A 72,089-nucleotide genomic window follows, 5' to 3' on the forward strand; every position below is an offset into this window, starting at 1 on the left:
CATTCCTCAACGGATCTCATGCCTTCTTTAAGTTTGGATCTGGCAATGGCTGGGTCTTTGGTGAGTTTGAGGAGCAGCTGGGTGTCAATGGAATACGAGATGATGATGAGGTTAGTGTGTGCATGTGATGGTGGAGAGGGGGGTCATGGAGACATTGAAGATCATCACGCTGAGAGAAGAGTCCTGTGGCATGGGCCAGATGACCCCAGTGTACTACATGTTGCAGGGTGGAGGCAGACTCCCTGGGCCTTGCTGGTGAGCGACTTTCTGATTTAACCCTGGGCCCTCCTCTCGATACCAATGTTGGAGATGTGTGAGCTGACAGTGTGGTAGCACATGATGTAGAATGCCATTGAGAGGTCAAGGGTGGTGGCCTCACCATTGTTGAGCATGGCAAAGTTGTCGTTGGTGGTGGCAATGCTGACGGTTGCAGTGGTGTGATTACTGTGGAAGATGGTCTGGTGCCGGTTGCCTGGAGATGGTTGCATGGAGGAAAATTGTCATTTGCTTGTTGAGTGTCTTCCTGATGACATTTGGGTAGGGAAGCAGGGTGATGTACCAGGAGATCCTGCGGTACTGCCGTCCATTGTTTAAGAAGGGCCTGGGTCTCTGCATGCCTCCTGCACCCATGGAATGTGGCAAACTCAAAGGAGACATTTAGGACGCGCTGGACGTGGGCTTCAAGGATGTGGAATGATGTGGTTTAGATGTTGTGTGGGAAGGGGCCTGATGGAGAGCCAGAGTGTATGTTGGACATGAGCCAGGTTGTGTCATTGCTGCTGATGGGAGTCCATAACCTCATTGGGGGTTGTCCTGCGGATAATAGTGCTGTCTGCCTCTGGGTGCCAAGCTGGTCGTGTATGCCCATGAGCTTGCAGTAGTACAAAGTTGCAAGGGATGTGATCTGCCTTGCAAGGATGGGGTGTCTTGGATGGAGATCTGCTGTCAGTTCATTCACAATGCTGATGAGCTCCTTGATGTCGTGTGTTTGGGTGTCTCTGCACTATCTGAAGGATCTCCACTTGTCCTTGCTGATGATATGGTGATGGCTGTGTGTGGTGTTTACCAGGGCTGTAAGGCAAATGATGGCTCTTTGTGTTGCAAGGTTTGCACAAGAGTCCGGCTAAGTCTGTAGGAGCCCAGTAGGTCTGCCTTGTCCCAGGTGCCTTAACTGTTGTTGTGCTTCACAGGAAAGTCCGTCAATGTGGCAAGATTGTTGGATCAGTTGCTGATCCAGTGTGTGAGGTTGCAGGGTGTGGCAGGGGTGTTGTTTTGAGTGTCCCACACAGCTTGTCTGTGGTGACTTACATCAAGCATCTTTGGGGGTTCGGTAGCGGGGTGTGGGGCAGTGTGTTGCTTGTCGGAGACGTGGATTCAAATGTTGATGGACCAATGATGGATGGTGGGGTGGTTCCCCTCCAGCAAGAAGTGACTGACCCCAAGCCACATGTAGCCCATGAAGGTGAGGGCCTGCATGCAGATGGAAGTGTTGATGGCTTAGCGGAATAATGGATGTAGGCCTGCAGATCTGTAGAGGAGTGTTACACTGAGGGTTGCCATGGAGTTGTTGCAAACCCGGATTTGTGACTCTGAGGGTGTACTTGTGAATAAATAGCAATTCATCCCCCGGGGTTGGTATTGCCGTCCCTGCGGGTGATCTTGTATCCGTCTGAGATGGCAATGAAGACGTCATGTGCTGAGGATGCTTTTGTCCAGGTTACTGTCATGAAAGTGATGTGTGGGGCTGTTGTGTTGAGGAGGTTACAGAGTCCACTGGCGTGCTGGTGGATGGAGCGGGTGTGGAGTAGGAGGCACATTACCTGGTTGTTCTGACAGGGTCTTGTAGGCTGGGCAGCGCTGAGAAGGCAGTTGGAGTAGCACACTCAGCATGCGAAGGTGTCGTGTGTGTGCTTAGGGGTTGCCTGATAGCAGGAGGATGATTGTCACGATGACATTGCTTGGAGAGTGGCTGCACCATGAGCGTGTTGTGTGACGTGGGTCATGCAAAGACTAGAGGGTCGTGCACTGTGCATGTTGCAGTCGCAGACGTACCTGCCTTTGGCACGGCGCTGGGGCTACAGTGGCACAGAAAAGCTGCTGCCTGCATTTCAAATGGGTGGAGGGGGAAGGGCAGAGCATTTTTGAGGCATGGGGGTTGCAGAATCAGGGCACTCGGTGGGGCGTTGCCGCAGGTGAGGCAGCAGCAGGCGGAAGGGGTTAGAAATTAGGCAAAAAGTAGCACACAAAGACAAGGTCTGAAAGGCACAGTGCAACAGGTGTATGTAAAGGAAGGAGTGTCAGGTTACTCATGGGTCACTACGAGAAAATGTATGAACAATCACCATAAATTACAGCCACTGGATCAGGCAACAAAATGCGGAGATGCGCAAAGGAGACACACCATCAGCAGGCGTTCACGTCCCGTTGTGGGGAGCAACCTGCACATTTACATACCCAACCAGGTACTTCATGCACAATAGAGATCATTATCCATAAAACACTGCATGCATGTTGCCAAAGTACACATACACACAGATGCTCAATCTTTGACAATTATGCCATAGATGACGCATGCAAACTGTCAAGAGAGCTGCATTGACAGAGATGAGGCACTTTGGATTGTGCCGAACACCTTTATTCCACATACACACACAAAGGGATATGCATCCATATTAACAGACTCACAGATCAGTTGACAGAACATGTGGGACATACGCTGGACACCCCCTTCACAACACGGATGATGTAAATCCCAATGAACTGGTACACAAGTCAAGGGGATGAGCCAAACACATTCTGCTGCACACGGAGAGGCTGCAATTCCCCATGGAGCCTGTTGTTGTGATGTCCCCCACTATGTCCACCCGTAGCATCTGCAATGTTTCAGAGGCAAGGTTTACACACATTCATGCCTTCATCAGTCGCCACACTCCACTACAGATGACTGTTAAGAAGGGTGACTATCATGTCATGGGAGTGATGCTACATGTTATATGCTCCATGGTGAGAAGACATGTATGCATGGTACCACAACATGCACAAAAGCAGTCCCCACACATTCCAAACCCGTACCACCACAAAAAATCCTTGCTGCAAACCTTACCAAGACTGACCTTTCCAAATGTCCGTGCATGGAACGCTGATTCAGCACACGTTGCAATCCTCATGAGGAATAGCAGGAGGACAACGATGACATGAGCAGACAACAGGTGCAAAATACCTGGAAATGACAGACACACAAGAAGTCACCTAAAACAATTATCACCGCACACATGAACTATGTTTGACACATGTAATTTGCAAAGAAATTCTCTCCGCAAAACTGTGTGGCATGACATCATCACTCGAGTGAGACATTAGGACACACATCCAAGTCACTTTGCATTCCGTCAGCTGGACACAAACATTGCAACACATGCCACTCAATGCTACAAGCTTGCACACTCATACCCAGTGACTCACCATTATGAGAAGAAGTTGCGTATGAGCTGACTCTGGATATCATCCTCATCCTCCTCCTCATCACTAGCATCATGAGCAAGCCCTTGATCCTCCATGGGTGGATGTCCCTGCTCATCCGGATCCAGGATGAGTGGCACTTCCTTCTCAACTGCCATGTTGTGCAGCATGCAGCACACAAGGAAGATTTTGCCGACCTTCTCCGGGGCATAAGGGAGGGACCCGCCTGTCTTGTCCAGGCACCGGAATCGGCTCTTCAGGAGGCCAAACGTCCTCTCAATCACTCGCCTGGACTGCCCGTGTGCATTGTTGTACCTGTGATCTGCAGCTGTTCTTGGGTTGCGGAGAGGTGTCATTAGCCATGGCATGTTGGGATATCCAGAGTCCCCTACATGGAAACATCATGTAATAAAGTGGGTCAGGAGATGCCGTAAGAGCCAAACATACCACATCACACAGGACAAACAGAGTATACCCACCAACAAGACATGCTCATTCGTTGTGCAGCCGCCGCATCATTTGTGGCACCCTGCTACGCCTCATGATGTAGGCATCGTGTGCTGATCCTGGAAAACGTGCACAGACAAGGGAAATCAGCATGTTAGCAAGACACACCACAAGGGCATTTATCGAGTGGTAATGTTTTCTATTGCAATAGACTTGTTCCTGTGGTGGTACCAAAGGCACATGTGTACCATCAATGGACCCAATGACATGGGGTATCCCTCCCAGGGCATAGAAATCACCCTTGACATCTGTCAACTCCTCAGGAGTAGGAAATGTGATGAATTCATCAAGGTGCTCCAACATGGCTGCTAAAACATCACGCAGGACACGGCTGAACATTGTCTGTGACATGCCACCAACATCAGCTATGGTGAATTGAAACGTACCTGTGGCAAACAAATGTAGGGCTGCCATCACCTTCATCTTTGGGGTCAGCGCAGTAGGATACCTGTGTCGCGGTTGGAGGTGTGGTGCCAGCCTGCCGGTCAAGTCCTCAATCAACTGTTGAGTGAATCTGTAACGTCGGATGCAGGCACGTTCCCTCATGGCACCCAAGTCTGGCATTGGTCTTGGGACAGGCGGTGCCCTGCAAGACATTGTTTGTAAGAATGAAGATTGAGAGTCTGCCAATATCAATGTCAATGAACATAGCACATGCTACACTGCTAATACACATCAGGTAACTATGGAGTCGGGTGTGTGCAATACATACAGGACACATATGCCAGCTTGCTGGCACTCCTACAAAAAGCCAGATACACCTGTTGATTGTCAAGTCTACAAGACATGCCCTGAAATGATTTGGGGGCCAGTCTGAGTGAAGAGCCACAGGTATCACCAGAGTGACACACAACAACATAGCTGCATTGGAAGGATGTCATCTCATCCAGACAGCTGACTGAAAGGCACACGCACAGGTCACATGGAATGTCAAATGTACATATCAAACACAGTACGATGAAGGGGTACACGTTACAACACAAAGGCACAGCCATTGAGACAACGCAGACATGTATGACTGGGAAAATATGATGTCCGATGCACACAGACCCTACAGCCATGTGAATCCACATGTGGCATGGTGTGCGTAGATGTGTTCCATGCCCATCTCCACACAGACCCCTGTTGGATGCACCAACAGCAGATGCAGTTGATGGGACACTGACATCAAGCTCATGGGAACACATGACACACACCTGACATAGTCCCAAAGGGGCACGCTGATCGTGACAGGTCAGTTGATAGAGTGTCCCTGTCCCTGGCATCAGGAGACAGGTGCGGGTGTTGATGACTGTGCCATCCCACTGCTGCTGTGCATGACACATTTGGACTACAGACACACATGTGGCAAGTGTCAAGGTGATGCGTGCCACATAGTGCCCCATCACACATGACATTTGTCCACAGGTCATCACACATCAATTGTGCAACTAGATGAGATGACCTGGGCAATATCACTGGCTGACACACCTAGGTCCTGCACATGAAAGTATGCAATGACAAGTACTTGATGGACATCCTTGTGCGACTGGTAGCCCTCCATTCCTGGCATGTGTACACCTGTATTACCATTGTAAGCGTGTGAAATGTGTACCGGTACGTGTACGCACTAGTAGTACACGTACGTGTACTACTATTGCGATCCACTTAAGGGTACGCACTGGTAGTACACGTATGTGTATGCACTGGTAGTACACGTACATAACGTGTACTACTATTGTGATCCCCTTACGGGTACGCACTGGTAGTACACGTACGTGTATGCACTAGTAGTACATGTACGTGTACTACTAGTGTGTACCCGTAAGGGTATCGCAATAGTAGTACACGTACCTGTACGCACTAGTAGTACACGTACTAGTGCATGCCGGTAAGGGGCTTGCACTAGTAGTACAAGTACGTGTACTACTAGTGCGATCCCCTTACGTGTACGCACTAGTAGTACATGTACGTGTACTACTAGTGCGTACAGGTACGTGTACTACTATTGCGATCCCCTTATGGGTACGCACTAGTAGTACACGTACGTGTACTACTAGTGCGATCCCCTTACGGGTATGCACTAGTAGTACAGGTACGTGTACTATTAGTGCATACAGGTACGTGTACTACTATTGCGATCCCCTTATGGGTACGCACTAGTAGTACACGTACGTGTACTACTAGTGCGATCCCCTTACGGGTATGCACTAGTAGTACAGGTACGTGTACTACTAGTGCATACAGGTACGTGTACTACTATTGCGATCCCCTTACGGGTACGCACTAGTACGTGTACTACTAGTGTATTCCCGTAAGTGGATCGCACTAGTAGTACACATACGTGTACTGCTAGTGAGATCCCCTTACGGGAACACAATAGTAGTACACGTACGTGTACTACTAGTGCGTACACGTAAGGGGATTGCACTAGTAGTACACGTATGTGTACTACTAGTGCGTACCCGTAAGGGGATCACACTAGTAGTACACGTACGTGTGAAACGCACTGTACAACAGGTGCCGTAGGGGTACATGTGAAACGCACAGTACCTGTGTGTGGATTTAAAAATTACATAGGGGACACATATGGGACAAGTGTTAGGCCATAAATGCATGCTGGTTGTCATGGATACCGAGTTTTCAGTTGAAATTTGTCCATCAGGTGTCCTGGAAAAGTCAGTTGGCCACAAAATACAATGTTGCAAAGTGGTTGTTGACTTGACATGATGCTCAAATTTTGAACGATGCAAATGCTGTCACTGGTGTATGTTTAAAGGGATTGGAGTAAACGTACGATGCAAATGAATCAGACCAATCACTATGTACTCCTCAAAATGAATGCCCCTCAGCAAGACAGATATAAGGCAGCCAGAGCCCATGAGCGGGCACTTGCCTGCACAACTCAAGAGTCGACAACACCGCTGCTGTCTCTGCTTCCTCTGGCCATGTCACGTGCTGTGGAGAGGGCCTGGGCATTCACCCTGGAGGAGAATGAGGCCTTGCTGGACATCCTCCTCCCACAGTACACCAGCCTGTATGGGAGACCAGGGGAGCAGGTGAGTGCTGACTCCACTACCTTTGCCTATGCACCTGTTGTGTGACAGTCAATATAGTGTCCAGGTGGGACACACATGCAATGTTGTTTAGAGTGTGTCCCGGGGGGGGGGGGGGGCATGCGTATGGCTCACTTGCAGAGCATGATGTAGTTCCTGCGTGCACTCCTCACTTGCATAGTGCTTACAGTGACTTTCACTGCACAGTGCATGACACATTCAGCCTGGCAAATCCTTGGTGGCTTTTTTTCCTGTTGTCCTGAGGTGATTCAGTGGTCCCCTGGTGTGACAGGTGACTGTACCCACACATGTGTATGAGTTGAGTGGACCTGTGGTGAGAGTGTCCAAATGATGTGTACGGCCTCATGGACATTGATGTGTGTGAATGTTCCTTGTCATGTGGGTGAGTGTCTAAGTGAAGTGTTGTACCACAGCTGCATGGTGGAGGCAACAGATCTACCCATCTGATGTGACAAGTAAGCTGTGCTTTGTGTCTGACTTGCAGAGCTAGCACGACACCTGTGACTCCCCACTGGCAAATGGCACATGTGCAGAGTGAGGGTTGTATCCGCTGTTGTCAATGACAGGCGAGTGATCTGTGCCTGGGTGTGTCTGTCTAGTCGCTGAGGGTGGGTCAGTGGAGTGGGACATGTGACTGCTTAGCATGTGCTGGCCATCAGCCTGCTGTTGCATGTGCTGCACAGTGTGTGGCATGATCAGTGAGTGTGTTGCACCCCTCATGCCACCTGTTGACTTTCAATGACATGTAGTACATTGGCGCTTGCACACCAGGCTATTTCTTGTTGTGAATGAGGCAATTCATGTCAGCATCCTATGCCCTGTTCAACATTTCAAAGATGTTCTAATGTGTGTCTCTGGGACATGGAGCAGGTGTATTGATGTAGTGTCACTTTGTCATCCTGACAGGTAACTGCCTACGAGAAGGGGGTGATCTATAACAACGTCGTCAGGGCTGTGAGATCTGCGGGGGAGCGTAGTGGGCAGCTGCCCCAGGTGTGCAAGAGGTGGCAGGACATCCGGTGCTGGACACGGCGGATTGCCTGGGTCCAGCTGGGGCTCGACAGTCCTCGCCCGCATGGCAGCCGCCGACGCCTGACCCCCCACATGAGACGTGTCCTGGCGGTGGTCTTCCCTGACCTCGATAGGCAGTTACAGGAGAGACTGCAGCAAGGAGGGGGTAGGTACATGGCTTTTGGTTGTGTTATGTGTCGCCTGCTTTTGAAAGTGCTCTTTCGCATGAATACACTCCCAGAGTTGATATGTGCAGTGCATTTTCTGTTCCCCATTGTCACCGGGGGCTCTTTTTCATCCCTTCCCCTACTTGACATGTGTCCCCTGGTCTGTGTGTAATCACATTTGCACATGGTCATCTAGGGTGCCAGTGAATCTAAGTGCACATAGCTTTCTGCATCATGTTGGAGGGTCGTCTGTGACTTGTGTTGGTACCTTGCCTGTGCCATGACCTGTTCACTATGTTGGGGGTCCATAATTGTTGTCACTGATGATGATTCTCAACATCGGAGTGTGAGCTTTCAACTGAACCCCCTTGCAGCATGCATGACTAATGTTGTGGCCTCAGACATGATGTGCATGAGTGGGAGATATGCATAGTGCCATGACGGTTGAACATGGTACTGTCAGCTCATTCCAGGACCACGGAGCAGTGTGCCCACTACAGTCCCCTGAGACACCCTGGCCTCCTAATCATGTGTGTCATCCAACACTGTGCACATTCACTGTGGGTTCAGCATAGGTCTGCCTCTGTGGCATTGTTACCTGGCCTAGTTTGTATTTTTCATATGTGTGCTACATGTGTCCATTGGACAGGGATAAACCATATGGCTTGTACATACTCACACTGGGCAGTGCCTGTGTGGCTATTCACAACAATCTGTTGATGGTTGTTTGTCACAAATATGTGTTGCCAGCCCCACAAGGTGATGTTGTGTTAATGAAGCAAGTTTTCAAGCACAGTTATTGTAACCCTGAATAAGAGGTGTCACTTCTTGATCTGTATCAGTCACATTGACTCAGGTATGGGGGGGTGTGCGGGAGGGGCATACATGTGCAACCCTGATTTTTCATTGCCAGGTCTGACTTGTGTGTGAGAATTGGCTGTACAGAAAATCACCGTGCAGTGCCCCTGTGATGGTGGCCAGTGCTTAATGTTCGTGCTTTTCAGCCTGTGTCAGTTTTTTACAAACATGTATCGTGCTCATACATTTTTGGCACCTGTGTGTGGTTCAGATGCAACACAGTTTTGACTTTGTGTGCTGACATCTGTGTATACATTCTGGCTTGCCATGAGGGTGTCCCCACAGTACAGGTAGGCTTTTTTTCAAACCAATTGCAGGCCCATTAGCTTATGCATTGTCCTGGGTGTGGACATGTGTGCCACTCCAGATGACAGGCAGTAGGTCATATGTGTAGCCAACTGTGTAATCAGGTGACGGATAGCCATGTGACAAATGACATAATTCAAGTTGTTACTCTAAATAAATTGTACCTTGGCACTCACAGCACTTGTCAACAGTTCTTCATGTTTTAAATGTGGTAATTTGAAGATCTCTGTTAAGAACAATGATGTGCCTGCATGAAAGATACCTCCCAAGGAAGTGCACACCAAACGGCATTTCCACTTTCATTGAACACACTGGCACCTTTTCAAAGAAGCCACTGTTAGAATTAATTGGGGTTGCAGATTCTCCATATACATGTTCCCACTGTGGTCTGGATTTTGTGAGACTCCTTTGTTGTTGGTGATACGAACTAACGAGTGTCAAGACATCAAGATCTCCGTGGGCACATGTATATGTACTTTCTGCAACACCATTTATTTCTAACTGTGGCTTCTTAGAAAAGGTTGTTTGTTTGGAAATTGGAACCCTCACACAACCATCAAGATATCGTGAATCACGTACCCCTCAGGATGTATTGTATCATCATCGGGCTGCTCCTGCGTCGAGTCGGCTGGTGCAATACCCGACGGGCTCTTGTTTAGGGAGCACTTTTGTGGATATCTTTTTATCCAATATAGCCATCAGGTGAAGTGGGAGTATGGGGCTCTTTTGTAATGTAGATGAAGGATAGTGTTTGCTAAAATAGGGGGGGAGTACTCTCTCAATCAATTTATTATGGAGCCTCCTCGCCTAATTAAAAACTGTGAGGTTGAGTGTTGGTAACTTAGGTTGATGATCTAGGTTATATTCACTGCCTCATGGGGTCAACATGTTTCTCGCTCTTATAGAGGAATACTCTAGCGATTCATCAGGACCAAGTTGATTCTATCTACATTTAAAACCAGACTGTGTATTCTAATAAACAATAAGCATTCTCAAAAGTAGCTGGTATTTTACCTGCAGATCGGTCTACCTGTGGGAGAATGGGAAGACCATTATGAAATCCAACAATTCTTCCGTAAAATCAGATTAAAATCCTTTTTTCAAGACACGGAAACAGTACAACGGACAGATAGTGGGTTGCACATTACATCCTCTTTCACTCCAAATATCTCCATGATTCCACCAGAAGTCATCACCTTTGAACAAGCCGTGCTTAAAGATCTAGCCAACATGACCAAGCCCAATCAATATAACAATATAACATTATGTCTAAAGCTGAAACTGAAGCTATCAACAACTTGTCCAATGATACAACCATTACCATAAAACAAGCAGACAAAGGCGGGGCCACAGTAATAATGGACACAGTAGATTACGAACTGGAATGCAGACGACAACTGTGCGACAGAACTTACTACACCCCTGTCCCTAATAACCCTACTCAACGTCTCCTCACTACTATCACAGCCTTGGTTTTCTCGGCTGAGAGCCAAGGCTGGATAAGCAAAAAAGAAGCTGCTTTCTTGGTTAAAAAGAATCCACGTACCCCCTACATCTACACCCTCCCTAAAATTCATAAAGGGACTTCCCCTGTCCCTGGAAGGCCAATTGTGTCAGGCATTGACTCTGTTCTTGAACCCCTGTCACAATTTTGTGACTATTTTCTTCAACCCCTTGTTAAAAAAACTACATCTTACATCCAAGACACCTCAGATTTACTCAGACTTCTAATCGGGTTACCCCCAGCGGATGAGATCACACTTCTATTGACCCTAGATGTACAGGCCTTATACACCAACATACCCCACAGGGCGACTCTTGATGTGGTAGAAAGCTTTCTCAATCATGAACCTTGGGAACATAACACCCCCATTAGCTTTATCATGGATTGTGCAACTCTGGCCCTTACAGAAAATTTCTTTGAATTGAAGGGCCAGATTTATCAACAAACACAAGGCAGGGGAGGAGCCTAGCGCGCATCCAAGATGGTCGCGTGAGCACAGGGCTCCCCGGACCCTTGCTGCTCCTCGGAATTTATCCTGAGAATATCCTGATGTGGTTTGCAGAATCTGACAGATGAAGACCGGCTGAGCACGTATCTCTTTTCAGAACTCGAATCGGACCTGGGAATCCTGAGTTGTCGTTCTTCGAACTTTTGGGACCCACCCGACGGAGGTGCCCGGGGCGAGGGTGAACCGTGGAGCCGTGTCGTAATTGAACAACAGCGGCTGCAGTGCGGTGCCAGTGGCCGCTCTACCACTTTCGGTTTCACTTTCGGACTTCAGGGGGCTGGCCTGCGAATGCAATTGATGTGGCGGGGTGTTTCCTTGGCCTCTGCGCGAGGCCTTGTCTCCACCTGCTACTAGAGTGCCCGTCGCCTCGGGTCCCCCCCGCACCGTTACATTGTGGTCTCTGTGAGAAGCTGGTCTGCGGTGCCGGTGCCCCCTACGACTCTTGATCGGAGATCCCCTTCTGTGTCTGTGACCACATGGGGGGCAAGGGGGGCCCTGAGGGGCGTAAGACTAAGGCCTCCCTCCGCGGGGGACCGGTCCAGGCCAACAACATGGACCGCTACACTAAGGGCAGAGGGTCCCTTGGAGCGACCGCCCCCCCCCCGGATGCCGTCGGTGGTGGCACGACCGTCTCTCCGGAGCTCTCCCTGCAGGACATCATGGGCGCCATTGATGGCATCAGGGAAACCATCGCCACGCAATACGAGGCCCTGGCCCGTAAAATCGACACGGTGGCAATCGATGTCACCTTAATTCGGGCAGATCTCTCCAAAACTAATGAGAGAGTTCAGGCTCTCGATGTGCGGACCTCCACCCTTGGTACGGACGTGTCGGACCTGCAGGCCGCGCTTGGTGACATTAAGGCGGTCAAGGACCAGATGGCCCGGCGGCTGGAGGACTTCGAGGGACGGGCCCGACGCAACAACATCCGTGTCATAGGTGTACCGGAGTCCTCCGACAGCCGCCCGGTTGACCTCCTGGTTGAGGAACTCATCCTCCAACAGTTGGCCCCTGCAGGCCTAAGTAAGTTCTTTGCCGTGGAGCGGGCCCATCGAGTTCCGGGCGGTCGGCCACGGCCGGGGGCCCCCCCGAGGCCTATCGTGGCCAAACTGTTCTACTATAGAGACCGAGATGCGATTCTGCAGGCCTCACGGGTCCACGGCCCGGTGCGTCATGAGAACTCATCCATTAACTTTTATCCGGACTTTACCCAACTTGTCCAGAAACAGCGGATGGGATTCCAGGGGGTGAAGCGCCGTCTCCGTGAACTGGGCCTAAGGTACTCTATGCTCTACCCTGCAAAACTCCGAGTGGAACATGAGGATCGGACTGCCTTTTTTGACTCTCCTGTGGCCGTGAGTGACTGGCTGGACTCGCTGCCGGACAGAGGTGACCGTCCCGGGCCCTCTGCGGGCGCCGAAGGTGACGGGCCCCCTTTGGAGTGACTTTTGGTCCTTGATTTTGCCACTTTGCATTGTTCAGCTGGGTTTTATTTCTTTTATTCATTTTGTCTCATTAGGACCTGTGTGGGGGGCGGGCGGGGACGGGTCCCTTTCCTCCTCCGGGGTCTTTTCGTAGAATGGGGTTAGTAGGGCGACAGGCACACTGCAAGTTGGGGGGGTTTTTAGGCCCGCAGGGGTGCAGGGTGGGGGGAGTTGGATTTGGGGGGGGGTTGGGGGGAGGGAGGGGTTGTTTTGCTGTGTGTTTTTTGTTTACAGGGCGAGGTATTGATTATTGTCCAGATACAGGAACTGTGCTACTGACTGGGGGGCCTTTGATCTATTGGAGGGGATGGGGGGGACGGGTTGAGACTGATGTCATGGAACGTCAATGGGTTGGGGGATCGTATCAAACGGGGTATAGTACTGCAGTATTTGCGTCGTCACACTCCTGATGTGGTGTTTATCCAGGAGACGCATCTGGTGGGCAATGTCTGTCATGCAATGAACAGGGGGGGATACCGCCTCGTTGCCCACTCTGGTTTCACGACTGGTTCCAGGGGGGCGGGCATTCTCCTGCGATCCTCACTTCCGTTGGATATCACTAGGGTAGTCGGCGCTACGTGTGTCTGACTGGGAGGTGGGAGGGGCAGCCCCTTTCCCTGGTCTCAGTTTACGTCCCCCCGGGCCTCCAGAACTCCACCTTCGCTGACTTGGGTCGAATGCTGCTTGAACTTCCGGATGGTCTTTTGCTTATGGGCGGGGACTTTAATTCGGTGGTTTCGGGTGACCTGGATCGTCACCCACCCAGGGCCCTCCCCGCTGCCCAGGCATGGCTTGGTGGCCTGCTGGAGACCTTCGGCCTGGTAGATAGCTGGAGATTAATGCATCCGACCCAATGTCAGTACACTTTTCACTCTGGGGCGCATGGGAGTCTTTCTAGGTTAGACTATTTCCTTATGCCCGCGGCACAGACTGGTCGGATTCGGGAGGTTAGGCACCTGGCGCGGGGTATTTCCGATCATTCCCCGCTGTGGCTGCTCTTTGACGCCGAGACGCGGTCTGCAGGGCGGATTGCTCCCATTAACCCGTGGTACCTGCGAGACCCTATGACTCGCGACAGCCTGGTTAAGGCTATGGACCAATACTTCCTTGAAAACGAGGGGTCGGTGTCGTCCGCAATGTCCCTGTGGGAATCCTTTAAAACCGTAATCCGTGGACACGCCCTCTCCCAGATAGTGGTGGCTAAGAAGCTCAAGAGTGAGGCAGTGGTGAAGCTGGAGACTGACATTTCGGGGCTGGAGTCGGCCTTGGAGACAGGTGTCACTCCGGATGGGCTCCATGCCCTCAGCCTGAAACAGTTTGAATACAGGTCTCTTGTCACTGACGCCGCCAAAACGTTGTATAGGGAGCAGCAGGGTCGATTGTATGATGCCGGGGACAAGGCGGGAAAGTTGATTGCGTGGCTGGATAGGAAGGAGAGAGTGAACCGTGTGGTCCCGGAGCTGTGTGTCTCGGATGGAGTGTGCGTGACTGAGCCTGGTGAGATTGTGGAATGTTTCGCTGACCACCTCCGGGCCGTGTACTCCCCGGTGACTGATAGGGACGAAGAAGACTCTCGCCTTCTGCTGAGGGATATTGCTTTGCCCGGCCTGTCTGTAGAAGACCGTGAGCAGCTGGACGCCCCCTTGTCTGTAGATGAAATTGCAACGGCGATTCGGTCCCTTCGTTCGGGCAAGGCGATGGGTCCCAACGGGCTGCCTATTGAATTATATAAGTTGCGCCCGGATAAACTCGCGCCCTTCCTCCGTCGTATGTTTCAGGAGTCCCTTGAGGCAGGCTCCCTTCCTGACGACCAACGTCTGGCAACGATAGTCGTGATCCCTAAGGACGGTAAGCCACGAGATCGCTGTGCCTCCTACAGGCCTATTTCGCTGCTAAATGCAGAGCCTAAAATCCTGGCGAAAGTCCTTGCCAATCGTTTGTTGAGCGTCATCTGCGATTTGATTCATCCTGATCAATGCGGCTTCATCCCTCACCGTAACACCGCTCTTAACTTGCGGCGTCTTCACGGCGCCCTCGCCAGGGCGGAGTACCTCTCCGAACCAGCAGTGTTGGTTTCCTTAGACGCCACGATGGCCTTTGACACCATCGAGTGGCCATTTCTCTGGGCTGTCTTGACCAAATTCGGCTTTGGGGAGGGGTTTCTTGGCTGGGTGAAGCTTCTTTACACGGGACCCATGGCTCAGGTGGTAGTTAATGGGCGGGTCTCTCGGCCCTTCGCTCTCGGTAGGGGTACGAGGCAGGGGTGCCCGTTGTCCCCTCTGCTCTTTGCTCTTGCCCTGGAGCCGCTCGCTGCTTGGCTCCGCTGGGAGCCCTCGCTCAGAGGGATCCGGTGGGCCCCGGGTTTCGAGGATCGGGTCTCGTTGTATGCGGACGATATTCTCCTGTATCTCACCTCGCCGCGGCAGTCGCTTAATGTTCTCTTTGATGTTCTGACTTCCTTTGGGAGAAATTCGGGTCTAACGATCAACTGGTCTAAATCCTGTGTCTATCCTATCTCCGGTGACCCCCCTCTCTTGCCGCCTCGGCTTCCGATCCAATTATCTCTGTCCGGCTTTAAATACCTGGGAATATACGTCTCGATGGACCCGGTGGCCCGCTATGAGCAGAATCTCCTGCTTCCACTTCGTCGTTTGAGGGAGGACACGGCTCGGTGGTGTAGGCTGCCCTTGTCCCCGCTGGGTCGGGCAGCACTGTTTAAAATGATGTCCCTTCCCAGATTTCTCTATGCACTTCAGAACTCCTTCGATGTTATTCCCGTGTCCTACTTTCGGGAGGTGGAGAGCCTGCAGAGGAGACTGGTGTGGGACGGACGGGCGCGTATCGCTCTGGCAAAGCTTACTCTCCCCTGGTACGACGGAGGCATCGCGCTTCCCGACATTCGCAGGTATTATTGGGCCTCACAGCTGTCGGCCATTAACCATGCCACGTATGCGCCTGGCTTGAATCCGGCGTACGAGATGGATAGATTCCTGCTTCCCGGCGGAAACTATAACAGGGCACTTTACTCCAGCTCGGCTGGACGGACCCTTACGGGCCCTACTAAGATTGCGGTGCGGATCTGGAAGGCGGCCAATGTAGCCTTGGGCTGGAGTGAGCGATTAACATGTGCTACTCCTCTGTTTGCCTCCGACCGCCTGGGAAGCCTCTGGACAACGAAGGGGTTTGAACGTTGGGACACGATTGGTATTAGTAGAGTGGGAGACTTATGGATTAAGGGTGCTGTTAAAACATTCGCGGCGCTCCAGAGCGAATACGAACTTACGGAAAGGGAGTTCTTCCGCTACGCCCAGATCCGGCATGCCCTGCTATCTGTTTTTGGGGAGGGGACCAATATCCCGGCTTCTTCGCCCCTCGAGGACCGCATACTCGATGGTCATGTCCCCGACAGTACTATTTCATTAATCTATAAAAAACTTATCAATAATCGGGCTGACCTCTTGGTGCGCCTCCGGGAGGCGTGGACGGGAGATGGGGTGGAACTGGACGACGAGGACTGGCAGTCCGCTCTGTCGTCCCCCAAGGAAGTGGCCATTCCAGCCCGTCTCCGCCTGGTCCAACTTAAGATTCTCCACCGGGTGTATGTGACGGGTCCCCGTTTGGTCTCGATGGGATTTTCTGAAGACGGGCTCTGTAAGCGGGGATGTGGACTCAGTGCCACCTTTCTCCATATCCTTTGGGAGTGTCGCGAGGTGGCGGAATACTGGCGCCGGGTTCATGTGGTCATGGGACAAGTCACCGGGGTTGTGCTGCTGCCGGAGGTGCGTCGCTGTGTCCTGAATGTGTGGGAGCCCAATGATTATAACGCGGCTCAGACTCGGTGGGCGGCCCTGGGTAACATGATTGCCAAGAGAGATATAGCGCAGCTTTGGGGTTCCCAGCGGCCTCCCACCGTGTCCGTATGGAAGGAGAACATGGACTGGTGCATGTTCAGGGAGAAGACTGTGTATGTGGCTCGTGGTAAACCGGGGGCATGGGGTAGAATCTGGGGGCAATGGAACGCGTATCGTGGGGGTATCTGTGACCCCCCCCTAGTGGACACCGATATTGCCCTGTCCCCCTGACCCTTGATGGTTCCTTGCGACTTTTGGGAGAATCGAATATAGACGTTCCTCTCCCGTGACCCCCCCCCCCCCCGCCTATCATTACTCCTTCCTTTTAATAACTATTTGAAGGTCAGAAGTAGAGTCCCCCGGATGTAGCCTGACCCACAATTTTTGCCCTTACGCCTCGCCTTTTGTTTTTTATTTGTTATTTATGTTAAACTTATGTATCCTGCTTCCCTAGGACTATCCGGAGTCATGTACGGGGCTGGACCCCGGGAGTCGACTACTGCCTTAACATCTGTATGATCCTTTCTGAATCTAGCGGCCGGCCCTGGTGGTTGTAGGCCCATGCTTGTAATTGATTTATTGTTCAATAAAAAATTTTCAAAAAAAAAAAAAAAACAAACACAAGGCACTTGTATGGGCAGCACATTCGCGCCGAGTCTAGCGTGTCTGTATATGTCTGATTTTGAGACTCGCTATATCTTCCACAACTCGAACCCATTTGATGCCGACATATACCTTTGGAAGAGATTTATTGACGACATCTTAATACTATGGAAAGGAGAGATGTCTGCCTGCATTGAGTTCTGTGGATGGATCAATACTCTTGACCCACACCTCAGATTTACTGATACGGTGTCTGAAAACAATATTCCTTTTCTAGATCTCAATATCAACCTGCATAGAGGTACACTCTCAACTACGTTGTACAAAAAACCAACAGATAGCAACAGCCTGCTACTCTACTCAAGTCATCATCCACGGAGTTTGAGAGATAACTTACCTATAGGACAATTTCTAAGGGTGAGACGTAACTGCAGTAATCTAGCAGACTACAAGGCAGAAGCAGACAAACTGACTAACCAACTCAGGGTACGTGAATATCCAGCAAAACAGATTGCCTTAGCCAACAAGAGAGCTCGCAACAACCACCGGGAGGCATTGTTGGAACCTAAAACGCAATCTCCTACAGAAATCCTTACATGTGTGACTTCATTTACTCCAGTGTCCAATCAGATTACTAAAGTAATAACAAAACACTGGAACATTTTGAATACAGGGACAATGAATCTTGAAGCCCCCATGTTAGAAGGGCGCCCTCCGGGTGCCCGATGGTATCGGACGGGCAACCCCGAGGATCACCGCTCCGTAGGCGAGTAGCCGAGCACCGCTGAGAAGCCTCCTGGGTGAGGTCCTTCTCCTAGGTTCGTAACAGCCAAGCAACCCCACCACCACAAAGGGACACAACCAGGGTATCAATTCTTATACGTTTTTATCGGTAAGCAAGGCAGAATTCTGTGGCAATATTTACAGGTGGATCGAGAGATCCAAAAGAGTCTCAAAGTCTGGTTGGGATGGGGTAGCGGGACAGTCTCAGTCTTAGCCTGGTGCTGGACACCCTGCGCCTGGCTCTCAATCCTCGAGCCGGGGGGTTCCGTACGGTTCAGGGGGATTGCTGCGGTGAGGTCGAGCCGCGACGAAGTCAGCAGGGCTCCGATGGTCTTACTCCTGCGAGGTCGAGCCGCGACGAGGTCAGCAGGGCTCCGATGGTTTCTCTCTGCGAGGTCGAGCCGCGACGATGTCAGCAGGGCTCCGATGGTTTCTCTCTGCGAGGTCGAGCCGCGACGAAGTCAGCAGGGCTCCGATGGTTTAGGAGTGTCTTCTTCTCAGCAAGAGGGGGGAGCCGCGAGGCAGTCAGCAGGGCTCAGAGGTCCAAGGTCCAAGTAATGAGTCTTTCTCCGTAGGGTCAGCCGCGATCCGATCAGCAGGGCTCTTGACTCCAGGATACAACTGCCGTCCTGGCGGGAGGCTGCCCCAGATATAGGTATGGACCCCTTTGATGTCTGGACCCTTGCGCCTGGGGGGCGGAGGAGCTGAGATGGGAGAGGCCAGACACCCAGCGGGAGAGGCGCCCGCGCCCAAGAGGGCCGGAGGGCGATTGAACCCCGGCGTTAAGGGACGGTTGGGGGTGCCATCGAAACTCCCCTCCTCCGGGATCGGTGGAGTGGCCACTTGGTGCCCCCTGGCCGGATCTTGGTGCCTCGATGTCGGGGTGAGCTGGGTCACGTAGGTTGGCGTGGGTGGCAAAGTATCATCCGGCGGGACCCCGAAGGGTGGGGGTTGCCCCCGTCGGGTCGGGTAGGAGGGTTCGGGACCACGCCACGAGGCCGGGTCCAACAGGCATCCCCCCCAGCTGAAGGCAGGGAGAGTCACCCATCGTCTTGGGGGGTTCTCCTCAAATTTTATTTATTATGTTTTGGCTCTCGAGAGGGCCACATAAGCATATACAAACAAAACAACACAATCTACAACAATACAAAAATATAAGGCATGGTATTCATATCGTAATAGGTACACTGCAAACCCATAGTCCCACATAGCCAGGCCGGCACAATGTTCCAGAAAATTTAATAAATATCTAAAAATCCTTTAAAAAAGTTAAAAACATAGGCACAAAACATTTCATTTGGTGGGCAATAAAGTGCATGAAGAAAATCTTGTAAAGTGACAATGCTAAGGCGAAGACAAATTACTTTAAGCCATCTCTTGCGCAGGCTTCGTAACATAGGACAAATCAAAAGTACATGTATACAGTCCTGATTATTTAATTTACATAGGTTGCACAACGGTGAAGTGCCGTACCATTTAGACAACAACACATTAAGAGGGATTAAGTCATAACGTAATAAAAACCAAAACCTACGAATCCCATGTGGCAGATTCCACTGGGCATACGGTTGGGGCTGTTTCAACCTATAGGAGGAGACCAGCAGCTCCACATTCCTTTTATCTCCAACTGTTTTTTTATCGGATTGAAAACAATACTCCCACGAGGCCTCCCTAAGGACCTGTTTTAACTGCGTGGGAGAGTAGGAGAAAAGCACGCTTTCATCCAATCTAAGGATATTCACAGCCCTTCTAAAATTGTTAACAAGTTTAGAGAACTCCTTAAAATTGCCCAAAAGTTCATTTTTGAGTAGGACTCGCAGGGTTCCTTCTCTCGCTCTGGCTAAGTTGGCGACCCACCTTATTAAGGCGCACAGCCCCTGAACCCAGGCACTCCTGAGTCCGAAGTCCAGCCTACACGCAGCCAGTGAACAAGCATTATTAAAATTCGAGAGGGATCTTAGGAGTTTTCCCTCGATCTTATTGCAAAAGTCCCAATATTTTATCTCAATTATTTCTATACCGTACAAGATGGTAGCGGGGATTTTAGCTCTAAATGCTTCTAAAAGACTAGAAAAATGTCTTTTCCCCGTTGCCAGGTATAGGGACTTTAACCCGTTACCTTGGGCAAGAGCTTTGCAGGAGCAATGCTCTATATGAGGATTCTCGCTCATGTTGGATGAGAATATTTTCCCTAAAAACGTATAACAAGTTACGACCTCCAATCTAAGCCCTCCGATGGCCCAACCGAAATTTGTAGAGCGACATTTCTTCCTACCCGCAATACACATCACTTTACTTTTATTAATATTGATCTTCATATAATGCTCGCCAGCAAAATCCTGAAGAGCCTGAAGCCTATTGGCCAGACCCGCAGGAGTTAAATCGAGCAATAAAACATCATCGGCATACATCAGACAGGCTATTGGCACCCCTCCTATCAACGGTGCGATCCCCACACTACGGGACACAGCTGCAGGGAGGTCAGTTGTATATAGGGAGAACAGCAGGGGCGCCAATAAGCAGCCCTGTTTAAGGCCATTCTGAGATGGTATTTTAGCCGACAACCCCCTTTCACCCCCCATTAAGACCCTACACCAGGTCTCAGTGTGTAAAGCCCGTACTAAGTCCAGTAGGGGAGGAGGGACACCCATCCCCATCAATTTTCTCCACAGCGTGCCCCGATCCACTTTATCGAACGCTGTGGAGAAGTCTATAAAAGCGGCATATACAACACCCCCTCTGACCTGGACATATTTGTCAGTGATAACCTGAAGGGTTGTAAGGTTATCCAGAGTGCCATGTTCCCTGCGGAAGCCAGTCTGTTCCAGAGGCAAAATGTTGTGCTCCTCGACCCAATCGGAGAGAGATCTCAAGAGGCATTTAGCAAAGACCTTTCCGATGGAGTCGAGGAGCGCAATCATACGATAATTACTGGGATTGTCCCTTGCTCCCTTTTTGAAGATAGGGACCAGAATGCTTCCCCTCCACGATGCAGGGACACATTTAGAGAAATGGCATGCCCTAAACAGGGGATACAAGATTTTACTCCAGGTTGAAGGGTCTTGTTTTAGAACCGTCATCGGGAGCTCATCCGGTCCCATAGCCCCAGAGGTTCTCATGTTTTTTATAGCCAACTCAATGTCCTTCTCAGAGGGAGAAAAGACTGAGGCCTCAGGTGCGACATGCATGAAGTTATCCACACCCATGGTCCCAATTCCTGCATACAATTCTCGAATATGAGAGGACCATAGATCTTCTGATATAGCTACGGGAGTAGGAGAGTGACGCGTACCACATCCTTTCCCGATTATTGCCCAAAAATCTTTACTGTTGCCATGAGCAGCGGATTCCCTTAATTTAATCCATACTTCATCCTCCCTGTCCCTTTTAATTTTTCTCTTAAGTCTGCTTCTCTTTCTTTTTAACCTAGCGATATCTTTCCCACGTTCCAATATCCTCTCAAGGTACTGTGCCCGGATAAGTTTGTTTAATTCCCTATTCAGCTTACGGAGAGTTAGAGGAACTACCTCTCCTTTTTTCTTGGGGGGAATGGTTTTATTAGCATTCAATAAGATTTTTGCCATGAGTTCCTCAAAACAAACTATTTCATTTCCGTTCCACTCTTCTAATTCCCTAAGGGTATCGGTCAGTAACTCCTGGACCCCATTAATGGCAGCATTATTCCAGAAGCATCTTCCAGTTGACGATTGGAAGGTAGCCTCCCTGCCGTTTAGCGACCAGGACGCCGTATTCATAGAGTTTAATGTAATTAATAATGACAATATACTATGGTCGCTCAGGGTCGTGGGTATAATCTCTAAGTCAAGAATCTGGGGGAAAAGACTATAGCTGGCGATAGCATAGTCCAATATTGATGACCCAAAGGGGGATTTATGGGTATGGCTTGCGGGGGCGTCGGATAGAAATCTACCATTTAAAATAATGCCATCCCCGATCACTAATTCTTTTAACAAAATCTTCCCCCTTTTATTTGTCTTTAAATTTTCAGGGAAAAGCGTCTGGGGGATGCCATATGCTTCCTCCTTAGCTTTATCCCTGAAAAGGTTTAGACTAGCGTTTGAAACTTTACAGTTCAAGTCACCGATAAGCAAAGTTACAGGAAAAGGAGGCGAATTTTTTATCTTATCCATGTACAGGAGAACCCGCTGCAAATTATCATTAAAACATTCCTCAGGCGGAATATACACGTTAAAAATTACCATGGAATGTTTTATATTATCATAGAACATATTTTCTAAAGTTATTGTGTGGAAGAGTCCACTGGGATCAATATAATGTGCAAATCTCCATTGAAACTTATTTGATAGTAAACAGGCAAGCCCCCCCCTAGCATGCCCTTTCTTTGAGGGCGCAGCCGGAACTTCCAGAACGTAAAAATCTTTTAAAGGCGTTAACCTATCTGTGCACCATGTTTCCTGAATGCATAGTATATCCGCCTCCAGAGTAGATAAAAAAGACATTTTCTCCGGGCTGCTATGGAATCCGGCCGCATTCCAGGAAATTATATTTAAGGCTGGGTTAAAGATGGTGGAACAAATTGGGGTTATCCTTATTTTTTGTTGAGAGTGCACTATGTAGCCAATTCCACCGATTATTATCGTCATTGTGTATAGAATTCTCAATTAGTGGAAGAGGCTTCACGTGCGATACTATACGTTTTCCCCTGGTTACCCAAATTTTCAGGTCTCTCAGAGGAGGAGAGGTTACCCCGTTTAGTTCACCCCCCCTCAACCCCTGCTTATCGAAAAAATTTGGCTTGCCTGGGGTAGATATAGGTAGTATATCAATACCTAAGCGTTGAAAGTTTTCGGCCTGTTCTAGTACCAGATTTGCTATAATGGGAGAGTAAAATTTCACCCGAGTACTCAGAACCCGACTACTACCCAACAAAGTTACCAGTTCAATGTCTCTAGACTGGATGTGATAGAGACATTCAATTTCACTAAAACACTTAAGAAGCCAGGCTCTATTCAATAAGAGGTCAGTATCAAATAATGGGACAAAGTCTAATACACGCACATCCACAGGAGCCTTAAACATACTTGCAGACCGGGCTGGAGGACAAGTCTTTTCAGAGTCAATAGTTACCACAAAGGGGGGGGCCAAAGGGTTTAAAAACCCAGATAAGTTAGAAGTTGGACCTACACAAGCACTCCGAGAAGGAGAGCCAGGGAGGGAGCCCCCAATAAGTGGTAAATCCTCCAGGGGAGGCAAGTTGCTTTGTTCAAATTCCTCCTCCACCAAAGCTGAAGAGGGTAAATTCACACCAATGTCCACTTTTAAAGCAGTAGAGAAGGATTCCCCCTTCTTTATTTCATTCTCCCTTGTCTCTGGGCTTTTTTGGAAAATGATCCTTCGTTGCTTCTTCTTTCTATACTTTCGTGTGGGTTTCCTCTTGCTGGCTTTGGTACTTTTTTGTTTACCATATGTTCTCTTTTCTTTGTTGACCTCCAATTTATCAACCAGGAGGTCTTTTCCACCATCCGAGACAAAGATTGGGAATAGTTCCTGAACCGGTTTGGGTCCTGGCAAAACTTCATCCTCCTCCTCTATCTCCAGGACTAAATTCTTAATACAGTTAGAGGCTGCAGTATAGGTCAACTCCTTATGAGGGACCATAGAAGACTCTTCATTTTTTTTTATTTAGTTCGCTTTTATTATCTTTAAGTTTCCTCTCAGATGCAGCTTGTTCAGACTTAGGGGGAACGACCTTACTCGCATCCGGGACTTTCTGCAGCAATACCTTTAAAATCTGGGTAACTGAATCAAGGACGCAGTCCGAGCTGCCAACAAACTTCCCTAAAAGCAGCAGGATGGAAGCAAGGAGTTGTTCCAGCGCGATCATAGACTCGGAGATCGGCTTTTCTCGTGCTTCTGCAGTACGGATGTTATCCAGGAGGTTGAGGTCAGGGCTCTTGGACGAGTTTAACAAGTCAGAAATCTCATGGCTATTTAGCAACGGGGTGCTGCTATACAGCATTAACCCTGATGGGGTGGCTCCCCCCTGACCTTTAAATTGCTCCAGGGATTCCACTTTGGCAGGGCTTACGTAACGTCCCCAAAGTTCCAAATCAATGGATAGTGCAGACAGGTCATCCCCCTGCCTGTCATTCATTGAGAGCTGAGGGGTCGATGGTATGTGCACTGGGTCACTTATCTTCAACAACTTCCCATCTGTAGAGTCCCGCACGGGAGACCCTTCTACCATAATTTGGGGGGCCCCCTGCTGGACCTGGAAAGATCGAGGCACAGAGGTAGTTGGAGCATATACTTCCAAGGCTTTAGTATCAAGGTCGTGTGGAGTTGCGCATTTTGACTTTTTAATACCAGATAGCATCCAAAGTTCAGGTAACAAACATTGTCTTTTTAAAATTGGAATGGTTGCATCCTTGTCTTTTATATGGAAGGTAGTTGTAGTCTGGGCAGGATTTTCTCCCACTACTCTTCCTGAGCGTAAAGTTTTAGACATTTTCCACAGTAATTGGTAAGAAATATAGCAATGTAAAATAGATAAAATCTGGAGTTGATTCAGACACTGGCACAGCAGGAAGGGTGCAGTATAACTATCACAGTGTTTGCATCACATAACCCTACTACTCTATTGGGCACGATTGCAAACAAACACTCAAGAAGTAACAAAGTATAATAAAAATATAAAGTAAGGGACCGGGCCCGGCCCGGCCTACCTCGGTCACTGAGGGCCACAGAGGGCCCGCCCTTTGCCCGGGCTTCGCTCCGGGCGTCCCGCACGCGTCCCGCGGAGCGGGCCTGACGCTGATTTTATGCGCCTCCTGGCGCTGTTGGCGCGTGCGTGCGTTGTTGTGCGCCGCCGCGAGTGCTGCCGGGATTCGTAGTCCCGAGCGGCGGCGCAGATTCTAGCTGGAAGAGACTCTTGGCGGTGGCGGCGTTGAAGCGTGGACTGCACGGACTCTTGGCGGTGGCGGCTCAGGTAAGTTCAAGTTCCCCCCGCTCCGCCGACCTGACGCTGATTTTATGCGCCTCCTGGCGCTGTTGGCGCGTGCGTGCGTTGTTGTGCGCCGCCGCGAGTGCTGCCGGGATTCGTAGTCCCGAGCGGCGGCGCAGATTCTAGCTGGAAGAGACTCTTGGCGGTGGCGGCGTTGAAGCGTGGACTGCACGGACTCTTGGCGGTGGCGGCTCAGGTAAGTTCAAGTTCCCCCCGCTCCGCCGACCTGACGCTGATTTTATGCGCCTCCTGGCGCTGTTGGCGCGTGCGTGCGTTGTTGTGCGCCGCCGCGAGTGCTGCCGGGATTCGTAGTCCCGAGCGGCGGCGCAGATTCTAGCTGGAAGAGACTCTTGGCGGTGGCGGCGTTGAAGCGTGGACTGCACGGACTCTTGGCGGTGGCGGCTCAGGTAAGTTCAAGTTCCCCTCGCCGAGGCAGAAGAAGCGGGACAGGCCGTCTGCGTTGTCGTGGTCGTTGCCGGGCCGATGATCTACAGTGAAGTCCATCCCCTGCAGAGAGATAGACCATCGCAACAATTTCGGGTTCTCTCCTCTCATCTGCATCAACCACCTCAAGGGTCGGTGGTCGGTGTGGACCCGAAAGTGGGTGCCAAAGAGGTAGGGCCGGAGCTTCTTGAGGGCCCACACCACGGCGAAGGTCTCCCGTTCGATGGTGCTCCATCTCTGCTCCCTGGGCAGCAGGCGCCGGCTGATGAAGGCCACTGGTTGGTCAACCCCCTCAGGGTTTACCTGGGACAAGACGGCCCCGATTCCGTACTCTGAGGCATCCGTCTGCACTACAAACTCCTTGCTGTAGTCGGGGGCCTGCAGCACGGGAGCGGTACACATTGCTTCTTTGATGTGAGCTCTGTGAGGGGGCCCACAATGCTTCCATAGTTCTGGATGAACCGCCGGTAATAGCCCCTGAGTCCCAGGAAGGCCCTCATGGCTGTTTGAGTGGTTGGGGGCTCCCAGGCCACTATGGTGTCGATCTTTGGCCGGAGGGGAGCCACATGGCCGCTCCCCACTTGATGTCCCAGATAGGTTACGGAACCTTGGCCTATCTGACACTTGCTGGCTTTTATGGTAAGTCCAGCCCTTTGGAGGGCGGTCAGGACCTCCTCGAGGTGCCTCAGGTGCTCGGCCCAGTGGCTGCTGAACACCGCAATATCGTCCAGGTAGGCGGCGCTGAACGCTTCTAGGCCGGCCAGTACCTTATTTACTAGCCTCTGGAAGGTCGCCGGGGCATTTTTCATGCCGAAGGGCATCATGCAGAAGTGGTAATGGCCATCGGGTGTGGAGAAAGCGGAACGCTCCTGGGCGCTGGGGGTGAGCACGATCTGCCAGTATCCGGCGGTGAGGTCGAATGTGCTAAGGTAGCGGGCTGCCCCTAGGCGGTCGATCAGTTCGTCTGCCTGAGGAATGGGATGGGCATCAGTTTTGGTGACGGCATTCAATCCGCGATAGTCCACACAAAACCGGAGCTCTGGGGTGGCGCCGGGGGCGGCAGCTTTCGGCACCAGGACCACCGGGCTGGCCCAGGGGCTGTCGGAGGGCTTGATGACCCCCAGGGCCAACATTTTGGTGACCTCGGCGTGGATGCAGGCCCGCACTCGCTCGGGGACCCGGTAGGCTCGGTGTCGCACAGGGGGGCTGTCCCCGGTGTCGACGTCGTGGACGCACCATCGGGTGACTCCGGGAGTGAGGGAGAAGAGAGCAGCGAAGCGGTGCAGCAGTCCTTGACAGTCTCGGCGCTGATCGGAAGTCAGGGTAGCAGAGAGGATGACTCCTTCCACGGAGCCGTCCTTTTCGGAGGTTTTCAGGAGGTCGGGTAGGGGCTCGGAGTCGTCCTCGGCCCCATCGTCCGTAGCCATCAACAGACTAAGTTCGGTGCGGGCAAAGTGGGGTTTGAGTCTGTTGGCGTGGAGGACCCGGAGAGGGTTCCTGGGGGATTCCAGGTCGACCAGGTAAGTGACGGGGCTTTTCTTCTCGACCACCTTGAAGGGCCCGGTCCACTTGTCTTGGAGGGCACAGGGGTCGACGGGCGACATGACCCAGACCTGCTGGCCGGGCTCGAACTCGATGGAGGAGGCGTTCTGGTCATACCAGCGTTTCATCTCCTCCTGGCTGGCCTCGAGGTTGGCTTCGGCCAGCTCCCTGAATTTCCGGGTCTGGTTTCGCAGGGTCAGGAGGTACCGGTAGACGTCCGGGGGAGCATCTTGGATGGTGGTCTCCCAGCCTTCTTTGACCAGGCTGAGAGGGCCTCGGACAGGGTGTCCGTACAAGAGTTCGAAGGGGCTGAACCCCAGAGATTTTTGCGGGACCTCCCGATAGGCAAACAGGAAGCAGGGCAGCAGGACGTCCCTTGCGTCTCAGGGGCTCCTCCAGGCCTTTGATCATCCCTTTCAATGTTCGGTTGAATCGTTCCACTAGACCGTTCCCCTGGGGGTGGTATGGGGTGGTGAATTTATAGGTGACCCCGCATTGTTGCCACAGGGACCGCATATACTTCGAGATAAAGTTGGTGCCTCGGTCGCTCACAACCTCCCGGGGGAATCCGACTCAGGAGAAGATTCCCATCAAGGCCCGGCCCACCACGGGGGCCGTCACTATCCGGAGAGGGATGGCCTCGGGGTATTGGGTGGCATGGTCGACCAGGACGAGGATGAAGCGATGCCCCTGGGAGGTTCGGGGGTCCAGGGGCCCCACGATGTCGATCCCCACTCGCTCGAACGGGGTGTTGACTACGGGGAAGGGCTGGAGAGGGGCTTTGACCCTTCCCCCACTCTTCCCGCTGGCTTGGCAGGTCGGGCAGGTCCGGCAATGATTGTCCACGTCCTTCCGCATTCGGGGCCAGTAGAAGTGGGTCACCAGGTGGCTGTATGTTTTGTCCTGCCCCAGGTGCCCGGCGAGGGGCACATCATGCGCCAGATTGAGGAGGAAGTCCCGGAATCTGAGGGGGACCACCAGCACGCGCCTGGCCCCCAATTCTGCGGTCTTCTGCTCGCTGTAGAGGAGGTCGTTGTCCCAATAGACCCAGTGGGTCCCCACCTGGTCTCCGGTGGCCTGGGCGGCTGCTTGCTGTCGGGTTCCTTCAAGGGAGGGGCAGGTCTTTTGTTCGTGGCGGAACTGCTCCCGCGTGGGGCCACCTTCTTGGTGCCATTGAGCGAGTTCGGGGAGGTCGCCGAGCACGGTGACCTCGTCCGGGGCGAGTTCTGACGGCCCGGCCTCGGTGTCGGCTTCTTCTTCGACAGAGGGGGCTGGTGGTTCGGGCCATTCCTGCTCTTCGGGGGGAGCCTCGTCGCTCGGTTGGATGGTCCGGGCGGTCATGGACCGGGTGGTTGCGCAGACCCATTCGGGCAGTCCCAGCATCCCCAGATGCTCTCGGCGCTCAACTCGGGCCCAGGGGGAACTTTCCAGGTCGTTCCCGAGGAGGCAGTCCACGGGGGCGTCGTCGCGGACGGTGACCTTCAGCATGCCCGACACTCCCCCCCACTCGAAGGGAATCCGGGCCATCTGGCACAAGCTCTCAGTGTTGTCTGCCGACCGGACGGGGCACAGTACGTTAGGCAAGATCTGTTCGGGGGTCACCAAGTGGCCGCGGACGGCTGTCACGCTGGCTCCGGTGTCTCGGAGTGCTTCGGCCCGACGTCCATTAATGGTGACCCACTGTTGGTACTTCTGGGTGTTGCTCGGGATGGGCGCCCGGGGTACCATCTCCCGACTGCCCAGGCAGACTAATGTCATGGCGGCGGGTTCCCACTCGGTTGGTCCGGCGTCGTAGTTTTCTTCCTCTTCTCCCCCTTCCCCCAGGGCAGCGGCCGCCAACTGGCGGGGGGGTGGCCCGGTGGTCCCCGCCCGTCGGTTCATGGGGCAGGTAGGGTCACTGGCATAGTGCCCGGGTTGTTGGCAGTTGTAGCACGTTACCGTGGGTCGAGGCCCTGGTCGGGCTGGAGGTGCCCCTCTTCGTGCGAGGGACGGGGACGTGCGGTTGGAGGGCGGCCCCCGGGGAGGACTCCGGGGTGGCCCCGCTGGAAAGTCTCTGTTCCTGTTCGGTCCTCCTCCTCCTCCACCCCGCTGGCGGGTGGGCCCCGTGGGGTTCCGTTGGTACTCCCCCATCGAGTTTCTGGGGACCCGGGTGTTTACCCATCGATCGGCCTCGGCGGCGAGCTTCCGCGGCTTGGTCAGTTTGCTGTCGAGGAGGTGCTGTCTCAGCTCGATGAAGCAGTTGTTGGAGAGGTGCTCCCATACAATGAGGTCGAACAGTTGTTCGTAGGAGGTGACCTTGCTGCCCTTGATCCAACCTTCCAGAGCTCTGCTAAAAAAGTCTACGTATTCCACCCAGGTGGTACCGGGGAGCTTCTTGCAGTCCCGGAAGCGTTGGCGGTACATCTCTGGGGTGAGCCCATAGTGGGTGAGCAGGGCCTCCTTCATATGGTCATAGGAGGTCATCACTGCGTCGGGGAGCTGTAGCAGGTTGTCTCTGCCTTCGCTGAGGAACCGTCCCCATAGGCCAGCACCCCAATCCTTCCGGGGCACCCGACGGGCGGTCATGGCTACCTCGTAGGCCTTAAACCATTGTTGGATGTCGTCGTTTTTGTAGTACTCTTTGACGACATCCTTGGGGATATGCACCTTCGACTCGACCGGCGGGGGGGTGTCTCGGTTTCCGGGGGTGCCGGTCTCTCCATTTCTGGACTTGATTTCGAGTTCCTTAAGCCCCCGCTCATGCTCGAGGGTTAGCCTCCTCTCCTCCAGTTCTCGGTGCCGCTTTTTCTCCTCTATTTCTTCTTGCAACCGCAGTTGTTCTAGGGCCAACTTCTTTTCGGCTAGTAGGAGTTCGCCGTCCAGGCGGAGCCGGGCGAGCTCTAACTCGTGGATCCTGGCCCTCTCCCGTTCTCGTATCTCCTCCGGGGAGAGGCCGGTCTCCGTGCTGGTTGTTCTCCCCTCTGCCGGGGCTGCGGTTGGTTGCCGGGGTATGTTTGGCACCGGGTTTTCTTCGGTTTGGGGGGAGGCCGCTTCGGACTCTACCCAGGTCTTTAGGGCTTTCTGCAGGTCCTCTTTTGTGTTTAATCCGGTGGTCGCGATGCCTTTGTCTTTACAAAACTGTTTTAGTTCCTTATGTGTATATTCCTCCAACCGTTCTTGTCGGAACTCCGCGGTTGGGGTGGTCTGCTGGTCGTTCATGGTTACCCTGTGTCTAGGTAGGTAGTGGGTGAGTTACTCGCTGTATGAACTGCGTCGGGCTCGGATCGCACCGCTGGCCACCAATGTTAGAAGGGCGCCCTCTGGGTGCCCGATGGTATCGGACGGGCAACCCCGAGGATCACCGTTCCGTAGGCGAGTAGCCGAGCACCGCTGAGAAGCCTCCTGGGTGAGGTCCTTCTCCTAGGTTCGTAACAGCCAAGCAACCCCACCACCACAAAGGGACACAACCAGGGTATCAATTCTTATACGTTTTTATCGGTAAGCAAGGCAGAATTCTGTGGCAATATTTACAGGTGGATCGAGAGATCCAAAAGAGTCTCAAAGTCTGGTTGGGATGGGGTAGCGGGACAGTCTCAGTCTTAGCCTGGTGCTGGACACCCTGCGCCTGGCTCTCAATCCTCGAGCCGGGGGGTTCCGTACGGTTCAGGGGGATTGCTGCGGTGAGGTCGAGCCGCGACGAAGTCAGCAGGGCTCCGATGGTCTTACTCCTGCGAGGTCGAGCCGCGACGAGGTCAGCAGGGCTCCGATGGTTTCTCTCTGCGAGGTCGAGCCGCGACGAAGTCAGCAGGGCTCCGATGGTTTCTCTCTGCGAGGTCGAGCCGCGACGAAGTCAGCAGGGCTCCGATGGTTTAGGAGTGTCTTCTCAGCAAGAGGGGGGAGCCGCGACGCAGTCAGCAGGGCTCAGAGGTCCAAGGTCCAAGGAATGAGTCTTTCTCCGTAGGGTCAGCCGCGATCCGATCAGCAGGGCTCTTGACTCCAGGATACAACTGCCGTCCTGGCGGGAGGCTGCCCCAGATATAGGTCTGGACCCCTTTGATGTCCGGACCCTTGCGCCTGGGGGGTGGAGGAGCTGAGATGGGAGAGGCCAGACACCCAGCGGGAGAGGCGCCCGCGCCCAGGAGGGCCGGAGGGCGATTGAACCCCGGCGTTGAGGGATGGTTGGGGGTCCCATCGAAACTCCCCTCCTCCGGGATCGGTGGAGTGGCCACTTGGTGCCCCCTGGCCGGATCTTGGTGCCTCGATGTCGGGGCGAGCCGGGTCGCGTAGGTTGGCGCGGGCGGCAAAGAATCATCCGGCGGGACCCCGAAGGGTGGGGGTTGCCCCCGTCGGGTCGGGTAGGAGGGTTCGAGACCACGCCACGAGGCCGGGTCCAGCACCCCAGGTTCACATTCAAACACACGAAAAACCTGAAGGACACTCTGATTCATACTCGCCCACGCACACAGTGGTCACCCATTCAAAAACAACTATGGAATCTGCCACCCGTGACGGGACATCACCCATGCGGCTTTTGCTCAGTATGCCCCCTCACTGCAACACATAAGACTGTACAACTTAGCGACAGCTTCAAGTGGGAGCTACGTCGCCACACCAACTGCAACACGACCAATTGCGTGTACATGATCACATGCCCCTGTAAACTACAATACATTGGCATGACAACTCGCCCAGCCAAAACACGCATCACTGAACATCGCAGCAACTTCCGTTGCAAAAGAACTAACACCAGAATGTGTGTACACTTCCAGGAAAAGGGACACCCCCAGAAACATCACTAAAGAAGCCCTACTAGTCAAAGAACAAAGGTGGGTGTTTAGACTGGGCACTCATGCTACAGGACTTAATGATGCCATTCCGTGGTCCTCTCTTAAACTACCTTGAGAGTACCATACTATACCATAACTAACAATCGGGTTACCTTCCCCTTACGTGTCATACCCATACATGAATCTCCAGCGTAATTGTATACCTAACAGTCTCAAATGCCATGTTTCCAAACTAGCCATCCCGCTGTTCCAAATAACGTCATGGGTATTAAATTCATCCCTGTATGACATTAGTTCACTAACACTTTGACCGATTATTGGAATATAGGGATCGAGATAACAAACCCCCCTCTGAAAGCTCATTCCTTTTAATCGAATGTACATCTAACGTAAGATTCCTTAGCATCTTCTACTTACAGTTAGATAGACAGACGTGTCTCCTTGATACTTGCTATTGTTTGGCATACTCGAGGTTCATCTACCGCTATCCTAACCCTCACCCAAGATGGCGACTACAATGAACCGGTAGCATTATTCATCACGTGCGAGTGGTGCCACTACCCCCACTTCCGCCTCCGAGATGATTACATCCTTTTTATACCCACGCGATATTTCGAGACTCTACCTCCCAGTCCTGGTAGAGCGGGGTAGGTCTGCCGGTGACACGGACTCGGCGTGTCTGTAAGTACAATATTATTATTTTACTGAATGACCATTTCCCAAGCGAGAGCATTTTTAACCCGTCTGAATATCAAGGGGCTAAACCGGATCCTTATAACAGGATAGGCTCACCGGAGACTTTTTACTCTAACGTATACTTAAGCATTAGTCGTCTCCATACTAACTACGAGAGGGGACACACGCATCGTCAGGAGATTCCTTTGGACAATGTCCTCGTATATGGGTTAAGAGTCCCGACAAACAATAAGAGAATGGATCAACTTGCACAAACCTAGGCTCCACTGTAACTAGATGAACATTCTATGAGACATGGGGTTTAGATGAACGCGGGAAGCTGATACAAACTACAGTTCCCGCTTCCTTTTTAGTATACCTTCATCATCATTGGCCTATTTCAATCTATGTCAGCTGAACATGCCACATATAAAACATTTTTTAAAGAGAATAGGGGTTTGTAAATACTGAGTATTACAACTCTGCATTTAATTTTTTCATGAGCTTTTGTACATGACTACATTATCTTCTTTTATCTTTACAAATAAGAGAAGGGGCTCATATAACCCCGGAGTACTGCGATTTTAACCTATGTCGATCCACTAGCCCTCTCACTATATGATTACAGAACGCGAGGAACTCCTTGCGTAGCCTACCAGGAACTGCAGTGAACTATCCTATGAAGTTTATAGGGTAAGTCCACTAACACTTTTTGTCTGCAATATAGTTTTCAACACCTTTCAGTGTGATCACCTCACGTGGCTCATGCATTTATGTTTTTCACTATGAATAGAGTGCACCATCACTATAGCTGCACCAAATAGCTCACGAAAGACACCATGTAAACATACAATGATTGTCCGTAAGCATTCTATAATCATAATGGTCTTCCCATTCTCCCACAGGTAGACCGAGCTGCAGGTAAAATACCAGCTACTTTTGAGAATGCTTATTGTTTATTAGAATACACAGTCTGGTTTTAAATGTAGATAGAATCAACTTGGTCCTGATGAATCGCTAGAGTATTCCTCTATAAGAGCGAGAAACATGTTGACCCCATGAGGCAGTGTATATAACCTAGATCATCAACCTAAGTTACCAACACTCAACCTCACAGTTTTTAATTGGGCGAGGAGGCTCCATAATAAATTGATTGAGAGAGTACTCCCCCCTATTTTAGCAAACACTATCCTTCATCTACATTACAAAAGAGCCCCATACTCCCACTTCACCTGACGGCTATATTGGATAAAAAGATCTCCACAAAAGTGCTCCCTAAACAAGAGCCCGTCGGGTATTGCACCAGCCGACTCGACGCAGGAGCAGCCCGATGATGATACAATACATCCTGAGGGGTACGTGATTCACGATATCTTGATGGTTGTGTGAGGGTTCCAATATCCAAACAAACAACCTTCCTGTGAACATTACATGGTTAGTCTCACCCACTCTGAGGAACAGCATTGTTACTTTTTTGTATACTTGAGGGCACACTCAGCTGGACCTTTCCCCCAAAGCCCATTTCGCCCCCCCCTATTTGTTTTTTTTCTTAGAAAAGGTGTCAGCTTCTTCAATGACAGGGTAAATGTACTTTTATGTGCACTGCCTTATGCGACATATTTCATCCAGGCACATGAGTGTTCTTTTCACGAGATGGCGAATTTCCACATTCAAAACATGTCGATTGTGTAAAGTATTGTGAGTCCCAATGTAACCAAATTTTTTTGTTTTGTGTTCCAAAGTACTTACAGGTCTCTGAGTGTGGTGACACCTTGAGTATTGAGGTGTGTTAGTTTACCTTGGGTGCACCACTACTTTTTCTTTCAGGGTAAACAAGAGGTGGTATGACTTAATTGTATTGCTGTGCTCACCAGTTCACAAACACTAGCTTCTCAGTGTATTTCTCATTCAAGTTGTGGCCTGGTGTGTTCTTTCTTTCATGGTGTGCAAGTGGCATAGTGGGTCTACCAACTGGGCAGTACAGGGCATACATATGTGCGGAGTAATGTAGCTGTTACTCATGATGCATTACCGGATATGCACTGTGACCAATTGTTTTGTGCTCATGTGTCAGGTGTATACAGGTGACTGATGTATTTTGGTTTCTTATACTTGCCCACAACATCATCAACCGAAAACGAGGGAGACACCTGCATGGACCTGGAGGAGGGACCCAGCGACAGTGCTGCCAGTGCTGTGGAGTCAGCAGGAGCCAGTGGCATGGAGGGCGAGGGGAGTCAGTTGGAGGACCTGTCTGGAGGCGAGAGCAGCTACAACGCCGACGGGTCCAAGGCTGAACTCCCTGAGGAGGCGGAGGCTGCAACACCAACTGGCAGCATCCCCACAACTGTCCCCACCTCCTCCATTCCCATCTCCGCCCTCCCAGTTGCTCCCGTTCCTCCTGTCCGTGCAGCGTCCCACCGTGTCTCCTTTGTGCCAGGCACCGCAGCCCCTGCCCCTGTCACCCCTGCTGCCCTCAGTGAAGAGTATGTGGACATACTGCAGGAGTTGCAGGTTGGGCAGGCATCGATGCTGAATGTCCTCCATGACCACACTGGACTGCTCACACAGGTGGTGTCGTTCATGGAGGGCATGTCAGCAACAATGTCTGACCAACGCAGGATTCTGCGATCCATGGACTCTACACTGACGGCAGCAGTTACTGACCTGCAGTGCTCTGTCCCCCCCTCCCCGGACTCATCCACACTGCCCTCTCCCATGCCTGCCCCACGCACACTCAGACAGTCACGGGCACGCACCCCAACAGACACATCCAGCACACCCACAAGTAAGGCACAGCGCACACATCCTGGCACGCACACTCAGGGGGATGTAGGCACACCTACAGGGTCTGGGGAAGACGACAGACACGCAGCCACAGTCATAGTCCGTAGTCCTCACAACCCAGTTCCTCCAAAACCACTCCCCTTAGCTCCCCTGCCACACTGTCACCCAAGGACAGCTACATGGCTGGTGTTGGACAGGCCACACGAAGGGCTTGGTCCCTCCCCGCACGACAGGGCCCGAGCTCCGGCCCACCAGGCATAACCCACGAAAAGCACCTGTACCCCGTCTCCCGACGGATCTTCTGCCCTCGGACCTCTACTCATCACGGGGCCCAGCCCCACCGGCTCCCCCGGCCGGTTCAAGCCGCCATCTTGGGCCCTGCACCACGAGGCCGCGTGGCCTCGGGCCGACCCTAACCCCGGGCCTGGCCGGCCCCGACATCCCGGCACCACCCTCCACCCAGGAGGTGAGCGGACCACTTGGCAGGTCAATGGGAGAACGAAGTGTCAAGAGCTCTTCCCCCCGCCAGGTGCCGATCGCCTCCAGCTCCCCCAGGCGCTGGCTCCACCCCCTGCTGGGTGTCTGGACACCTTCATCCCGGGCCCTCCGACCTCCAAGTGCGAGGGTCCGGACATCAAAGGGCGCCTGCCCTATAACTGGGGCAACTCCGGAGCAGGAAGGCAGTTGTATCCTGGAGTCGAGAGACACCGAGAGAACTCAGCCTTGACGGACTACTGGCGCTATCGTAGCCCGCTCTTGTGAACCATCGTCCTGCCTGCTGGCGCTGCCGCGGCCTTCTGCAACCTCCATCCTCGTCGGGACCTGCTGGCGCTGCCGCGGCCCGTTGTAACGACCATCCTCACCGGGACCTACTGGCGCTGCCGCGGACCGTACATCGACCATCTTTTCGGGACCTGCTGGCGCTGCCGCGGACCGTGTACCGACCATCTCAACCGGGACCTGCTGGCGCTGCCGCGGCCCGTACCAACTAAGCCACCAAGCTCGAGGATTGTGAGCTAGTCATCATCTCATCCGAACTACCTGACTGGTAGACAGACTGTCCCGCTACCCCTTACCCTGCTTTGAGAGACTTGAATCGAGGGGACCCCTGAGTCCAGACCTCCTTGTACCATTCAACCGTACCTTAAGAAGTGCGTATAAAGAACACTGAACCTTATCCGTGTGTGGTATCTGTCTGTGGGGGGGAAGTTACTTGTCTGTACGATCGCTGGAGACGGCTCTCCCCGGAGACCTCTCCTCCTGACCCCGGCCGACCCTCCCGGTCCATCTACCCTTTCTAACATTGGTGGCCAGCGGCGCGATCCGAATCAACGCATAATCGTACAGAGAGTAGCTCACCCCACGACAAAAACACGATGTCAGCCAAAGATAGCAGCTCCACCGAGAATTTCCAAATGGATAAATTAGAAGAATACAACCACCGCGAACTGAGACAATTCTGCATAGAACTTGGCATTGCTACCACCGGCCTGAGTACCAAGGATGATCTAAAGCACGCCCTAGAGTCGTGGACAGAAACTGGGGTCGCCGGACCCTCCGACCAAAGCAGCATCACACCAGAGGGGAACGCCACGGCTCCCGAGGAGCGGGGAACGGGCCTCTCGCAGGAGGAGATCCGAGAAAGAGAAAGAACCAGATTGCACGAGTTGGAAATGGCACGACTCAAGATGGATGGGGAACTCAAGTTAGCTGAACAGAAACTCAACCTCGAGCATATGCGGCTCCGAGATGAACGAGAAGAGAAGCAGAGACAGAGAGAGCTGGAGGAGAAAAAAATAACGCTCGAGCACGAGCGCCAACTAGCGGAGATAGAACTTCGGAAACAAAATAAAGAACTGTGGGTGCCTGAGCGACCACACACCCCAGGGCCAATCGAGAAAAAAGTCCACATCCCCAAGGATGTTGTCCGCGAGTATGTCCGAGAAGACGACATACAACAGTGGTTTAAAGCCTACGAGATCGCCATGACCTCCCACCGGATCGACCGGAGTGATTGGGGAGCCGGACTTTGGGGGAGGTTTATCAACGAGGGTCGCGATGCCCTACTGCAGCTCCCAGATCACCAAATGTCGTCCTACGACCACATGAAGGCTGCCCTCCTCACCCGCTACGGCCTCACACCCGAGATGTAGCGCCAGAGGTTCAGAGATTGCACCCGGATCCCAGGTACCACTTGGGTAGAATACGTGAACTATTTCAGCCGTGCCTTCGAGGGTTGGATAAAGGGGAGCCATGTCACCACTTACGAACAACTCTTTAACCTTATGGTATGGGAGCACCTGTCGAACAACTGTTTCGTCGAGCTCAGGCAGCACCTCCTCGACAGTAAGCTGACTGACCCCCGGCAGCTCGCCGCCGAAGCTGACCGATGGGAAAGCACCCGAGTGGGCCGGAGGGGGCCACACGAACAGAACAGAAGCAACCCAGGCCAGCACCGTCCTCGGGGAGGAGGAGGGGGCCAGGGGCGAGGGAGAGACGCCTTGCCAACAACACCCGTGACCAGCACCCCGCCTCCGGCCGGCCGGGGCAACCCCCCATGGCGTCCTGGGGCCCGAGCCAACGTCACGTGCCACCGATGCCAGCGAGTGGGCCACTACGCCAATGACCCGAGCTGCCCGCAGAACCAAGCACCCAAGCCCCGCCAGGTAGCTGCCGCCGCCCTGGGGGAAGAGCGATCATCGGAGGAACAAGAAGAGTATGAGCCGGCCCAGCAAGAGTGGGAGCCGGCCGCCATGGTCCTGGCGTGCTTAGGGGGAAGAGACATGGTCCCGCAGGCTCCCCTACCAGCTAACACCAGGAAATACGGTCAGTGGGTGACAATTAATGGACAGCGAGCCGAGGCCTTGCGTGACACAGGCGCCAGTGTGACGGCCGTCCGCTGTCACCTGGTGAAGCCCGAGCAGATCCTGCCGAACATTCTCTGCCCCGTCCGCTCGGCAGACAACTCTGAAAGTATGTGTCAAATGGCCTGCGTCCCATTCGAATGGGGAGGGGTCTCCGGCCTGTTGAAGGTGACGGTCCGGGACGATGCCCCCGTGGACTGCCTCCTGGGGAATGACCTCGAGAGTTCCCCGTGGGCCACAGTTGAGAGAAGGGAGCACCTGGGGATGCTGGGCCTCCCGGACTGGGCCTGCATAACCACCCGGTCCATGGCCGCCCGTGCCGTCCCTCGATCAGAAGAACCGGAATGGCCGGCACCTCCGCCCCCGGTCGCCCCAGTAGAAGACACCGACAAGGCCAGCCTCCCAGACCCGACGACCGAAGGGGACGCGCAATCCCAGGACCTTCCTGACCTGGCCCAGTGGCGTCAAGAAGGGGGGCCCACCCAAGAACAGTTCCGCCAGGAACAAAAGACCTGTCCCTCCCTCGAGGGACTCCGCCAACAAGCCAGCGCCCAGAACGCAGGGGACTCCACCGGAACTCACTGGGTCTACTGGGATAACGACCTGCTGTACAGCGAGCAAAGAATCGCCGAGCTGGGGGCCGGTCGAGTACTGGTGGTACCTCTCCGCTTCAGAGACTTCCTGCTCAACCTGGCACACGATGTCCCCCTGGCTGGACACCTGGGCCAGGACAAAACGTACAGCCGCCTAGTGACCCACTTTTTCTGGCCGAAAATGAGGAACGACGTCCTGAACCACTGCCGATCTTGCCCCACATGCCAAGCCAGCGGGAAGAGTGGTCGGAAGCTGAAAGCCCCTCTGCAACCCTTCCCTGTGGTCACCACCCCGTTCGAGAGGGTGGGGATAGACATTGTGGGGCCTCTGGACCCCCGCACGGCACAAGGACACAGGTTCATCTTAGTACTGGTGGACCATGCCACCCGATACCCCGAGGCGGTGCCCCTACGGACCGTGACAGCTCCGGTGGTTGGCCGGGCCCTAATGGGGATCTTCTCCCGGGTAGGCTTCCCCCGAGAAGTCGTCAGCGACCGAGGCACGAACTTTATATCCAAATACATGAAGTCCCTCTGGCAACAATGCGGGGTCACCTACAGATTCACGACCCCCTATCACCCCCAAGGGAACGGACTAGTGGAGCGGTTTAACCGCACTCTCAAGGGGATGATTGGGGGATTGGAAGAGCCCCTCCGTCGCCAGTGGGATGTACTACTCCCGTGCCTCCTCTTCGCTTACCGAGAAGTTCCCCAGAAGTCCCTCGGGTTTAGCCCTTTCGAACTCCTGTACGGGCACCCTGTGCGAGGGCCCCTCAGCCTAGTAAAAGAAGGTTGGGAGATGGCCCCCCTAAAGACCCCTCCAGACGTCTTCAAATACATCCTGGCCCTACGCAATCAGACCCGGCGCTTCAGACAGATGGCCAAGGCGAACCTCGAGGCCAGCCAGGAGGACATGAAGAGGTGGTATGATCACAATGCCTCCTCCGTTGAGTTCGAGCCTGGACAACAAGTGTGGGTGATGTCCCCCACCGAACCATGTGCCTTGCAAGATAAGTGGACGGGGTCCTTCAAAGTGGTCGAGCGCAAAAGCCCCGTCACTTACCTCATCGACCTGGGGACCTCCCGGAACCCCCTCCGGGTCCTCCACACCAACCGACTCAAACCACACTTTGTGCGCTCAGAACTCAGCCTCCTGATGGCTACGGACAGTGGGGCAGAGGAAGACTCCAAACCCCTCCCGGATCTTCTGAAAACTCAGGAGAATGACGGCTCCGTGGACGGGGTCCGGCTCTCTGACGCCCTCACTTCGGAGCAACGCCAGGGCTGCCGGAACCTCCTGCTGCAGTTCGCTACCCTGTTCTCCCTCACCCCCGGGGTCACCCCGTGGTGTTTGCACGACGTGGACACCGGGGACAGTCCCCCTGTCCGACACCGGGCCTACCGCGTACCAGATCGGGTACGGGCCTGCATACAGGAGGAAGTGGCCAAGATGCTCACAATCAGGGTCATCGAGCCCTCGGACAGTCCCTGGGCCAGTCCGGTTGTATTGGTTCCCAAAGCCGCTGCCCCCGGTACCGCACCTGAACTGAGATTCTGCGTCGACTACCGGGGCTTGAACGCTGTCACCCGGACCGACGCTCATCCGATTCCCCGAGCAGACGAGCTGATCGACCGGCTGGGGGCCGCCCGCTACCTCAGTATCTTCGACCTAACAGCGGGCTACTGGCAGATCGGCCTCACACCCAGGGCTCAGGAACGGTCAGCCTTCTCTACCCCCGATGGCCACCACCAATTCAAGGTCATGCCCTTCGGCATGAAGAATGCCCCCGCCACGTTTCAACGCCTCGTGAACCAGGTCTTGGCGGGGCTCGAAGAGTTCAGCGCTGCCTACCTGGACGATATCGCTGTATACAGCCGCCACTGGCCCGACCACCTCCGTCACCTCCAAGAGGTCCTACAGGCCCTCCAGCGGGCCGGTCTCACAATTAAGGCCGGCAAGTGCCAAATTGGCCAAGGGTCTGTGACCTACCTTGGGCACCAAGTGGGAAGCGGGCTGGTGGCCCCGCTACAACTTAAGATTGCTGCCATCCAGTCCTGGCAGCCCCCCGTCACCCAGACCGAGGTCCGAGCCTTCTTGGGGCTCACCGGCTACTACCGGCGGTTCGTGAGAGACTACGGCAGCATCGTGGGGCCCCTCACGGGTCTCACGTCCAAGAACCAGCCGAAGCGGATTAACTGGACCCCCGATTGTCAAGCGGCCTTCGAGAAGCTGAAGGCAGCCCTGTGCACCGCCCCTGTGCTCCAGGCCCCCGATTACAGTCAGGAATTCGTGGTACAGACCGACGCCTCCGACCACGGCATCGGGGCCGTCCTTTCTCAGTTAAACCCCGAGGGTCATGACCAGCCGGTGGCCTTCATCAGTCGACGTCTCCTGGCCCGAGAACAGCGCTGGAGCACCATCGAGAGGGAGGCCTTCGCAGTGGTGTGGGCCCTCAAAAAGCTCCGGCCCTATCTCTTCGGTACCCACTTCCGGGTACAAACCGACCATCGACCCCTGCAGTGGCTGATGCAGATGCGGGGGGAGAACCCAAAACTCTTGCGCTGGTCCATTTCCCTGCAGGGAATGGACTTCACTGTGGAGCACCGACCAGGCCAAGACCACGCCAACGCGGATGGCCTGTCCCGCTTTTTCCGCCTCGACGAAGAGACTCCCCAAGGAGATGGGTGACTCTCCCCGCCTTCAGCTGGGGGGGACGCATGTTGGACAGGCCACACGAAGGGCTTGGTCCCTCCCCGCACGACAGGGCCCGAGCTCCGGCCCACCAGGCATAACCCACGAAAAGCACCTGTACCCCGTCTCCCGACGGATCTTCTGCCCTCGGACCTCTACTCATCACGGGGCCCAGCCCCACCGGCTCCCCCGGCCGGTTCAAGCCGCCATCTTGGGCCCTGCACCACGAGGCCGCGTGGCCTCGGGCCGACCCTAACCCCGGGCCTGGCCGGCCCCGACATCCCGGCACCACCCTCCACCCAGGAGGTGAGCGGACCACTTGGCAGGTCAATGGGAGAACGCAGCTGGTCTGGCCTTTAGCCCCACTGTGACACCACCCCACAAGCGTGTGAGGAAGTCCCTGGGCAGGGGAATTGAGTCCCCCCCATGTCCACCCCATCCCCAAAGAGCGCTGCACCCCATCCCTCGGCCACCATACCCTCCGTTGGCCCTGGGGTATCTTCAGGTGCAGGGTTAGGATGGAGGCCCTAGCAGAAGTGAGCAGCGCCGTGTTCACCTCCACCTTTGGCGCTGCCCCACCCCCTGTGGTGGAGACGTCCACCCCTGCACCCACCACACCTACCCAACCCCCTCCTGTCCCTGCGGTACCTGGTCCTGCCACAGATGATGCCCCCCCCGGTCGACAAACCTTGAGGTTCGTTTGTGCAGGCAAGGTAGGGGTGGACACGGTCCCCTACGTCCACCCTTGGAGTCGAGAAATGGACTGGCCATTGGCCTTTGAACATAGTCTTATTAATTTATTATTTTTCTGTGCTGAATAAAGCCTTTTCTTTTAGTTTCAACACTATTGCATTTCAGGTACTTGATGTTGGTGATGAGGCTCATGAAGTTGTTATTCTGGTAATGTGTTAGGGTTCTGAGATATGTTTTTGTATGATGGTCATGAGGTGGACCATGGTATCTGTGTGCCATCACAATGTGTGCGCAAATAATCATTGGTAGTGTGTGTTCATTTCCTTTGGAGACATTGTCCCAAGGAGTGTTCCTTCCTTTGTGGCACCTGACATCGTCCCTGCAAACAGTTGCACAATTGTTGTGCTGACCTGTGTCCACATTTCCTGTGTTGGTGACGGATCCCTTCAACAATGGCCATGCCTGCTCACCGATGTCTCCTGCTGAATCGTCTATGCCATCCTTGCTAGTCACTGTACTTGTGTTTTGGGTATGTAGGAATGGCATCAGGGACAAATTGTCCCTTCTCAGCACTATGCATATGTGTAATCACGGCCTAACACACAAATGGTACGTGTTATGCAGGGTATTTGGGCACCTGACTCACAATTGTGGGCATTGTATCTAGTGGCATTGAACCCTATTCCTTCCATGAGAGACAACATCTTGGTGACTGGACCAGCACCTGGACATTCCTATCAGTCCTGGGATGTGCGTGACAGTGTGTGTTCCCTTTGGCTATCTTAGTTTTGTATGCAGTTACATGACTATACAGTCTGTTGGCATGAAATCAGGGTGTGTATTGTGCTGCATCCGCCATGGGTGGGTATGCATGTGTTATATGTCCTCACACCCACATGTGGTGTGTCATGCAGTGTGTGAAAGACATCCATCCTCCTGGGAGTGTGACATTGCTGGGAGTCCTCTGCACCCACCCCTCATATGTCTGTCCACTGCTGGTAGTGATATGCACCCACCCCCATATGTCTGTCCACTGCGGGTAGTGATATGCACCCATCCCCATATCTCTGTCCACTGCTGGAAGTCATATGCACCCACCCCTCATATGTCTGTCCACTGCTGTTAGTGATATGCACCCACCCCTCATATGTCTGTCCACTGCTGGTAGTAATATGCACCCACCCCCATATGTCTGGACACTTCTGGTAGTGATATGCACCCACCCCAATATGTCTGTCCACTGCTGGTAGTGATATGCACCCACCCCCATATGTCTGGAGACTGCTGGTAGTGATATGCACCCACCCCCATATGTCTGGAGACTGCTGGCAGTGATATGCACCCACCCCCATATGTCTGTCCACTGCTGGGAGTCATATGCACCCACCCCCATGTGTCTGTCCACTGCTGGTAGTGATATGTTCCCAACCCTCATATGTCTGGACACTGCTGGGAGTCATATGCACCCACTCCTCATATGTCTGTCCACTGCTGGTAGTGATATGCACCCACCCCTCATATGTCTGTCCACTGCTGGTAGTGATATGCACCCACCCCTCATATGTCTGGACACTGTTGGTAGTGATATGCACCCACCCCCATATGTCTGTCCACTGCTGGCAGTCCTGTGCACCCACCCCCATATGTCTGTCCACTGCTGGTAGTGATATGCACCCACCCCTCATATGTCTGGACACTGTTGGTAGTGATATGCACCCACCGCTCATATGTCTGGACACTGGTGTGAGTCATATGCACCACCCCCATATCTCTGGGCACTAATGCGAGTCATATGCACCCACCCCTCATATGTCTGGACACTGCTGGTAGTGATATGCACCCACCCCCATATGTCTGTCCACTGCTGGTAGTGATATGCACCCACCCCCATGTGTCTGGACACTGCTGGTAGTGATATGCACCCACCCCTCATATGTCTGGTCACTGCTGGGAGTCATATGCACCCACCCCCATATCTCTGGACACTGCTGTGAGTCATATGCACCCACCCCTCATATGTCTGGACACTGCTGGTAGTAATATGCACCCACCCCCATATGTCTGTTAACTGCTGGTAGTGATATGCACCCACCCCCATATGTCTGTCCACTGCTGGTAGTGATATACACCCACCCCCATATGTCTGTCCACTGCTGGTAGTGATATGTACCCACCCCTCATACGTCTGGACACTGCTGGGAGTCATATGCACCCACCCCTCATATGTCTATCCACTGCTGGTAGTGATATGCACCCACCCCCATATGTCTGTCCACTGCTGGTAGTGATATGCACCCACCCCTCATATGTCTGGACACTGCTGGGGGTCATATGCACCCCCCCCTCATATGTCTGGACACTGCTGGTAGTGATTTGCACCCACCCCCATATGTCTGTCCACTGCTGGGAGTCATCTGCACCCACCCCTCATATGTCTGTCCACTGCTGGTAGTGATATGCACCCACCCCCATATGTCTGGACACTGCTGGTAGTGATATGCACCCACCCCCATATGTCTGTCCACTGCTGGTAGTGATATGTACCCACCCCCATATGTCTGGACACGCTGGTAGTGATATGTACCCACCCACATATGTCTGTCCACTGCTGGGAGTCATAAGCACCCACCCCCATATGTCTCTCCACTGCTGGTAGTGGTATGTACCCACCCCTCATATGTCTGGACACTGCTGGTAGTGATATGAACCCACCCCTCATATGTCTGTCCACTGCTGGAAGTGATATGCACCCACCCCTCATATGTCTGTCCACTGCTGGTAGTGATATGAACCCACCCCTCATATGTCTGGACACTGCTGGTAGTGATATGCACCCACCCCCATATGTCTGTCCACTGCTGGAAGTCATAGGCACCCACCCCCATATGTCTGTCCACTGCTGGTAGTGATATGCACCCACCCCTCATATGTATGGACACTGCTGTGAGTCTTATGCACCCACCCCTAATATGTCTGGAAACTGCTGGTAGTGATATGCACCCACCCCCATATGTTTGTCCACTGCTGGGAGTCCTCTGCACCCACCCCTCATATGTCTGTCCACTGCTGGTAGTGATATTCACGCACCCCTCATATGTTTGGACACTGCTGGGAGTCATATGCACCCACCCCCATATCTCTCGACACTGCTGGGAGTTATATGCACCCACCCCTCATATGTCTGGACACTGCTGGTATTGATATGCACCCACCCCCATATGTCTGTCCACTGCTGGTAGTGATATGCACCCAACACCATGTGTCTGTACACTGCTGGTAGTGATATGCACCCACCCCTCATATGTCTGGACACTGCTGGGAGTCATATGCACCCACCCCCATATCTCTGGACACTGCTGGGAGTCATATGCACCCACCCCTCATATGTCTGGACACTGCTGGTAGTGATATGCACCCACCCCCATATGTCTGTCCACTGCTGGTAGTGATATGCACCCGCCCCCATATGTCTGTCCACTGCTGGTAGTGATATGCACCCACCCCTAATATGTCTGGACACTGCTGGGAGTCATATGCACCCACCCCTCCTATGTCTGTCCACTGCTGGTAGTGATATTCACCCACCCCCATATGTCTGTCCACTGCTGGTAGTGATATGCACCCACCCCCATATGTCTGGACACTGCTGGTAGTGATATGCATCCACCCCCATATGTCTGTCCACTGCTGGGAGTCATATGCACCCACCCCTCATATGTCTGTCCACTGCTGGTAGTGATATGCACCCACCCCCATATGTCTGTCCACTGCTGGTAGTGATATGCACCCACCCCTCATATGGCTGGACACTGCTGGGAGTCATATGCACCCACCCCTCATATGTCTGGACACTGCTGGTAGTGATATGCACCCACCCCCACATGCCTGTCCACTGCTGGGAGTCCTCTGCTCCCACCCCTCATATGTCTGTTCACTACTGGTATTGATATGCACCAACCCCCATATGCCTGGACACTGCTGGTAGTGATATGCACCCACCCCTCATATTTCTGGACACTGCTGGGAGTCATATGCACCCAACCCTCATATGTCTGTCCACTGCTGGTAGTGATATGCACTCACCCCTCATATGTCTGGACACTGCTGGGAGTCATATGTACCCACCCCCATATCTCTGGACACTGCTGGGAGTCATATGCACCCACCCCTCATATGTCTGGACACTGCTGGTAGTGATATGCACCCCCCCATATGTCTGTCCACTGCTGGGAGTCCTCTGCACCCACCCCTCATATGTCTGTCCACTGCTGGTAGTGATATGCACCCACCCCCATATGTCTGGACACTGCTGGTAGTGATATGCACCGACCCCTCATATGTCTGGACACTGCTGGGAGTCATATGCACCCACCCCTCATATGTCTGTCCACTGCTGGTAGTGATATGCACCCACCCCCATATGTCTGGACACTGCTGGAAGTGATATACACCCACCCCTCATATGTCTGGACACTGCTGGGAGTCATATGCACCCACCCCTCATATGTCTGTCCACTGCTGGTAGTGATATGCACCCACCCCCATATGTCTGTCCACTGCTGGTACTGATATGCACCCCCCCTCATATGTCTGGACACTGCTGGGAGTCATATGCACCCACCCCTCATATCTCTGTCCACTGCTGGGAGTCATATGCACCCACCCCAATATGTCCTGGCGTGCTTAGGGGGAAGAGACATGGTCCCGCGGGCTCCCCTACCAGCTAACACCAGGAAATACGGTCAGTGGGTGACAATTAATGGACAGCGAGCCGAGGCCTTGCGTGACACAGGCGCCAGTGTGACGGCCGTCCGCTGTCACCTGGTGAAGCCCGAGCAGATCCTGCCGAACATTCTCTGCCCCGTCCGCTCGGCAGACAACTCTGAAAGTATGTGTCAAATGGCCTGCGTCCCATTCGAATGGGGAGGGGTCTCCGGCCTGTTGAAGGTGACGGTCTGGGACGATGCCCCCGTGGACTGCCTCCTGGGGAATGACCTCGAGAGTTCCCCGTGGGCCACAGTTGAGAGAAGGGAGCACCTGGGGATGCTGGGCCTCCCGGACTGGGCCTGCATAACCACCCGGTCCATGGCCGCCCGTGCCGTCCCTCGATCAGAAGAACCGGAATGGCCGGCACCTCCGCCCCCGGTCGCCCCAGTAGAAGACACCGACAAGGCCAGCCTCCCAGACCCGACGACCGAAGGGGACGCGCAATCCCAGGACCTTCCTGACCTGGCCCAGTGGCGTCAAGAAGGGGGGCCCACCCAAGAACAGTTCCGCCAGGAACAAAAGACCTGTCCCTCCCTCGAGGGACTCCGCCAACAAGCCAGCGCCCAGAACGCAGGGGACTCCACCGGAACTCACTGGGTCTACTGGGATAACGACCTGCTGTACAGCGAGCAAAGAATCGCCGAGCTGGGGGCCGGTCGAGTACTGGTGGTACCTCTCCGCTTCAGAGACTTCCTGCTCAACCTGGCACACGATGTCCCCCTGGCTGGACACCTGGGCCAGGACAAAACGTACAGCCGCCTAGTGACCCACTTTTTCTGGCCGAAAATGAGGAACGACGTCCTGAACCACTGCCGATCTTGCCCCACATGCCAAGCCAGCGGGAAGAGTGGTCGGAAGCTGAAAGCCCCTCTGCAACCCTTCCCTGTGGTCACCACCCCGTTCGAGAGGGTGGGGATAGACATTGTGGGGCCTCTGGACCCCCGCACGGCACAAGGACACAGGTTCATCTTAGTACTGGTGGACCATGCCACCCGATACCCCGAGGCGGTGCCCCTACGGACCGTGACAGCTCCGGTGGTTGGCCGGGCCCTAATGGGGATCTTCTCCCGGGTAGGCTTCCCCCGAGAAGTCGTCAGCGACCAAGGCACGAACTTTATATCCAAATACATGAAGTCCCTCTGGCAACAATGCGGGGTCACCTACAGATTCACGACCCCCTATCACCCTCAAGGGAACGGACTAGTGGAGCGGTTTAACCGCACTCTCAAGGGGATGATTGGGGGATTGGAAGAGCCCCTCCGTCGCCAGTGGGATGTACTACTCCCGTGCCTCCTCTTCGCTTACCGAGAAGTTCCCCAGAAGTCCCTCGGGTTTAGCCCTTTCGAACTCCTGTACGGGCACCCTGTGCGAGGGCCCCTCAGCCTAGTAAAAGAAGGTTGGGAGATGGCCCCCCTAAAGACCCCTCCAGACGTCTTCAAATACATCCTGGCCCTACGCAATCAGACCCGGCGCTTCAGACAGATGGCCAAGGCGAACCTCGAGGCCAGCCAGGAGGACATGAAGAGGTGGTATGATCACAATGCCTCCTCCGTTGAGTTCGAGCCTGGACAACAAGTGTGGGTGATGTCCCCCACCGAACCATGTGCCTTGCAAGATAAGTGGACGGGGCCCTTCAAAGTGGTCGAGCGCAAAAGCCCCGTCACTTACCTCATCGACCTGGGGACCTCCCGGAACCCCCTCCGGGTCCTCCACACCAACCGACTCAAACCACACTTTGTGCGCTCAGAACTCAGCCTCCTGATGGCTACGGACAGTGGGGCAGAGGAAGACTCCAAACCCCTCCCGGATCTTCTGAAAACTCAGGAGAATGACGGCTCCGTGGACGGGGTCCGGCTCTCTGACGCCCTCACTTCGGAGCAACGCCAGGGCTGCCGGAACCTCCTGCTGCAGTTCGCTACCCTGTTCTCCCTCACCCCCGGGGTCACCCCGTGGTGTTTGCACGACGTGGACACCGGGGACAGTCCCCCTGTCCGACACCGGGCCTACCGCGTACCAGATCGGGTACGGGCCTGCATACAGGAGGAAGTGGCCAAGATGCTCACAATCGGGGTCATCGAGCCCTCGGACAGTCCCTGGGCCAGTCCGGTTGTATTGGTTCCCAAAGCCGCTGCCCCCGGTACCGCACCTGAACTGAGATTCTGCGTCGACTACCGGGGCTTGAACGCTGTCACCCGGACCGACGCTCATCCGATTCCCCGAGCAGACGAGCTGATCGACCGGCTGGGGGCCGCCCGCTACCTCAGTATCTTCGACCTAACAGCGGGCTACTGGCAGATCGGCCTCACACCCAGGGCTCAGGAACGGTCAGCCTTCTCTACCCCCGATGGCCACTACCAATTCAAGGTCATGCCCTTCGGCATGAAGAATGCCCCCGCCACGTTTCAACGCCTCGTGAACCAGGTCTTGGCGGGGCTCGAAGAGTTCAGCGCTGCCTACCTGGACGATATCGCTGTATACAGCCGCCACTGGCCCGACCACCTCCGTCACCTCCAAGAGGTCCTACAGGCCCTCCAGCGGGCCGGTCTCACAATTAAGGCCGGCAAGTGCCAAATTGGCCAAGGGTCTGTGACCTACCTTGGGCACCAAGTGGGAAGCGGGCTGGTGGCCCCGCTACAACTTAAGATTGCTGCCATCCAGTCCTGGCAGCCCCCCGTCACCCAGACCGAGGTCCGAGCCTTCTTGGGGCTCACCGGCTACTACCGGCGGTTCGTGAGAGACTACGGCAGCATCGTGGGGCCCCTCACGGGTCTCACGTCCAAGAACCAGCCGAGCACCATCGAGAGGGAGGCCTTCGCAGTGGTGTGGGCCCTCAAAAAGCTCCGGCCCTATCTCTTCGGTACCCCCTTCCGGGTACAAACCGACCATCGACCCCTGCAGTGGCTGATGCAGATGCGGGGGGAGAACCCAAAACTCTTGCGCTGGTCCATTTCCCTGCAGGGAATGGACTTCACTGTGGAGCACCGACCAGGCCAAGACCACGCCAACGCGGATGGCCTGTCCCGCTTTTTCCGCCTCGACGAAGAGAGTCCCCAAGGAGATGGGTGACTCTCCCCACCTTCAGCTGGGGGGGACGCATGTTGGACAGGCCACACGAAGGGCTTGGTCCCTCCCCGCACGACAGGGCCCGAGCTCCGGCCCACCAGGCATAACCCACGAAAAGCACCTGTACCCCGTCTCCCGACGGATCTTCTGCCCTCGGACCTCTACTCATCACGGGGCCCAGCCCCACCGGCTCCCCCGGCCGGTTCAAGCCGCCATCTTGGGCCCTGCACCACGAGGCCGCGTGGCCTCGGGCCGACCCTAACCCCGGGCCTGGCCGGCCCCGACATCCCGGCACCACCCTCCACCCAGGAGGTGAGCGGACCACTTGGCAGGTCAATGGGAGAACGCAGCTGGTCTGGCCCTTAGCCCCACTGTGACACCACCCCACAAGCGTGTGAGGAAGTCCCTGGGCAGGGGAATTGAGTCCCCCCCATGTCCACCCCATCCCCAAAGAGCGCTGCACCCCATCCCTCGGCCACCATACCCTCCGTTGGCCCTGGGGTATCTTCAGGTGCAGGGTTAGGATGGAGGCCCTAGCAGAAGTGAGCAGCGCCGTGTTCACCTCCACCTTTGGCGCTGCCCCACCCCCTGTGGTGGAGACGTCCACCCCTGCACCCACCACACCTACCCAACCCCCTCCTGTCCCTGCGGTACCTGGTCCTGCCACAGATGATGCCCCCCCCCCGGTCGACAAACCTTGAGGTTCGTTTGTGCAGGCAAGGTAGGGGTGGACACGGTCCCCTACGTCCACCCTTGGAGTCGAGAAATGGACTGGCCATTGGCCTTTGAACATAGTCTTATTAATTTATTATTTTTCTGTGCTGAATAAAGCCTTTTCTTTTAGTTTCAACACTATTGCATTTCAGGTACTTGATGTTGGTGATGAGGCTCATGAAGTTGTTATTCTGGTAATGTGTTAGGGTTCTGAGATATGTTTTTGTATGATGGTCATGAGGTGGACCATGGTATCTGTGTGCCATCACAATGTGTGCGCAAATAATCATTGGTAGTGTGTGTTCATTTCCTTTGGAGACATTGTCCCAAGGAGTGTTCCTTCCTTTGTGGCACCTGACATCGTCCCTGCAAACAGTTGCACAATTGTTGTGCTGACCTGTGTCCACATTTCCTGTGTTGGTGACGGATCCCTTCAACAATGGCCATGCCTGCTCACCGATGTCTCCTGCTGAATCGTCTATGCCATCCTTGCTAGTCACTGTACTTGTGTTTTGGGTATGTAGGAATGGCATCAGGGACAAATTGTCCCTTCTCAGCACTATGCATATGTGTAATCACGGCCTAACACACAAATGGTACGTGTTATGCAGGGTATTTGGGCACCTGACTCACAATTGTGGGCATTGTATCTAGTGGCATTGAACCCTATTCCTTCCATGAGAGACAACATCTTGGTGACTGGACCAGCACCTGGACATTCCTATCAGTCCTGGGATGTGCGTGACAGTGTGTGTTCCCTTTGGCTATCTTAGTTTTGTATGCAGTTACATGACTATACAGTCTGTTGGCATGAAATCAGGGTGTGTATTGTGCTGCATCCGCCATGGGTGGGTATGCATGTGTTATATGTCCTCACACCCACATGTGGTGTGTCATGCAGTGTGTGAAAGACATCCATCCTCCTGGGAGTGTGACATTGCTGGGAGTCCTCTGCACCCACCCCTCATATGTCTGTCCACTGCTGGTAGTGATATGCACCCACCCCCATATGTCTGTCCACTGCGGGTAGTGATATGCACCCATCCCCATATCTCTGTCCACTGCTGGAAGTCATATGCACCCACCCCTCATATGTCTGTCCACTGCTGTTAGTGATATGCACCCACCCCTCATATGTCTGTCCACTGCTGGTAGTAATATGCACCCACCCCCATATGTCTGGACACTGCTGGTAGTGATATGCACCCACCCCAATATGTCTGTCCACTGCTGGTAGTGATATGCACCCACCCCCATATGTCTGGAGACTGCTGGTAGTGATATGCACCCACCCCCATATGTCTGGAGACTGCTGGCAGTGATATGCACCCACCCCCATATGTCTGTCCACTGCTGGGAGTCATATGCACCCACCCCCATGTGTCTGTCCACTGCTGGTAGTGATATGTTCCCAACCCTCATATGTCTGGACACTGCTGGGAGTCATATGCACCCACTCCTCATATGTCTGTCCACTGCTGGTAGTGATATGCACCCACCCCTCATATGTCTGTCCACTGCTGGTAGTGATATGCACCCACCCCTCATATGTCTGGACACTGTTGGTAGTGATATGCACCCACCCCCATATGTCTGTCCACTGCTGGCAGTCATGTGCACCCACCCCCATATGTCTGTCCACTGCTGGTAGTGATATGCACCCACCCCTCATATGTCTGGACACTTTTGGTAGTGATATGCACCCACCGCTCATATGTCTGGACACTGGTGTGAGTCATATGCACACCCCCATATCTCTGGGCACTAATGCGAGTCATATGCACCCACCCCTCATATGTCTGGACACTGCTGGTAGTGATATGCACCCACCCCCATATGTCTGTCCACTGCTGGTAGTGATATGCACCCACCCCCATGTGTCTGGACACTGCTGGTAGTGATATGCACCCACCCCTCATATGTCTGGTCACTGCTGGGAGTCATATGCACCCACCCCCATATCTCTGGACACTGCTGTGAGTCATATGCACCCACCCCTCATATGTCTGGACACTGCTGGTAGTAATATGCACCCACCCCCATATGTCTGTTAACTGCTGGTAGTGATATGCACCCACCCCCATATGTCTGTCCACTGCTGGTAGTGATATACACCCACCCCCATATGTCTGTCCACTGCTGGTAGTGATATGTACCCACCCCTCATACGTCTGGACACTGCTGGGAGTCATATGCACCCACCCCTCATATGTCTATCCACTGCTGGTAGTGATATGCACCCACCCCCATATGTCTGTCCACTGCTGGTAGTGATATGCACCCACCCCTCATATGTCTGGACACTGCTGGGGGTCATATGCACCCCCCCTCATATGTCTGGACACTGCTGGTAGTGATATGCACCCACCCCCATATGTCTGTCCACTGCTGGGAGTCATCTGCACCCACCCCTCATATGTCTGTCCACTGCTGGTAGTGATATGCACCCACCCCCATATGTCTGGACACTGCTGGTAGTGACATGCACCCACCCCCATATGTCTGTCCACTGCTGGTAGTGATATGTACCCACCCCCATATGTCTGGACACGCTGGTAGTGATATGTACCCACCCACATATGTCTGTCCACTGCTGGGAGTCATAAGCACCCACCCCCATATGTCTCTCCACTGCTGGTAGTGGTATGTACCCACCCCTCATATGTCTGGACACTGCTGGTAGTGATATGAACCCACCCCTCATATGTCTGTCCACTGCTGGAAGTGATATGCACCCACCCCTCATATGTCTGTCCACTGCTGGTAGTGATATGAACCCACCCCTCATATGTCTGGACACTGCTGGTAGTGATATGCACCCACCCCCATATGTCTGTCCACTGCTGGAAGTCATAGGCACCCACCCCCATATGTCTGTCCACTGCTGGTAGTGATATGCACCCACCCCTCATATGTATGGACACTGCTGTGAGTCTTATGCACCCACCCCTAATATGTCTGGAAACTGCTGGTAGTGATATGCACCCACCCCCATATGTTTGTCCACTGCTGGGAGTCCTCTGCACCCACCCCTCATATGTCTGTCCACTGCTGGTAGTGATATTCACGCACCCCTCATATGTTTGGACACTGCTGGGAGTCATATGCACCCACCCCCATATCTCTCGACACTGCTGGGAGTTATATGCACCCACCCCTCATATGTCTGGACACTGCTGGTATTGATATGCACCCACCCCCATATGTCTGTCCACTGCTGGTAGTGATATGCACCCAACACCATGTGTCTGTACACTGCTGGTAGTGATATGCACCCACCCCTCATATGTCTGGACACTGCTGGGAGTCATATGCACCCACCCCCATATCTCTGGACACTGCTGGGAGTCATATGCACCCACCCCTCATATGTCTGGACACTGCTGGTAGTGATATGCACCCACCCCCATATGTCTGTCCACTGCTGGTAGTGATATGCACCCGCCCCCATATGTCTGTCCACTGCTGGTAGTGATATGCACCCACCCCTAATATGTCTGGACACTGCTGGGAGTCATATGCACCCACCCCTCATATGTCTGTCCACTGCTGGTAGTGATATGCACCCACCCCCATATGTCTGTCCACTGCTGGTAGTGATATGCACCCACCCCCATATGTCTGGACACTGCTGGTAGTGATATGCACCCACCCCCATATGTCTGTCCACTGCTGGGAGTCATATGCACCCACCCCTCATATGTCTGTCCACTGCTGGTAGTGATATGCACCCACCCCCATATGTCTGTCCACTGCTGGTAGTGATATGCACCCACCCCTCATATGGCTGGACACTGCTGGGAGTCATATGCACCCACCCCTCATATGTCTGGACACTGCTGGTAGTGATATGCACCCACCCCCACATGCCTGTCCACTGCTGGGAGTCCTCTGCTCCCACCCCTCATATGTCTGTTCACTACTGGTATTGATATGCACCAACCCCCATATGCCTGGACACTGCTGGTAGTGATATGCACCCACCCCTCATATTTCTGGACACTGCTGGGAGTCATATGCACCCAACCCTCATATGTCTGTCCACTGCTGGTAGTGATATGCACTCACCCCTCATATGTCTGGACACTGCTGGGAGTCATATGTACCCACCCCCATATCTCTGGACACTGCTGGGAGTCATATGCACCCACCCCTCATATGTCTGGACACTGCTGGTAGTGATATGCACCCCCCCATATGTCTGTCCACTGCTGGGAGTCCTCTGCACCCACCCCTCATATGTCTGTCCACTGCTGGTAGTGATATGCACCCACCCCCATATGTCTGGACACTGCTGGTAGTGATATGCACCCACCCCTCATATGTCTGGACACTGCTGGGAGTCATATGCACCCACCCCCATATCTCTGGACACTGCTGGAAGTGATATACACCCACCCCTCATATGTCTGGACACTGCTGGGAGTCATATGCACCCACCCCTCATATGTCTGTCCACTGCTGGTAGTGATATGCACCCACCCCCATATGTCTGTCCACTGCTGGTACTGATATGCACCCCCCCTCATATGTCTGGACACTGCTGGGAGTCATATGCACCCACCCCTCATATCTCTGTCCACTGCTGGGAGTCATATGCACCCACCCCAATATGTCTGGACACTGCTGGTAGTGATATGCACCCACCCCCATATGTCTGGACACTGCTGGTACTGATATGCACCCACCCCTCATATGTCTGGACACTGCTGGGAGTCATATGCACCCACCCCTCATATGTCTGGACACTGCTGGGAGTCATATGCACCCACCCCTCATATGTCTGTCCACTGCTGGTAGTGATATGCACCCACCCCCATATGTCTGTCCACTGCTGGTAGTGATATGCACCCACCCCCATATGTCTGGACACTGCTGGTAGTGATATGCACCCACCCCCATATGTCTATCAACTGCTGGGAGCCATATGCACCCACCCCCATATATCTGTCCGCTGCTGGGAGTCCTCTGCACCCACCCCTCATATGTCTGTCCACTGCTGGTAGTGATATGCACCCACCCCCATATGTCTGTCCACTGCTGGTAGTGATATGCACCCACCCCCATATGTCTGTCCACTGCTGGTAGTGATATGCACCCACCCCCATATGTCTGGACATGCTGGTAGTGATATGTACCCACCCACATATGTCTGTCCACTGCTGGGAGTCATAAGCACCCACCCCCATATGTCTCTCCAGTGCTGGTAGTGATATGTACCCACCCCTCATATGTCTGAAAACTGCTGGTAGTGATATGAACCCACCCCTCATATGTCTGTCCACTGCTGGTAGTGATATGCACCCACCCCTCATACGTCTGTCCACTGCTGGTAGTGATATGAACCCACCCCTCATATGTCTGGACACTGCTGGTAGTGATATGCACCCACCCCCATATGTCTGTCCACTGCTGGAAGTCATAGGCACCCACCCCCATATGTCTGTCCACTGCTCGTAGTGATATGCACCCACCCCTCATATGTTTGGACACTGCTGTGAGTCTTATGCACCCACCCCTAATATGTCTGGACACTGCTGGTAGTGATATGCACCCACCCCCATATGTTTGTCCACTGCTGGGAGTCCTCTGCACCCACCCCTCATATGTCTGTCCACTGCTGGTAGTGATATTCACGCACCCCTCATATGTTTGGACACTGCTGGGAGTCATATGCACCCACCCCCATATCTCTGGACACTGCTGGGAGTTATATGCACCCACCCCTCATATGTCTGGACACTGCTGGTATTGATATGCACCCACCCCCATATGTCTGTCCACTGCTGGTAGTGATATGCACCCAACACCATGTGTCTGTACACTGCTGGTAGTGATATGCACCCACCCCTCATATGCCTGGACACTGCTGGGAGTCATATGCACCCACCCCTCATATGTCTGGACACTGCCTGTAGTGATATGCACCCACCCCCATATGTCTGTCCACTGCTGGTAGTGATATGCACCCGCCCCCATATGTGTGTCCACTGCTGGTAGTGATATGCACCCACCCCTAATATGTCTGGACACTGCTGGGAGTCATATGCACCCACCCCTCATATGTCTGTCCACTGCTGGTAGTGATATGCACCCACCCCCATATGTCTGTCTACTGCTGGTAGTGATATGCACCCACCCCCATATGTCTGGACACTGCTGGTAGTGATATGCACCCACCCCCATATGTCTGTCCACTGCTGGGAGTCATATGCACCCACCCCTCATATGTCTGTCCACTGCTGGTAGTGATATGCACCCACCCCTCATATGGCTGGACACTGCTGGGAGTCATATGCACCCACCCCTCATATGTCTGGACACTGCTGGTAGTGATATGCACCCACCCCCACATGCCTGTCCACTGCTGGGAGTCCTCTGCTCCCACCCCTCATATGTCTGTTCACTACTGGTATTGATATGCACCAACCCCCATATGCCTGGACACTGCTGGTAGTGATATGCACCCACCCCTCATATTTCTGGACACTGCTGGAAGTCATATGCACCCACCCCTCATATGTCTGTCCACTGCTGGTAGTGATATGCACCCACCCCTCATATGTCTGGACACTGCTGGGAGTCATACGTACCCACCCCCATATCTCTGGACACTGCTGGGAGTCATATGCACCCACCCCTCATATGTCTGGACACTGCTGGTAGTGATATGCACCCCCCCATATGTCTGTTCACTGCTGGGAGTCCTCTGCACCCACCCCTCATATGTCTGTCCACTGCTGGTAGTGATATGCACCCACCCCCATATGTCTGGACACTGCTGGTAGTGATATGCACCCACCCCTCATATGTCTGGACACTGCTGGGAGTCATATGCACCCACCCCTCATAAGTCTGTCCACTGCCGGTAGTGATATGCACCCACCCCTCATATGTCTGGACACTGGTGGGAGTCATATGCACCCACCCCCATATCTCTGGACACTGCTGGAAGTGATATACACCCACCCCTCATATGTCTGGACACTGCTGGGAGTCATATGCACCCACCCCTCATATGTCTGTCCACTGCTGGTAGTGATATGTGGAGAGGTGTGGCTCACTGGTTAGAGGCGGCAGACCCGTAAGCAGAGATTCGGCCAGGGACCAGGGTTCAATTCCCGACGCGGCAGGGTTGTGGACCTGGGTCAAAACGGACTCGATAATTCTCGCCTCGGTACCTACTCTAACCAGGAACACACTCGGCAACTCTGGGCATTAAGCTTGCCTCATCTCTACAACGGCCCCCCACAGACGCTAGGGATGCCTGGTTTCACCTTGGAGATACCCAGAAAGGGACCATCTCACAGGGAAAGCCAGGACGGGTTCCCCAGCGGTCTTCAGCGCCGGGACACCTCCTTGTGAGGTAGCTGTTCGCGCTCTACAAAATGCTGTATTATTATTATTATTATTATATGCACCCACCCCCATATGTCTGTCCACTGCTGGTACTGATATGCACCCCCCCTCATATGTCTGGACACTGCTGGGAGTCATATGCACCCACCCCTCATATCTATGTCCACTGCTGGGAGTCATATGCACCCACCCCAATATGTCTGGACACTGCTGGTAGTGATATGCACCCACCCCCATATGTCTGGACACTGCTGGTACTGATATGCACCCACCCCTCATATGTCTGGACACTGCTGGGAGTCATATGCACCCACCCCTCATATGTCTGGACACTGCTGGGAGTCATATGCACCCACCCCTCATATGTCTGTCCACTGCTGGTAGTGATATGCACCCACCCCCATATGTCTGTCCACTGCTGGGAGTCATATGCACCCACCCCTCATATGTCTGTCCACTGCTGGTAGTGATATGCACCCACCCCCATATGTCTATCAACTGCTGGGAGTCATATGCACCCACCCCCATATGTCTGTCCGCTGCTGGGAGTCCTCTGCACCCACCCCTCATATGTCTGTCCACTGCTGGTAGTGATATGCACCCACCCCCATATGTCTGGAAACTGCTGGTAGTGATATGCACCCACCCCTCATATGTCTGTCCACTGCTGGTAGTGATATGCTCCCACCTCTCATATGTCTGGACACTGCTAGGAGTCATATGCACCCACCCCCATATCTCTGGACACTGCTGGGAGTCATATGCACCCACCCCTTATATGTCTGGACACTGCTGGTAGTGATATGCACACACCCCCATATGCCTGTCCCCTGCTGGGAGTCCTCTGCACCCACCCCTCATATGTCTGTCCACTGCTGGCAGTGATATGCACCTGTTGGACCCGGCCTCGTAGCATGGCTCTACTTGTCCCCGCACCACCTAACCTGGTACCTGCAGCCCCGAGCCCACGGCCTAGCCGATCCTTTTCACCAGAACACACGCACCCGACCCGGACATCCTCGTCCATGGCCTCTCCCCCTTCGGCCACCCCGGGCCCGCGTGCCCACTCATGCACCAAGATGGCCGCCCGGCCCCAGCGCGACCCGGGCCTAGCGGCGCCACTCCGGCTGGAGGACACCCCGCTTGCCAGGGGATGAGAGAGGGAGGAGCAGTTCTATCGCACCTCTGAACTCCCCTGGGACGATGAGTTTCGATCGGCCCTCCGGCAATCCCTGAGAGCTGGCTCCACGCCTGCTGGGTGTCTGGGACTCCTCCCGACCCGGCCCTGAAAGGCTCAAAAGACAATGGCAGGAAACCCCGACAAGCGACCCCCAGGTGACAAGACCCCTGCCTGCACAGACTCCGGACATCAAAGAGGGGTCGACCTATAACAAGGGGTGCTCTGAGACTGTCCGGCAGATTCGACGCTGGAACAACGAGAGCCTGCTGACGCGGTCGCGGCTCCTGGAACTTAGAACCACCTGAGCCCTGCTGAGTGACTCGCGGCTCCCTGAAGATCGTAAGACCTCCGAACTTGTACCTGAGCCCTGCTGAGTGACTCGCGGCTCCCCGAAGATCGTAAGACCTCCGAACTTGTACTTGAGCCCTGCTGAGTGACTCGCGGCTCCCTGAAGATCGTAAGACCTCCAAACTGTACCTGAGCCCGCTGAGTGACTCGCGGCTTCCACCGACTCCACTGGTCCCGCCGGACCCCGACAACAACAAGCCTACCCCCCAGCTCGAGGATTGTGAGCTGTGCGCCGGGTACGTCCTCGCCTTGAACCTTTTACCAGAGACTGTCCCGCTACCCCCTACCCCTTCCGAGACTCATTGAGCCCGCGCTCTCCCTGTACATATTTGCAGTGCTAACCTGTTTGATAAAGAGTGATTCCTAAGAACGCACGGTGTGGTGTTTCTGTGTCGTGTGGTGCCAGAAGTACGATCCTCGATACGGGATTCCTCCTCCTGAGGAGTCTCCCGCCAGTGCCCGGCTACGATACTTTGAGGGTGGGTCTCAGGGTAGCCAGGACCCCCTTTCCGGGCTCCTCTGAGGTCGCCGTCTAACATTGGTGGCAAGCGACGGGATTCGGGCCCATCACCTGAAGATCGTACCGTGAACGACGGACGCACTACCGACAAAGATGGCAGAAGGAAACGTCATGATCCCCGCAGAAACCAACGCCAACAGGGTGTTCCAGGTGGAACAACTAGAAGAATACACGCACAAAGAACTAAAGCAATTCTGCAAAGAACTTAAAATCGCTACCACCGGTCTCAACACCAAAGAGGATTTACAGAAAGCACTGAAAGCTTGGGTGGATGCCGGGGCCTCCCGCCCGGAAGGCACGGGGGAGCGCCCCGACGAAGCCGAACCCCCCCAAGGCGAAAGCAGCAGCAATCAGGTGCGAGGCATCGCACCAGACGGGGGCCTATCCCCGGAAGAACTCGCGGACAGAGAGAGAAGCCGCAATCACGAACTCGAGTTAGCCAAACTCAAAATCGAAGGCGAATTAAAGTTAGCGGAAAAAAAGCTAGCAGTAGAGCAAATGCGTGTGCAAGGCGAGCTAGAAGAGAAGAAGCTCCAACGGGAACACGAAGGAAGGAAGCTCCAACTAGAGCACGAACGCAGCTTGAAGGAAATCGAGCTCAAGGCCAGAAGCGAGGAAGGGAGGCCCCCGGGAAACCGAGAGGCGGCCTCCCCAGTGGAGCAGAAGGTCCACATCCCCAAGGACGTGGTCAAAGAATATTATAAAAACAATGACATTCAACAATGGTTCAGGGCCTACGAGGTCGCCATGACCTCCCATCGGGTCCCGCAGAAGGACTGGGGGGCGGGGTTGTGGGGACGGTTTCTGAGCGAAGGAAGAGACACCCTGCTCAACCTACCCCTCTCTCTGCAGACCTCCTACAGCCACATGAAAGAGGCTCTACTCACAAGGTACGGTCTCACCCCCGAGATGTACCGTCAGCGATTCCGGGACTGCAGGAAAATCCCGGGCACCACCTGGGTGGAATATGTAAACTTTTTCAGTCGGGCCTTCGATGGGTGGATCAAGGGCAGCAAAGTCACCACCCTTGAGGAACTCACCAACCTCATGTTGTGGGAACACCTGGCTGCGAACTGCTTTGTGGAACTACGCCAGCATCTGCTTGACAGCAAACTCACCGATCCCAGGAAGCTGGCGGTGGAAGCAGACCGCTGGACCAACACCCGGGTCCCCCGGGGCATGGTAGGAGAATACCCCCGAGCCAGTCAGGGACCACCCCGCCAGAGAGGAGGAGGGAACCAGGGAGGGCAGCGAGAGTCCCAGCCTAGCCCCCCGAAGACCCAACCTCCACCTTTTCCAGCGCCCCCCCCACCAGTAACGGGACCCCCCGGGAGACGGGGACACCGGGTAACAGTCACTTGCTTTCGTTGCCAGAAGCCCGGGCACTACGCCAATGACCCAGAGTGCCCCATGGCCACCCAAATCACCCCTGCAAGGCAGATAGCCAACATAGCTCTGGGGGAGGAGGTTGAGGAAACCGGGGAGTGGGAACCCGCAGCTATGGCCCTAGTATCCCTGGGAGATAGAGAGATGGTCCCTGGTAGCCTCCTGCCCTCCAACACGAAGAAATACGGGCAGCTCGTCAAGATCAATGGCCACCAAATAGAGGCCCTGCAGGACACCGGGGCCAGCATCACCGGTGTCCTCAGGCACTTAGTCCCCGAGGAGCAGATCCTCCCCAACGTCTTTTGCCCGGTAATTTCCGCCGATAATAGAGAGAGTATGTGTCAGGTAGCCCTGGTGCCGTTTGAGTGGGGTGGGGTGACAGGTAAACTGAGGGTTGCCGTAAGAACCTCCCAGCCGGTCGACTGCCTCTTAGGGAACGACCTGGAGAGTTCTCCCTGGAAGCACGTCGAGCGCAAGGCCCACCTAGGAATGATGGGGCTCCCCGAGTGGGTGTGCGCCACCACCCGATCTATGTCAGCTCGACTTCCCCCCCTGGGAGAAGTCGAAGACGCCCCGACCAAGGAAGTCAGAACAGTGACCCCCGAGGGTCCTCCCGTCCCCCCATCGGAAGGGCCAGTCGCCAGCGACGAACCATCGCCGTCCGACACCGCCCCAGTCCCCGAGTTAGGCGATCTACCCGAATTGGCCCAATGGCGCCACGAGGGCGGGCCCACCCGGGAGGAATTTTGCCGGGAGCAAGCCACTTGTCCCTCCCTGGTCGGACTGCGGCGCCAGGCCGAGGGCCAAGCCGCAGGCGACCAAACTGGAACGCACCGAATTTATTGGGAAAATAACATTTTGTACAGTGAGCAGAAGTCGGTGGAGCTGGGATCCGGACGGGTGCTGGTGGTACCCCTCCGCTTCCGAGACTTCCTCCTGGGCTTAGCCCACGACGTCCCCCTCGCCGGCCACCTGGGTCAAGACAAGACCTACAGCCGTCTCGTGACCCATTTTTACTGGCCTAGAATGAGAGCAGCTGTAGAAGCCCACTGCAAGTCCTGTCCCACGTGCCAAGCTAGTGGGAAGAGTGGGGGGAAGCGCAAGGCTCCCCTCCAACCCTTCCCGGTCGTCAGTACCCCCTTCGAACGAGTCGGGATCGACATCGTGGGGCCCCTGGACCCCCCCACCTCCCAAGGTCACCGTTTCATCCTGGTCCTAGTGGATCACGCCACCCGATACCCTGAGGCTATCCCCCTATGCACCGTCACGGCCCCCGTGGTGGGCCGGGCCCTGATGGGGATCTTTTCCCGGGTGGGTTTTCCCCGCGAGGTCGTGAGCGATCGCGGAACTAATTTTATCTCGAAGTACATGACGTCCCTGTGGCAACAATGTGGAGTGTCCTATAAGTTCACCACCCCGTACCATCCCCAAGGGAACGGCCTAGTAGAGAGGTTTAACAGGACTCTGAAAGGGATGATCACCGGCCTAGAAGAGCCCCTCCGGCGTAAGTGGGACGTCCTGCTCCCCTGCCTCTTGTTCGCTTACCGAGAAGTCCCCCAGAAGTCCCTAGGGTTCAGCCCGTTTGAGTTGCTCTATGGACACCCCGTCCGAGGTCCCCTCAGTTTGGTTAAGGAAGGGTGGGAGGCGGCACCCCAGACCACCCCACGAGATGTGTTCCAATATGTTCTGACCATCCGGAACCAGACCAGGAAGTTCCGAGCACTGGCCGAGGCCAACCTAGAGGCAAGCCAAGAAGAGATGAAGCGCTGGTACGACCAGAATGCCACTCTGGTCGAGTTCCAGCCGGGCCAACAATTATGGGTCATGGCCCCCGTGAAGCCAGGCGCCCTCCAGGACAGGTGGACCGGGCCCTTCAAAGTGATTGAGCGGAAGAGTCAAGTCACATACTTGGTGGACGTCCAGTCGCCTCGGGATCCCCTTCGGGTCCTTCACGTGAACCGCCTCAAGCCTCACTTCGTGCGGACAGAACTGAGCCTCCTGCTGGCCACCGATGACGGGGCCGAAGATGAGTCCGATCCCCTCCCGGACCTCCTGTGTGTCAAGGAGCAGGATGGCTCCGTGGAAGGAGTGAACCTCTCCCCAGCTCTCACTGCCCAGCAACAAGAGGACTGCCGCCAGCTCCTAGGACAATTTGCCGACCTCTTCTCCCTGATCCCCCGAGTCACCGACTGGTGTGTCCATGACGTGGACACCGGGGACAGCCCGCCGGTGCGACACCGAGCATACCGGGTCCCTGACCGGGTCCGGTCCTGCATTCAAGCTGAAGTCTTGAAGATGTTGACCATGGGGGTAATCGAGCCATCTGACAGTCCCTGAGCCAGCCCCGTGGTCCTGGTCCCGAAGGCAGCGGCCCCCGGTGTCGCCCCCGAGCTCCGATTCTGTGTGGACTACCGGGGGCTCAATGACGTCACCCGAGCCGATGCCCACCCCATTCCACGGGCCGACGAGCTCATTGACCGACTCGGGGCAGCCCGGTTCCTCAGCACATTCGACCTCACCTGCGGATACTGGCAGATTGCGCTCACCGAGGGAGCCAAGGAGCGGTCCGCCTTCTCCACCCCAGATGGGCATTACCGCTTCCGCGTAATGCCCTTTGGAATGAAAAATGCCCCGGCCACCTTCCAGCGACTGGTGAATAGAGTCCTGGCCGGGCTGGAACAGTTCAGCGCGGCCTATCTAGACGACATCGCCGTTTTCAGTTCCGAATGGAGTGAGCACCTCCAGCACCTCCGGAGGGTGCTAACCGCCCTGCGCCAGGCAGGCCTCACCGTAAAAGCCAGCAAGTGCCAAATTGGGCAAGGATCAGTAGTCTACCTGGGGCACCAGGTCGGGAGTGGCCAGGTCGCCCCTCTACAGCCGAAGATGGACGCCATCTTGGCCTGGGAACCCCCCACCACCCAAACGGAGGTCCGAGCCTTTCTGGGCCTCACTGGCTACTACCGAAGATTCATCCGGGGGTATGGCAGTCTTGTCGGCCCTCTCACAGAACTCACATCCAAAAAACAGCCAAAGAAGGTGCAGTGGACGACTGCCTGCCAGGAGGCGTTCGATGCCCTAAAGAAGGCCATGTGTACTGCCCCCGTCCTCCAGGCTCCCGACCACTCCAAGGAGTTTGTGGTCCAAACCGATGCCTCCGAGCATGGCATTGGGGCCGTCCTGTCCCAGGTGAATGACCAAGGCCTAGACCAGCCCATCGCCTTCCTCAGCCGGCGGCTGTTGCCCAGAGAACAGAGATGGAGCACCATTGAGCGCGAAGCCTTTGCCGTGGTCTGGGCACTCAAGAAACTACGCCCCTACCTGTTCGGCACCCATTTCAAAGTCCAAACCGACCATCGGCCCTTGCGATGGCTCATGCAGATGCGAGGAGAAAACCCCAAGCTACTGCGGTGGTCAATCTCCCTCCAGGGGATGGATTTCACCATAGAACATCGCCCTGGTATGGACCACGCCAACGCTGACGGCCTCTCCCGGTTCTTCCGCCTCAGCGAAGAGAACCCCCCAAGATGATGGGCAGTTCTCTCCGGCTTTCAGCTGGGGGGGACGCGTGTTGGACCCGGCCTCGTAGCATGGCTCTACTTGTCCCCGCACCACCTAACCTGGTACCTGCAGCCCCGAGCCCACGGCCTAGCCGATCCTTTTCACCAGAACACACGCACCCGACCCGGACATCCTCGTCCATGGCCTCTCCCCCTTCGGCCACCCCGGGCCCGCGTGCCCACTCATGCACCAAGATGGCCGCCCGACCCCAGCGCGACCCGGGCCTAGCGGCGCCACTCCGGCTGGAGGACACCCCGCTTGCCAGGGGATGAGAGAGGGAGGAGCAGTTCTATCGCACCTCTGAACTCCCCTGGGACGATGAGTTTCGATCGGCCCTCCGGCCTCCCTGAGAGCTGGCTCCACGCCTGCTGGGTGTCTGGGACTCCTCCCGACCCGGCCCTGAAAGGATCAAAAGACAATGGCAGGAAACCCCGACAAGCGACCCCCAGGTGACAAGACCCCTGCCTGCACAGACTCCGGACATCAAAGAGGGGTCGACCTATAACAAGGGGTGCTCTGAGACTGTCCGGCAGATTCGACGCTGGAACAACGAGAGCCTGCTGACGCGGTCGCGGCTCCTGGAACTTAGAACCACCTGAGCCCTGCTGAGTGACTCGCGGCTCCCTGAAGATCGTAAGACCGCCGAACTTGTACCTGAGCCCTGCTGAGTGACTCGCGGCTCCCCGAAGATCGTAAGACCTCCGAACTTGTACTTGAGCCCTGCTGAGTGACTCGCGGCTCCCTGAAGATCGTAAGACCTCCGAACTGTACCTGAGCCCGCTGAGTGACTCGCGGCTTCCACCGACTCCACTGGTCCCGCCGGACCCCGACAACAACAAGCCTACCCCCCAGCTCGAGGATTGTGAGCTGTGCGCCGGGTACGTCCTCGCCTTGAACCTTTTACCAGAGACTGTCCCGCTACCCCCTACACCTTCCGAGACTCATTGAGCCCGCGCTCTCCCTGTACATATTTGCAGTGCTAACCTGTTTGATAAAGAGTGATTCCTAAGAACGCACGGTGTGGTGTTTCTGTGTCGTGTGGTGCCAGAAGTACGATCCTCGATACGGGATTCCTCCTCCTGAGGAGTCTCCCGCCAGTGCCCGGCTACGATACTTTGAGGGTGGGTCTCAGGGTAGCCAGGACCCCATTTCTGGGCTCCTCTGAGGTCGCCGTCTAACAGCACCCAACCCCATATGTCTGGACACTGCTGGTAGTGATATGCACCCACCCCTCATATGTCTGGACACTGCTGGGAGTCATATGCACCCACCCCTCATATGTCTGTCCACTGCTGGTAGTGATATGCACCCACCCCTCATATGTCTGGACACTGCTAGGAGTCATATGCACCCACCCCTCATATGTCTGGACACTGCTGGTAGTGATATGCACCCACCTCCATATGTCTGGACACTGCTGGGAGTCATATGCATCCACCCATGCACCCCCTTGGAGCTGTACACTGCTGGCCTGGACCTACACACACACCAATATGATGTTAATATGCTGAGCCAGTCCACTAAGCCCACATTCATGGCGTGTGTATGCCTCGTATCCCAAATGTACTGATGCCGTAGGGGTACGTGTGGTACGCACCATACCCATGCATTCATGCGTGGGTATGGTCCATACCTGAGTTATCATGGTGCCGTAGGTGTACGTGTGGTACGCACCGTACCCACGCATGAATGCGTGGGTACGGTCCGTACCTGATTTGTCATGGTGCCGTAGGGGTACGTGTGGTACGCACCGTACCCACGCACTGTACAGGTCCACTTCCGTTGTTGTGGTACGCAGGTGTTGCTGGACAAGCCCCCCCAAGTGACCAGAGCCTGGTGGTTATGTATGGCCTACATATTATAGGTTTTGGTTTGTGTATGGGGTATGTTTCCTGCCCCTCACCTCCCCTGGCCCCTGGGTGTTGTTCTCACCTTCTGCGGTGTGTGAGTCGGGTGCGGTGCACCAGGTCGTAGGCCAAGAGGACCGGGATGACACGTACAATGGGGTTCATGGCGTGTACGTCGCGTACCGGGGCTCCGTTGCGTAGCGGTTCGCGTCAAACTCTGCTTTTCCGGCTGTGTTTGACTCCTGTAAAAAAAGGGCCGTACGGAGTGACGTAGGGATGAATCGTACTTGCTGGGCCAGAAAGCGCTGCCTGATTACGTCCGGACGTCACGTACAAGCGGTTCCGGATCAGAATCGTAGGTATTTTTTCCACGTACGATCTTTTGTACGATTTGTACGGAAATAGGCTTTCTGTACGAATCGTACTTCCTAGGTTGTAGGGACAGTTTACCGGGTGCGAGTCGTACGGAGAAAACGCTCCGTACGACGATTCGTAGGGCCTTTTTACAGGATCGGTATCGACCCCATGGTGTTGGGTTAATCTAGATTTACAAATCTGTCTGCAGTCATCGTGTTATACCCATGAAGGGATTTCTTCTATTCTGGTACTGATCTTCTGGTCCTGAATCTGCCATAACATGCTTTCTGGGTCTGTTTTCATACAAGTAATTGTTACTGTCAGATAGCTCTCCGCAAACCTGGAAGTGACCATTTATTGGGGTTTCTCTAGCAGTGCTGGGTAGAATTTCCACCCTTCAGATACTAGGCAGCTGACAGTGAGGGAGGGACTAGAGCAATGTCTCTTTACAGGTCTTAGAATTGACTTGGCACTTGATTCTGCTATTGAGGCACGGGTTTTATAATAAACAAAGAGAAAATAATGTTCAACAAGGATGGAGTTCTTAGTATTTTGGATAGACACAGTGCAGGCAAAATTGCTGTTACCAGGAAAGAAAGTGAAACTGATAAGGAAAGAGATAAGGCATGTGCTAGGGAAAGAGAATTTATCATTAGATGATTTAGCAAGATTGACTGGTCTTTTACCTTCCTCAATACAGGCCATTTTTTCATGGCCATTACTTTATCACGCTTAACAGAGAGTAAAGGGAGACTCCTTGAAAAATGTTTATGGTCGGGAGACAGGATAATTATTTCAGAGAAAATGGTCAATATGGGTTTGATGGTGCATGAAGAGAAATTTGGATCCCGTGGATGTGCATGTGGTAAAGGTAAATTATTTTTTAGCAGAGCAATTTGAGAGAGGATTTAATTATAGAACAATCAATTGTTATAGATCAGCAGTTGATAAAGGGTGTACGTTAATAGATGGGTAATCTCTAGGTAGAGACATCATGATTTGTAGAGTAATGGAAACCGTGAAGTTAGAAAGACCAGCTATTCTTTGCAATGTGAATTTAATTTGGAGTTTATATGAATTGTGACCAGTTAACACATTTCTGGATCTGAAGTAGTTAACATTAAAGATATTTACTTTATTGTACCTAATTTAATGTAAAACAGTATCAAAACGTAATGGCAGTGAGTAGCCGTATTTATGCACTAGTGGAAGAGTTTTTGTAAATGGAAAGAGGACTAAAGCAATGTCTGAAATGATTTTTGCCAAAGTTTGAGAAAAAGAGAAATTGTGTGTTGTCAACTGTATGTGGGGGATGAAAATAGGATAATGGAATACAGACATGATGGAGTTAATCATTATGTGAAACCATAGAAAGCCGTGTGGTTTACACAGACTGCATGATGATTAGAAAGTATTCTGGGTATAGTCAGGTGTGAATTTGATCAAATTTGTAGCACATTCAAAGAAAGGAGCCATGGTAAGTAAAGCGTTGAGGTTGGGAGTGAGATATGATGATATTTTGAGAGCAGATAACTGGTTGGGTGCTGCAGAGTTTGTAAAGCATTACTTCAGACCAGTTGAATATGTGTGAATGCATAATGCTAGCTTCCGATCTTTGAATAAAATCTAGACTTTCTTCATATAAATTTGAGAACAGCCATTGTCATTTCATCACTATACATCCTATGAACATTTTCAAATACAAATTAAGCAGAAGGTTTCCACCTTTGTCTTCAAGTAAAAGGTACCAAGCTTTGCGGATGCTGATCATTAAGTTAGTAAGAGATCATTCAATTTCCAAAGTCCTACAAACACTTATTGATGTGCAAAATATAGTGTTAAGGACTAGAAAAGTTCACAAATGCAAGATCAACCTCGTGACTCACTCATAATGAGCATGAACTTCATTCAGGAAAATAAACTGATGAATTAATACGAATCATGACATTTTCCACTTGTCACTTTGTCATTTTTGCCTTCTTTTATTTTAAGGGAGGAGGTAGCACCTACAGGAGCATTACATGTTTAATACAAAAAAGAGTACAATGCGACAAAAAACAGTTTGTATTATATACAAATGTGTAGCATTTTAGACGTTCTAGGAAAATAATTCAGAAAGTATATAAAATACATTTTCGTTAAATGTTATTCCTTGTGCGTTGTGATATTAGCGTTCTTTCTGCAAAATGTTCTGCCAGAGTATTGATGCATGAAGGCTAAAAAAATTACACTGAAAAAAATCATGAAATATGAAAACATGCTTTGTTTTCTCATAGATCCTTGAAATAATTGTTTTAGCAATTGTGCAGAAGAGTAGTGACTTGCCCTGCGATTTAATCAGCAGTCAAGGCTCTCTGAACTTCTTGTTTAACTGTGCCTTCTCTTTTTTCTCCAAATTGCTTTTTTTGCTGTCCAAAAGCTGTTCTATTAAATATATTGTAGAATGGAAATACCTCAGCCCAAACATGAAAAGGTATATTGTATTAGAGCCTGTGCGGGGCTGCCTGATTGTTAGGATCTGATTTCACTGCTTCATACTGAAGACCCCTTCAGTTTTCCCCCCTTTTCTCTGTGAAGCAGGAAGGACTTGGCAGTTGCAGTTGGTAGCTACTGTTTTAATGTGCTGACTAATTAAATCTGGTGTTGTGTTACTCCTTCAATATTTAGGGGCCTGGCAGAAGCCTTTGTGATTCTTCTTACTAAAAAAGCAGTGAACAATTGAAGATGAATGGACTTACTCACTGCAGAGATAATGGTGAGCTTTTCGGTTTTTCTTTGTTTTTCATCGCCTTGTCTTTGAGTTTTTACTCTATAATAATGCAATAAATAGATTGGAAAAATGTACACAGAAAAGTATTCGCGTACACCTAGTGATGAAGCATGAGTTCTGTGCATTTTTGCAACAAATCTGTAGTTGGTTAACATGTGACACATTTTAGCTACGAGAAGTTGTACTCTTTGGTCGTCCAATTTCCCACACCTGGCTGCAAGACTAAACAACCTTTACGTTTCCTGCTGCAGGAAGTAATTGGGCGGGATGTCTTTCAAAATGACAAGACGAAGGCCATACGTAGTTCTGTAAACTCCAGTGATCATGGTCAGTGCTGGAGAAGGCATCCAGAGCTGTACTGGTGTCTGGAGCTTTACTGTTTTCATCGATCTTGCTCACATTGTTTGCTGCAGGATCTGATTGGACTGTACTGAAATCGCCTTAATTGGAGTTTGGGCTTATAGGGTGGGTTTTGTGTAGGGGCGCTCAGGGACCACCGATTCTATGAGGTGTTCCTAGACTTCCAACTATCTTGCCTGGGTGTCTGCCATTTTTTCAAGATCTCTTTCCCCCAATGTACCCCGAGTAGCCTCAAATGTATATGTTATATTACATATAGCTATGCACTAAGTGTAGTTATCCACAGTTATAAAAAAATACAGAGCTGCGAGCTGTGGCTCTAATCAAGTTGGTATCCTCCTAGATAACATCAAGCACTGAGCAACAATTTACTGCTAGTGAAGTATAATTCTGCGAGTTACTTTTTCTGCTGACACATTACATTATCATAGACACTCAGGGCCTCGTTTATGAGGTCCCTTGCGCCGTCGGAACGTCACTTTTCGGGACATTCCGTTGCGCAGGAGCCTGCTCCATATTTACCAGGCAGCACTATGGGGCATATCAACAACAACCGGCGATAATTATCGCTAAGCGCACTTAGCGCTAGGATAATTATCGCCGGCTAGCGTGGATTTTTATCGCTGAGATAGCGTGCTATTAGCAACGCCTATCTCAAAAGCTAACTGCCTAACGTGAGATTATCGATGGAAACCCAGCGATAATCTCACGTTAGCTTGTTGATAGGAACTCACAAACTTAGCCACGATATCCACCTTCCATAGGATATCATGGCTAAGTCAGTCCTGAAGCAGGCGTAAGGAAAGTAGCGATAACAGGGGTTATCGCTACTTTTCCTGCCGCTAAGCTTCATAGCAGGGGGCTTGATGATAGCGACATTTCTCCTGTCATGTTAGGTCAGGAACGCCCACTTTGCATCTCATTAGAGATGCAAAGCTGGGTGTTAAGAATCCCCATGCTAAAGCAAGGTTTCACGCGTTAGCATGACCTTGCTAATTAGGCGATAAAATTATCGCCGCTTTTCGGACGAAAACGGCCGCTAAAGCGGCGATAATTTATTATCGCCTCCTTGTAAATATGCCCCTAAGTCACTTTTCCTGGCTTAATGCTTCCTCGTAAATATTGTTCCCTTCAACACAGTTTTCTGTGATAAAGGGGCGTCCAATGTGTTAGAAGGCAACCTCAGAGGGGCCCGGAGGGGGCCCTGACTATCCTGAGACCCACCCTCGAGGTATCGTAGCCCGCCACTGGTGGGAGACTCCTCAGGAGAGGACTCTCGTATCTAGGATCGTACACTCGGCACCACACGACAGAGGGACACCACACAGGGAGTTCTTAAGAGCAAATCTTTATCAGATCGGAGTGGTAGGATCTTTATGATCAGCAAGGCAAATATATACAAGTAGAGCGTGGGCTCACAGAGTCTTGGAGGGGGGTAGGAGGTAGCGGGACAGTCTTTGGGGATATGGATCAAATGCAGGAGCGTACCCGGCGCACAGCTCACAATCTTCGAGCTGGGGGATACGCTTGTCGTTGTGGGGTCCGGCGGGGCCAAGAGAGTCTGTGGGAGCCGCGAGTCACTCAGCAGGGCTCAGGTACAAGTTTGGTGGACTTACGATCTTCGGGGAGCCGCGAGTCACTCAGCAGGGCTCAAGCACAAGTTCGGAGGTCTTACGATCTTTAGGGAGCCGCGAGTCACTCAGCAGGGCTCAAGCACAAGTT

This window comes from Triturus cristatus, chromosome 7 (genome assembly GCF_964204655.1).
Source record: "Triturus cristatus chromosome 7, aTriCri1.1, whole genome shotgun sequence".
Lineage (NCBI taxonomy): Eukaryota > Metazoa > Chordata > Amphibia > Caudata > Salamandridae > Triturus > Triturus cristatus.